The 72,089-nt window shown below is 46.7% G+C and overlaps 1 protein-coding gene across 1 annotated transcript; it reads left to right on the top strand.

Moving 5' to 3' along the window:
- Positions 1-62,500: 62,500 nt before the first annotated feature.
- Positions 62,501-65,827, top strand: LOC123425543 (chitin-inducible gibberellin-responsive protein 2-like). Its single transcript, XM_045109234.1, has 2 exons — positions 62,501-62,733; positions 63,769-65,827. The coding sequence occupies exon 2, from the start codon at positions 63,850-63,852 to the stop codon at positions 65,521-65,523; it is 1,674 nt and encodes a 557-aa protein (XP_044965169.1). The 5' UTR covers positions 62,501-62,733; positions 63,769-63,849; the 3' UTR covers positions 65,524-65,827.
- Positions 65,828-72,089: the final 6,262 nt, after the last annotated feature.

The raw sequence follows: 72,089 nt of genomic DNA, 5'->3' as shown, positions 1-72,089 counted from the left end.
TCTACAGGTATCTCCAAAGGTGTTTGTTGAGTTAGTATGGAATGACATACGGGATTATATGAATCCTTGGCATTGAGGTTCAAACGATAAGATCTTCGTAGAATATGTAGGATCCAATATGGGCATCCAGGTCCCGCTGTTGGATATTGACCGAGGAGTCTCTCGGGTCATGTCTACATAGTTCTCGAACCCGCAGGGTCTGCACACTTAAGGTTCGACGTTGTTTTATGCGTATTTGAGTTATATGGTTGGTTACCGAATGTTGTTCGGAGTCCCAGATGAGATCACAGACGTCACGAGGGTTTCCGGAATGGTACGGAAACGAAGATTGATATATAGGATGACCTCATTTGATTACCGGAAGGTTTTCGGAGTTACCGGGAATGTACCGGGAATGACGAATGGGTTCCGGGAGTTCACCAGGGGGGGGGGGCAACCCACCCCGGGGAAGCCCATAGGCCTTGAGGGTGGCGCACCAGCCCTTAGTGGGCTGGTGGGACAGCCCAAAAGGGGCCCTATGCGCATTGGAAGAAAAATCAAAGAGAAAAAAAAAGAGGAAGTGGGAAGGGAAGGAAGGACTCCCACCCACCAAACCAAGTCCAACTCGGTTTGGGGGGAGACCTTCCCCCCTTGGCTCGGCCGACCCCCTTGGGGCTCCTTGAGCCCCAAGGCAAGGTCCCCTCTCTCCCACCTATATATACCGAGGTTTTAGGGCTGATTTGAGACGACTTTTCCACGGCAGCCCGACCACATACCTCCACGGTTTTTCCTCTAGATCGCGTTTCTGCGGAGCTCGGGCGGAGCCCTGCTCAGACAAGGTCATCACCAACCTCCGGAGCATCGTCACGCTGCTAGAGAACTCTTCTACATCTCCGTCTCTCTTGCTGGATCAAGAAGGCCGAGATCATTGTCGAGCTGTACGTGTGTTGAACGCGGAGGTGCCGTCCGTTCGGTACTAGATCGTGGGACTGATCGCGGGATTGTTCGCGGGGCGGATCGAGGGACGTGAGGACGTTCCACTACATCAACTGCGTTCACTAACGCTTCTGTTGTATGGTCTACAAGGGTACGTAGATCACTCATCCCCTCTCGTAGATGGACATCACCATGATAGGTCTTCGTGCGCGTAGGAAATTTTTTGTTTCCCATGCGACGTTCCCCAACAGACACTGCCGAGTGGTATATTTTGGAAATATGACGTTGCCTTCTTCATCCGTCTTCGTGTGGATTGGACACGGTTGATCTAGGATGGAATTTCCTGACTGCTTCTTCTTGTGGGTGTACTGTTGTTTCCCCTTGCCTTTGAACTTAGCGTTTGTAACGACTGCCGCCTCTGCTTGCGGTGTGGATTGGGCTTTCTGTTTCTGCTTCCGAGTGTTGCTCCCATCTCCGTCGGCGACTGACTTATGCTTGCCGCTAGTATGCGGTCCTCCTCTTCGCCATTTGCATAGCGCGCGGCTATCTCCGTCATCTTGCTCATGGAGATGTCGCCTGTCTGACCAAACTTCAGGTATAGATCTCTGTACCGAACGCCTGCCTTGAAGGCGCAGACTGCTTGGTGTTCTGTAACGTTCTCCACCGTGTGGTAGACGGTTGTCCAGCGCTGGATGAAATCACGCAGGGGTTCGTTTTGCTTCTGAACACAGTGTTGAAGCTCTGTGAGCCCAGGAGGGCGTTTGCACGTACCCTCGAAGGTCCTGATGAAGACTCGGGACAGATCTGCCCAACTGTAAATGCTTGATGGAGCTAACTGGTTCAGCCAAGCTCGAGTCGAACCGTCGAGCATCAGTGGGAGATGATTCATGGCGACATGGTCATCTACGCCGCCGATCTGGACTACCACTCTATAGCCGTCTAACCAAGTTTCTCGTTTGGACTCTCCTGTGAATTTGTTAATTCCCGTCTCCAATCGGAAGTTGGGACGGATGTCAGCTGAGCGAATGGCCCGACTGAAACACTCGGGACCAGAAACGATGGTCCTGCTTCCACTAGGACGGTCTCTATCGTGACCATCACGGTGGGCTCGACTTCTATCAACCTTCTTCTGAGTGATATACCCTCTTGCATCAGGCCTTTGATCACGCGCGCCACCACCCGAACGATGATCATCGTAATGCCGGGGTCCGTAAGGCCCGCTCCACGGAGGAGTACGCGAACGGCGACAATCTTCGGGATGAGACCGAATGGAAAGCGAATTCCAACTCGGGTCCCTAGAACGGCTGCCCCCTCTGTGTCGCTGGTGAGAGCCGGGACTGAAAACCGACCGATGTGTGTTCGCTTGAACGGAATTGTTGTGGATCTTGTTGTGCGAGTGGGAGACCGCCGAGTTTTGCTGCTGCGTCGTATGTAACAAGGCACGGATCTGCTCGATTCCTCTACCATCCTCCGAATCAGTCTGCTGGAGAGAATCGGTGATCCTGGCGGCCGCATCCAAGTTGAGGATGGGGTATGGAACACCTCGACGTTTCTCTAGCGATTGTGTCGACTGGAAGAACGAAGGTGCTGACGACGAGCGTCGGATGATTCTCCGAACCCACGCTCGTTCCGACCAGTCCCGGGGGGACTTTCGTGGGAATCGGCCATGAGTACTTCGGCTGTAGGCCCGTGACCCTGATACTCGGAAGGTAGTTCACTCGGAACTGACTCCAAGCACTGGGATGACGGCGGGACCACAACCGATTCGAGCACCGCCACTTGAGAGGACATGTTCTGTCGCGCTAGGGCGTGTCGCACCCAACGCTGGAGTCGCGAGCGACCGGATCGCTTGTTGCGGCGCGTGACGGGGACGAAGATTGACACCTGGGTCGATGGCTGGAGAAGAAGAGCGCCGCGGGAACTGGCACGGAAGTGCGTAGCTCCGTGACTCGGAAGCGTCTCGATGTCGAGGGGCGCATCCTGAAGCCATGCCGAATCGTCGGCGATGAAGGAGAGTGCACCGAAGAGGATCTCATGAACCATGCGCAGATCTGTGCCGGATGACATGACGAAAAGATAAAATCGCAAACTCGCCAGAAGTCGCTTAGACGCCTGCCCCACGGTGGGCGCCAACTGTCGTGGGTATAAGTCTGACAGTAGAAGTACGGGGTACGAAAGTATATGGGCAGAGCCTTAGCTACGGCGAGGATGTATGAGTTCAGGCCCCTCTACGGTGGAGGTAAAAGCCCTACGTCTCAGTGCTCTGGGGAGCTTTGTGTCGAGTGTATAAGGGGATTACAGCAGGTGCCAACCCCTGTACCAGTGTTGAAGGGCCGCTTATATAGAGTGCGCTGCCCTTCATAATGGTCTGGTGGACAGGCGTAGAGTAGTGGCGAGTAAACGCTGGCATTACTCGTAACGTAAGCCTTAAATGCTAGTTATGGTGTATGAAAACGTATGACCGTTGCCCCCATGGGAAGTTACGACGTACAGAGTGGATTCCAGTCGGTACGTTAGATATGCTACGAGTGGATCGTCGCCGACTGGATGATGGGGGCGTCCTTAGTTCAGTCGGAACTGTCTAAGGGCCTTGTCCTCTATGAAGGGTAGTCCTTGGGTAGGACCTATAGGGCAGACCTATGACCCTACCCTGGGACTATAACCCCATCAACCGATTCAGGTTGAGTCCAATCAAGGACGGTTTGAACTCTCTCGGGATTGAGAGCAATACCCTTACCAGAGATTACGTGACCTAGATAGGTCACTTCTGGTAACCAAAATTCACATTTTGAAAACTTGGCATAAAGGCGATGCTCTCGAAGTTTCGTCAATACTAGCCTTAGATGCTCGGCATGTTCTTGTTCGTTCTTCGAGTAGATGAGGATATCGTAGAGGTATACCACGACGAATTTATCCAGATACTCCATGAAGATTGAATTCATCAGACGAGAGAAGGTGGCTGGGGCATTGGTTAAACCGAAGGACATGACGGTGTACTCGTATTGGCCATAACGAGTAACAAAAGCTGTTTTTGGAATGACCCCGTTCTTGATTTTGATTTGATGGTATCCCAACCTCAAATCCATTTTTGAGAAGACTGAGGATCCAGTGAGCTGATCATACAGGTCGTTGATCCTAGGGAGCGGATACTTGTTCTTTATGGTGACCAGATTAACTAGTCGGTAATCTAGAACCATCCGATCCGTTCCATCCTTCTTCTTGACGAAGAGAATGGGGCAAGCCCAAGGGGAAGAGCTAGGGCGAATGAAACCTTTATTCAAGGCCTCATCTAGTTGCTTCTTAAGTTCGGCTAGCTCCAGGGGTGCCATCTTATATGGTCTTCTGGCTATTGGAACAATTCCCGGAACAAGATCTATCACGAACTCTGCATCTCCGTCAGGTGGAATTCCTGGCAGTTCCTCTGGAAAAACATCCGGGAAGTCACGGACTACCGAAATGTCTTCAAGTTCCGGAAGGGGTTGGCATTGAGGGAATAGAGTTGACATTTGGCAACTCGAGTAGAGACATTGACTATCTCACCCGAGGGATGGGTAAGCTGAACATTTCTAGAATGAGTATCAATCTTGGCATAATGAGCTGACATCCAGTCCATACCCAAGATGATATTAATATCCGAAGATTTCAGGGCTATCAATGAGGCTAGAAAAACTAGACTATCTACTAGAATTTCATTGTCATAGGTTATCCTAGAGGTTTGCCACTTACTGCCAAGAGTTTGAACAATCAATGGAATTGGCATATCACAAAAAGACATGTTATGCAACTGTGCATAACTTTCTGAAATGAAGGAATGAGAAGACCCAGTGTCAAAAAGAACAGACGCTGGGTGACGATTAACAAGAAGGGTACCCAGTATGACGTCGGGATCCTCTGCAGCTTCTTCTGCTGAGACATAGTTCACACGGCCACGTGCAGGAGTTGGCTTCACATAGTAAGATTTGCCCGACTTTCCTTGCCCGACGGACTTTCCGGGTTGCTTGGCACCCACATTCTGAGGACACTCTCGGGAATAGTGCCCGGGTTCTCCACACTTGTAGCATATCACTTGGTTGGCACGTGGTGCAACATTGCTAGCTGGACCACCATAGGTTTTTGCTGGAGGGTTGGTCTGATTCCTTTGAGGCCCCCACGTAGGATGGCCTCGGAGTGTATCTTGGCGGCAGAGAACTGTTTGGAACCCACAGCCTGCGTTTTGGAAACGCGGAACCATATGACAAGCCGAAGTCACGGGAGTGCTTCTTTGTGGCTTCGAAGTCGGTATGACCAGTCTCGGCACTGGTCGCCTTGTTGACCAGGGCTTGGAAGCTTGCACACTCGTGGAGGCGCAAATCACGACGAAGCTCAGGGCTCAAACCGTTACGGAATCTTGCTTGCTTCTTGGCGTCAGTAGACACCTCCTCTGTTGCATAGCGGGCGAGGTTACCGAACTCGCGATTATAGGCATCCACGGTCAACTTGCCCTCGGTGAATGCACAGAACTCCTCTCTCTTTCTGTCCATCAGGCCTTCTGGAATATGGTGCAGACGAAAGGTTGCACTAAAGTCTGCCCATGTGGGTGCTGGTTCAGCAGGACGCATAGCTTCAAAGTTCTCCCACCACAGATTGGCGGGTCCTTCCAGAAAATACGCCGCAAAGGTCACCTTGTCGGCCTCAGAAACATTCGCAGAGCGAATCTTACATGAAATACTACACAGCCAATCATCAGCGTCGAGGGGATCGACGGAGTGATGGAACTTTGGAGGATTCAGCTTCACAAAGTCATTGAGGGACACTGCAGCATTCCTAGGCTGACGAGCCGTATTCTGCTCAATACGCTCTAACAGTTGGTTGGTCTCCCTTTTGTTTCTCTCTGCCTCAAGCATCACTTCCGCCAGAGAGGGCGGGGGAGGCAGGTCTTCCTGCGATGCTTGACTACCCTCGCCTTGCTCATGAGCAGGGGCACGGTTCAACCTGGTGAACACCATCCTAACAAACAAACTCATAGCTTAGACCAATATCATTATCAATACTAGCTATGGATTAGAATGCACTGAACACATGGAATGCGAAAATGAATATCCGAACAACATGGTAACAAGCAACTGCTATATATACACCATGGTTCATACACACCCTTACATAGTTCAGTACAACCTTAACCGAAGAGCAAACTACTGAAATTATGTAACTACTCATCAGAGGCTTACAAGCTTCCTATACATTATTTATCTAGGCCTCCGGAATTCATTTCACATCACAGGCATACTTCACAAGTCACACAGGACTGTGAACGTACGGCTACTACCATACTATCCTTCCACTCACGGTTCAGGCATCCGCATAGAACATCTCATAAAGATTGCCTCCATGGCCTGGAAGCTCAACCTGCGGATCAGGAAATACTCTGGCCTGAGATCCCTGGGATCCATAAGGACACGGATGTGGCCTTGGTCCCCTGACTGGTGGTAGTAGGGGTCCCCGAAGAGGGGTGACTCCTCCTATAGCTGGCCAGTCAACATGGGCCGGAAGATGGGTTCTAACAGGGTTCAGCATCTCCATATCTCCATGCCCTGTCTGGACTACCGGTACCAGCTGCGTCAAAGCCGTCCACAGACGAGCACGTGTAGCATAAAGCTCCATGTGCAGGGCACGAGCATCCCTGTCTCTGTTCTCTAGCATCTTAGTAGTGGACTACAGTAGCGCATCCTCCATAAAGGAATTAAAATAGACCCCGCTGAGGTATCCCTCTTCACCACGCTGGGAGGCAGGAACATAGCAGAACTCTGAATTCTGCAGCAGTGCATGTCTCGCCCTCATAATGGTCTCACGACCATACAAGCTTTATTTAAAAGGCTCGGAAGAGCCACACACATAATATTACACAGTAGGGGTCTCACGACCCATCATAACAGTCATTCAAGTTACAAGCCAGCGGAAGTAGATAAGCTGTCTGAGTACAGACAGATGAAACTAGAAGGCACGTGGCCTGACTATACTACAGACCCACCCTAGGGCCAGATCGTAGCTGGGATACCAGCTACTCGTCGTCGTCGATGTCTAGGAAGAACCCTCCATTAGGGTCATTAACAACCTCTGCAACAAATATTAAGCAAACATGAGTACAGAGGTACTCAGCAAGACTTTAGCATAACTATCTACTCATGCAATGTATCAATAAGGAATTGTGGGGTTTCATGCGGAAAGCCAGCATTTGACTCGTGGCTAGACAACTTGCATTTTAAAACAATTTTTGACAACTTGATTCCTCGCACACGAGTCCACTAACACCACAACAATACTCCATCGTGGAATCATTCTGTCTCCATACGGAAATGTCGTCCACGACACTCACGCTTAACTTGACAATTCTATGAGTAGCCATTGAAGTTATCTATGAACAACATATGTCTCCAAGTAGTCCATATCCGCGGACGCGGCTATTCGAATAGATCATAACCCTGCAGGGGTGTACTTCTTCACACACGCTCTCGCCACTTATCGCCATGTGCACGTCATGCACCTCGGCAACCTTCAAGCGGAAGCCCAGCGAGGGAGTCGGCCACGACCGTTAACCACACTAATATTTAGTCCAGGTCTACCGCCTATCTGAGGGTAACCCGCACGGAAGTCCGGCCGAGGTTTCCGCCACGGCCCCAAACGATGTGCGCAGGGTTCCCAAGCCCACCATCCGGGTGCCACTTGGTACACCATGCCACTTCCTACCGCATCACAGCCCACCTCTCAGGTCAGCGCTATGCACGGCCTCCAGCATGACTATAAATATGAGAAACTACTTGCAACTCCTGGACCGAGTACTAAGCGATTAATAAGTCGAGCGGGGTCATATTTCAGGGCCCAGCATGTGGTAGTATCTCATCTTGGATTACATACATGGAACTCAGGTCCTAAGGACGGTTCCAATGAAACAACCCGCCATGTACTCCTACATAGCCTCTCACCAGTACCTTTACCAAATCAGGTTCAACACACAACCTTTACTTACTGAACACATTCTCACAATTCTGTTCATCTCCCACATGACAAGCCATACACAACTCTAAGCATAGCATGCATAGCAGGATAAGGCACATCATGGCTCAAGCATTTACCAGGTATGCTAGGTTGCAAGTTTCAGCTATTTATTGTGACAAAGACAGGTCATGCAAAGGAAGTGGGTTCAACTAACGTGGCCAATGCATTTGAGAATTTGATCCTAATGCAATAAGTAAGTGCAGGAGCGAGAACATGGGATTTATCGGGATGATCAAAATGGTTGCTTGCCTTGTTTCTCAGAAGAGGGACAATATCCGTTAGTCGGATATTCGGTGGAATCCGGAGGAGCGGAGCCTACCGAAACAAATGACAACAATCAATAACAATCATATGCAACAAGATGATGCATGAGCATGGCATGAGGATGCAAGGTGGTATGCTAATACAGCTAACATTTATTAGGTTTGAAGTTGATTTGAATCAGATTCAAATATCACTTCAAACGAGGTATTCTCGAATACCATTTTAATTGATTCGACCTGATGCTCAGATCAACTTGTTTTTAACATGCATGGAAATGATATGTTAAGTTGCTGGTTGTGATTGAACAATGTTTGCTCATAGCATTTGAAGTGGAATTCAAATGATTTTCAAATTCCATCTCCATAGCATTTATAAAATTTAACTTATTCATTATTCTACAAGTTTGGTCCAGTAACATTTTCAAACATGTCTGAAAATGACATATTCAGATTCCTTGGATTTTTCTGATACTTTTTCATATATAAATTATTTTCATTGGAGTTACAGATTAATTTCTATGATTTTTAGAAGTTTTGGCATTTTTCTGGAATTCTTTTAAATCAGAAAATCTTTACTGCATCAGCATGACATCAGCAGGTCCAACTGGCCGTTGAAAGTCAAACCTGACTAGTGGGACCCACTGGCCAGTGACTCTGGTCATTTTTAGATTAGTTTTAAACTTAATTAGCTAATTAACAGTACTAGACCCACATGTGAGTGACTTATTGATTTAATTAACTTTATTTTTATTAATCCAAAACATCTAGAGACTAGCCCCACACGTCAGTGGCTCAGGCCAGCTCAGATCCACCGACTGCGAGGTTGTCCTCGCCGACGGTGAGCCTTCGGCGACCACCAGTACGGCGGAGGGCATCGGAAACTCGTCTCCGACGACCAAACGCATGGGGGAGACCACACGGAGATCGGCCACTCGACGGCGCGCACGATGGGGCAATCCCCAGGGGCTGGGATGGACGGAATCGACGCCGGTGACGAGCTCGGCGGCGACCAAAGCTCGGCCATCGTCGAGGTCATCGGAAACAGGATCAAATCGCGCAGGGCTGGGCTCCTAAAGCATCTACGCGACGGCCTGAAGCTGCTGGTGGCCTCAGATGGACCAACCCTTCACCGGAGGGCTACCGGCGACGAGCTGCAGCGGCGGTCCTCGTCGAGCTCCGATGGAACTAGGCCTATAGGAAGAGATCAACGGGGAAAACTTGGGGAAAAGCTGCGCAAGCTCACGGGGAGTGCAGCGAAGGGCTTAGACGGCTCGGGGAAGCGATGTGGGCGACGAATCGAGCGGAACTCGCCGGCGGCCAAAGCTTGAAGACGACGGTACCGTGGGCGTTGCAGGGCTCGGGGAGTCTTCTACTGCTGCAAGGAGGACCAGCTCGTCGAGGCGGAGCGAATGGGGCACTCGGGGGAGAGAACTAGTGACCAGAGGCACGGGCACCTCGAGCTCGAGCTCCTGTCAATGGCTGCAGTGGGGGAGGAAAGAACCGAGAGGAGAGGGGGAGATGGAGCGCGGGAATGGATAGGCAGAGATCGGGGAGGTTATCCCCGCGCGCGCCAGCGCAAAGCGGCGGCCAGGCAGGCAGGGAGCTGCGTGGAGGCGCGCCGCGTCGCGGCGGCCACCTCCTGCTCCTACTGGCGAGGAGGAAGACGACACAGGGACTGGGACTGGGCCAGGTGAGCGTCAGGTAGGTGTTTTTTTCCTTTCTTTCTTGTTTTGTTTTCTATTTTACTAATAGTTTTGGTTTGCTATTTATTTCAGCTTCAAAATAGTTTACCAAAAATATTTTGAACACACGAGAATATTTGTTGGAATATATCCAACCATTCCTGAAGTTTTCAACATTTTTGAAAACTTAAAGTTTTGAATTCAAATTTTAAACTTGAAACCAGTAGCCTTTTGCATTTATTTAAAATGCCAAATGTGTTATCAAAATGGTTTTCTTCATTGCTTATTTGCTTCCATGAATTATCACAAAAGTTGAACTTTTCTTGAGGCCATTTTGGGTTCATTAATTTGAAAAAGTTTGTAATTTCTTTGAATTTGAGAAGTGGCTAGGGTTTTTGAGTTTTGCTTCACCACTTGCTTTGATCTTGTTGCAATTTTCTTGGATGCAATGCAAAGAAGATATGAGCACAATGATATACTTGATTAGGGTTCCAGGGATGTGACAGCTTTATGCGACCTTGGAGCCGTTGTTAGTGTCATGCCACTCTCTCTTTATCGTAGACTTGAACTGGATAAGTTAACACCCACTGAAATCTCTCTGCAAATGGCCGACAAATCAACTGCTTTCCCTATCGGCATTTGCGAGTATGTGCCTGTTGTGGTTGCCAACGTTACTATCTTAATAGACTTTGTTATGTTGGATATTCCCGAGCACGATGCCATGGCGGTCATCCTCGGAAGACCCTTTTTAAACACTGCAGGGGCTGTTATAGATTGCAACAAAGGCAACGTCACTCTCCATGTCAATGGTAATGAGCATACGATGCACTTTCCGAAGAAACAATATCGAGTACATTGCATCAATGCTATCGAAAAAAATTCATCGATTCTTATTGGGAGCTTTGAATGCCCTATAACTCCTGTTAAGATGAAGTATGATTTGCTTGTTGGGGAGATACACACCCCCATTGAGGTAACCTAGTGGCTATTCAAAAATTCTCCGTTCTCTTTTGCGATTCGAAAAAGTTTGTCAAGGAGACTTGATCAACCTCATTGACGGATTTCTTTCGATGACCATGAGATGGATGAATCGAGGAGTCACAAACCTCTGTTCCAAGCTTTCACCTTCGGTTGCTTAGAAGAAAAATGATAGGTTTAGTTTAGTTTTCCCTATTTTCTTTTTTAGTGTCCCGTAGAAAAGTACCCCGAAAATAAAAGTTCTCCGAACGTCCTGAAAATCAAGTATGATTTTTTCTGGAATTTTTGAAAAATACTGAGACAGAGAGCAAGTCAGGGGGCTGCACCAGTGGGCCACAAGCCCTGGAGGCTCCGGCACCCCCCTGGCCGCGCCTACCAGGCTTGTGGGGCCCACGTGCACCCCCTCCACTCATTCTAGCCCCCATCTGTTTCTCCTACCTCCAGAAAAAATAGTTTCGCAGCTCAAACCCGTGTTCTTGCTCTTCTTGCTGGGATTTTCGATCTCCTTGTGCAAAACACCATTCACCAAACTGTTTTGGGGAAATTACTCCTTGGTATGTGACTCCTCCATTGGTCCAATTAGTTTTTGCTCTAGTGCCTTATACATTGCGTATTTTTGATGCCTTGGTGACCATGTTCTTGAGCTTTGCATGATAATTTTAGCTGGTCCCAAGTAGCTTTGATGCGTAATATGGCCTCTAGGCACTTGTGAGAGTAGTTGCTATGAGTTTCGTTGGGCCTTGTTCACTTTTCCTTAGAGTCACTGAAAATTTCAGAAAAGGAAGATGTTCAGGAGAAACTATCATGGTGGTTCCTCAAGCAAGAGAGGTCCCCGTCTCGCAATTCGGGAGCCCGATCATTACCAACCAAGGGAGGCACAGGTACAACCATGTGAATGGCCTTCTGATGAATTCATGATTGAGGCAGGTTTCAAAGACGAGTTTGATACACTTGTTCACAACGTCGGACTCGAAGAATTCATCTTTGATAAATGTGAACAGTATGTTGCTCTCACTACCTCTTCTGTTCGTAGATTCAAATTTTCAGCTAGCGGTGACACATCTGTACTGTTTGATCTCTATGACAAATCGTATACCATGGATTTAGAGGATTTCACTAGAATATGCAAGATACCTGTTTGGGGTAGTCTCAATGATCCTCCTAAATCTTCGATTAGAGATTTTTTTTCTCTCGTATAACTGTCGGAGAAACTAGAGATATTACACAGGCTACCATGGGGAGCATTTATTTTCCTGCCTTGCATTACTTTGCCCTCTTGGTAGGTAGATGCATTAACGGCAAGATTGAGCATTGTCACCTCGGCGCACCAAACCTTTGTATTCTTAAGAGCACGGTAACGGGTGATAGAAGTTTCAACATGGGAGCTATAATAGCAAGGAGGCTGAATAATAATGCTAATGAAGAGGATTTCTTTGGTGGGATCTATGCCACTCGCATAGCAAATTTTCTTGGAGTACCCATCCGCGAAGGAGATCCCCCGCTCCATACAGATTTCCTTGACCGTGTCGCTTTGACACGCTACCAGTTCCTTGAGAGGGATGATGAATCCCTCCTATACTGTTTAATATTTAACCGGTAGCTTGTTTTCCATATTACCCTTCCTGCTCCTGCCTTCTTTGACTTTCAGGTAAAACGGAGATATTACATAACGAGAGGAGAGGCAGAGGAGTATGAGAGGGAGGCAAAGGCTGCTCGTCTCCGTGAGGCAGCAGTTCAGGTAGTGGGTGCAGCGCTCCCGTATAACCCCCATTATGATTTTGGGTATCGCCCGGACCATCCATGGGAGTAGACCAACTTAGGCCAAAAGCCTAAGCTTGGGCGATTACGAGTTTCTCACCGAGTTTATATTCTTGCTTATGCTTTCACTCTGTTTGTCGGTGTTCACACTTTGCCACTGTATCATCCATGCTAGTTTATTTCGTTTTCTCATTTTCTTATCGTGTGTCTGTCTAGTTTGAGAAAACCCAAAAAGATTTTCTTGTTCTTCTTTTGCTTGTTGGGAGCTTTCCCGTGTAAATAGTTTTCTTTTTCTTTGGGTCAAGGTAGAAGATCATGGTTACAATGTTTAGTGGCTCTCGCATGCATATCTGTTTATTTGTTAAAGAGCCATACTACTTTGTCTTCTCCTTTGTGTTTGCCTGCAGATTCCAGCGTAGTCCAATGCACGAGCACTCTTATTGTTGTTCACATCATTCGGTCGTGCAAGTGAAAGGCAATAATGACGATATATGATGAAGTGACTGAGCCTGGAAAAGCTGGTATGAACTCGATCTATTTTGTTTTTATAAATATGACTAGCTCATCGTTCCTGATTCAGCTTTGTTGTGAGAGAAACATGTTTGCAATGACAACTTAGAGATCATAGTTTCTGATGCCATGCTTAATTAGCTAGGAGCTTATAATGGTTTGTCTTGGATGCCAACATGAATCTTGAGATGACTATGATGTAGTATGATAGGATGGTATCCTCCTTTGAATGATTCAAGTGGCTTGACTTGGCGCGTGTTTACGCATGTAGTTGAAACAAAATCAACATAGCCTCTATGATATTCATGTTCATGGTGATTTATGTCCTACTCATGCTTGCAGTCAATGTTAGTTAATCTCAATTCATTTTGATGATTGTTGTCGCTCTCTAGTTGGTCGCTTCCCAATCTTTTGCTAGCCTTCACTTGTACTAAGTGGGAATACTGCTTGTGCATCCACCTCCATAAACCCAAAGTTGTTCCATATGAGTCCACCATACCTACCTATATGCGGTATCTACCTGCCGTTCCAAGTAAATTTGCATGTGCCACTCTCTAAACCTTCAAGAAATAATCTGTTTTGCATGCCCGAACCACTCATGTGGTGACAGGGGGCTATCAGTATCTTCCATGCTAGGTGTGTTATCCTCGATATGTGTTTATTCACTATCATTTACGAGAAAGGGGCCGGTAATTGGAATTCCCAGTTCCATTCTCAAATCGAAAAGATAATTGCAAACACGACTCCCCCTGGATTGATGTTCGTATGGACGGCACCCGAGGATTTGGCTAGTCATGGAGTGTGATTGATCGGTCGTGGGGGAGTCGAAACTTTACTTTTCTTTTTGGGAACCGCCTATAGCATGTCTAGCGTGGAAGATGATGAAAACTCTTGGTCATTGCGTTGACAATGAAAGCATGCCACCCAAAATTATTATCTCTGTTTTAAAAGCTTGAGCTCTGGCACCTGTTCAAATCAACGCTTCCCTCTACGAAGGGCCTGTCTATTTATGTTCCTGTTGAGTCATCCTCTTCTTATAAAAGCACCAATTAGAGAGCACCTCTGTCATTTTTATGCTTTGCTTTTAACTGTGGTTGAGAATGACTGTGACTGGATCTACTTTGCCATGAATTACAATGTTTAGTCAGCCCTTGGTCTTTGAAGGTGCTCTGCATTTATGTTTTGCGGTCTCAGAAAGAGCTAGCGAGATACCATCTGTTCGTACTGCTTCATGATTATTTTGATTGAAGTGTTGACGTTTGAGACTTATTATTATTTGCTCGCTAGTTAATTATGCCATTGATATGAGTTTACGGTGAGACCTAGATGTCATTTTCTTATGTGGTTTGCTTGTGATCTTGCTGAAATTCTGGATATGAGTTAGACATAGTTGCAACAACAAGATCAAACAGAGTTCGTAAAAGTTTTTCTTTTGTCTCTTTCAGTTTGTCAACTGAATTGCTTGAGGACAAGCAAGGTTTTAAGCTTGGGGGAGTTGATACGCCTCCATCATATCTACTTTTCCAAACTCTTTTGCCCTTGTTTTGGACTCTAATTTGCATGATTTGAATGGAACTAACCCGGACTAACGCTGTTTTCAGCAGAATTGTCATGGTGTTGTTTTTGCGCAGAAATAAAAGTTCTCGGAATGACCTGAAAATTTACGGAGAATTTTTGTGGAATATATAAATAAATATGGGCGCAAGAATCAACGGAGGAAGTGGCGCGTGGAAGGCTTGTGGGGCCCACAACGCTCCACCGCCGCCAATCTCACGTCTATTTAGTCTCTTTCGTCCGGAAAAAAATCAAGGAGAAGAGTTCATCGCGTTTTACGATACGGAGGCGCCGCCACCTCCTGTTCTTCCTCTTGAGGGCAGATCTGGAGTCCATTCTGGGCTCCGGAGAGGGGAGATCGTCTCCATCGTCATCATCAACTTTCCTTCATCGCGAATTCCATGATGCTCTTCACCGTTCGTGAGTAATCTCATCGTAGGCTTGCTGGACGGTGATGGATTGGATGAGATCTATCATGTAATCGAGTTAGTTTTGACGGGGATTGATCCCTAGTATCCACTATGTTCTGAGATTGATGCTGCTACTACTTTGCCATGCTTAATGCTTGTCACTAGGGCCCCAGTGCCATGATTTCAGATCTGAACCTATTATGTTGTCGCCAATATATGTGTGTTCTTGATCCTATCTTGCAAGTTGTAGTCACCTACTATGTGTTATGACCCGGCAACCCCGGAGTGACAATAGCCGGAACCACTCCCAGAGATGACCATAGTGTGAGGAGTTCATGTATTCACCAAGTGTTAATGTGTTGGTCCGGTTCTTTATTAAAAGGAGAACCTTAATATCCCGTAGTTTCCATTAGGACCCTGCTGCCATGGGAGGGATGGACAATAGATGTCATGCAAGTTCTTTTCCCTCAGCACACTACATACAGAATACATGCCTACATTACATTGACGAACTAGAGCTAGTTACATATCTCTCCGTGTTATAACTGTTGCATGATGAATAGCATCCGACACAATCATCCATCACCGATCCAATGCCTACGAGTATTTTCCTACTGGTCCTTGCTACGTTACTTTGCCGCTACTACTGTCACTGCTGCTACTGTTACTCTCTTGCTACTGATGTTACTTTGCTGCTACTCATGTGACTTTGCTGCTACTGGTTACTGTTGCTACTGCTGCTATCATACTACTCTGCTACTGATACTTTGCTGCAGATACTAAATCTTTCAGGTGTGGTTGAATTGACAACTCAACTGCTAATACTTGAGAATATTCTTTGGCTTCCCCTTGGTTCGAATCAAGAAATTTGGGTTGAATACTCTACCCTCGAAAACTGTTGCGATCCCCTATACTTGTGGGTTATCAGGATCAATGTATGAAAACAAAGTGTGGACTTTGGAAGAACTACCTCATTGTCGTAAGACTGTTAAGTACAGATGGATCTTTTAAAGGAAGACGGATGATGATGGTAAATTTCACCATTAAGAAAGCTCGACTTGTCCCAAAAATGTTTTCGACAAGTTCAAAGAGTTAACTATGATGAGACTTTCTCACTCGTAGCGATGCTAAAAGTCTGTTGGAATTATGCTAGCAGTTGCTACATTATTTACGAAGTCTTGCAGATAGGATGTCAAAACAATGTTTCCTCGACGGTTTCCTTGAGGAAAGGTTGTATGTGAAACAACCAGAAGGTTTCGTCGATCCTAAAGGATGCTAACAAGGATGCAAGCTCTAGCAATCCATCTAAGGACTAGAGTAAGTGTGACAGCCCGAGACCAACACTCCAAAAGATTCCCCTTTTATTCCGTTGTCGCCGTGCTAATTATTTGTTTGTTGCATTCATCATGTCATCATGCCATCATGTCATTAATTTTTTTCTACAACTCAAATAAATTAAGTGCATGGATCTTCGATCTATTTAAATTGTGGGATTCATGTGATGATTCTCTTTATAACATATCCTCCCAATATTTAGGAAGCTACTATAAAATATTCCATTATTTTGGAATCACCCATAATACACTTGCAAAATTAACCCATTGCTTAAATTCCTTCTCTAACTTTTTCTCTCTCCCTTTTCTTTCTATCTATTTTTTTATTATTTTTTTCTTCTTTTCTTTCTTTCTCTCTTTTCTGCTACTAGAAGCGGTGAGAGAGAGGAGCCCAGCCGGACACTTGTGCCTCCAGGCCGGCCTGCAGCCGAGCCACCCCTGGCTAAACCTAGCGACAGGGTGAGTCAGCTCAATCCATGTCTCCTTCCTCCTAGCACCGTCAAAGGGAACGATCCCTCGCGCAGCCTCCCAGCCCGATCCCCTCCTCAGGGCCCCCAGTCCCGATTCCCCGTCGCCCCTCTCCCTCTCCTCCTCGCTCGCGAAATAGGCAAGAGCTTCCCTACCAAAGCCGACCGTCGTCCCCGCCAGCGACCTCGACCCGGCCGCCGCCTTGCCCCCAGCCCGTGCCCCCTTGCCTCACGATGTTGCCGCGCGCCACACTGCCGCATCCGCCGCTGCGCCTCCTCGTTGTGTTGTCATCGCTCGACCTCGGCCTCCGTCCATGGCGTTCCTCCGCCGCCAGCCAGAACCATTGCCTGGCCTTGCCCAGCAGCGCTCCAGCCGCCGCGGGCCCACATTGGAGCCGCCCGAACGCGCCGCTGCCCCTGAAGCCCAGCGCCGGCAGCGCCTCATGCCAGTCCTCCCTCTGCCGAGCCCGAGCCGCCTCCTCGCAGCTGCCAGTGCCGAGGCCGCGCCGTTTGTCCCGTGTGCACGAGCTGCCCGAGCTCTTTGCCTCCACCTCGTACTGTTTGTTCGCTCATGATGTCGTGTCCCTGACCTTGCCCGCTGCAACCAATCCGGCAGAATGGGACTGGATCGAGCTCTACGCCCGGATCCATCAGTTCTAGAGTGCCCCTCGCCTTGATTCGCACCGAACCCGACCCCAGCGACACACCTACAACCCCGCGTTCCCAGTTACGAGGAAAGAGCAAGCCTCTGTTTTCTGTTTTGTTCAGTCAACGAGAGGTTTAGTTAGCACGCCACGAGCACAGGGACTTGGCTGCCTTCGGATGAAGCTGGTTCCGTTTAGTCAGTTGAGCATGTCGCCCGGGGATATGTTGTTGAACTGAGATATTATTAGTGTTGCCTTATTTTGGTTACCGCGACACCGAGTTCCTTGAGGACCACCAAGACCGCGTGTACCACTACCATCGTCGAAGACCAGTGTACCACTAAGCCAATTGTACGACTATCGTCGACAAGATCACGAGTACCACTACTTCCACGACGTCCACGACGACCCATGTACAACTACACCGCTACGACTCGACCCGCTCCGAGAGGCATGCTTCGAATGTATACCGCCGAGATGATACCCGTGGATGAATGCATTGTTGTATGAGAGGCGATTTTGTCCGTTTCGTAGATGCGATGCTAGTTAGACGTTGTCCCTATTTTATCGTGCCCCAGACACATGGGAACCCGGTAACCGGGATCACCCCATCATTCTTTGGCTTGACACGTACACGCTCTCCATCCCTTTGCACCGCTATCTCATCGAGTTAGCGGGATCGGAACATTGTCGTGGTGTTGCTTCTGTTTTGCCGCCATGGCACCCTTTCTTCCATCATGGCAACAATGCTTCATATCCTTCTTGCAAGTGTTTTCATAAAATTGCATGCATGTTGCATTCATGGCATAATAGCTTGTGTTGCACGTATCTTGTAGGTGTAACTCTGTTGGAAATGAGCTATATGTGTAAGCCGACTAGAATGTTGGGTAGAATCACATGCTTAATCTCTTGACATGTTTAAAAAACATTTAATATTTCCTTGTACCTAAACGGGAGTGAACTAAATAATCTGTATGTGGAGTTTATTGAGCTTTACTTAATGTGTAGGTTTGATTGTTGTGAATTGCCATGCCATGCCTTGCATAATTGAAATGGACATGCATGATATTAGGTTGTGCATCATGTCGTGCCTATGCCGTGGTGAATATCGTGTGTTGATTCTTGTTTCGGTTTGCTTCGTCTCGATAGAGTTCCGCAAGCGTGTCAGAATGTGAGGATCCATTCGGCTACAACGGTTCGTCTGCTTCACGGAGTCGTTCTTCTTCCAAGCGGCATCTCAGGCAAGATGATCATTTCCCTAGATAATATTACTATCAATGCCATGCTAGTTGTCTCGCTTCTTTCGTTATGTCTCGTTGAATACCACCTGTTAAATGTCAGCCTCTCAACATTGCTATGGAAACCTTCAACATGTTCACAACCTAGCAAAATGATTGGCTATGTTACCGCTTGCTTTACTAGGTGTTACGTTGCTAGTTGCAGGTGGAGTTGCTTCCATGTGATAACATGGGTTCCTTGTTATATCACCTTATTAATTGCTATTTAATTTAATGCACCTACATACTCGATAAAAGGTGGAAGGCTCGGCCTTTCTTGCCTGGTGTTTTGTTCCACCTTTGCCGCCTTAGTTTCGGCTACCGGTGTTATATTACATAATTGAGTGCTCCTAACACGATAGGGGTTGTTATGGGGACCCCCTTGATAATTCCTCTTAGACTAAAACTGGTCTGGCAAGGCCCAACTTTGGTACTACATTTTCCTAATAACTAATGAACCACATGGGGAGTAATTAACCTGAGGAAATTTAATCAACCCCCGGACTAGTGCTCCGCATGAGTATTGGTCCAAACCGAGCGATGTCATGTGCCCCTAGTCACTCGGGGTTTAGCTAACCCGACGTCTAGCTCATCCAGTCGTGCCGTGAGAACGAGATACGCGGCTCCTATCGGGACTGTCGGCACGTCGGATGGCCTTGCTGGATTAGTTTTACCTTTTACGAAATATCTTGTGCATCGTGATTCCGGTGAAACATTGGGTAATCTCAGAGTTGAGGTTTTCCACTAATGAGTCCGAGGAGATCGTGACTTTCGTGATCGAGGATTTCTATGCAGCTTGTGGTAATTTGTGATGGACCAGTTGGAGCACCCCTGTAGGGTTAAATATTTCCGAAAGTCATGCCCGCGGTTATGTGGCAACGTGGAAACTTTGTTTAACACCCGGTTCTAGACGACTTGAAGTAAACTTAATCAAAACTTGCCAACTGAGTGCATAACCGTGATTGTCTCTTTCCTGAGCTCCTTCTCCGATCGAGGACACAGTGGGGTTATGTCTGACTTAAGTAGGTGGTCAGGATCATTCATTTGATCATCAGTAGTTCACGTCCGCTATACGTAGATCACCCCCCTCTCTTATTCGTGTACTCATAAGTTAGCCACCTCAAATAGATTCTTAGTTGCTTGCTGCAGCCTCGCCACTTAATCATACCTCACTCATTAAGCTTTGCTAGTCTTGATACATTTGGAAATGAGATTGTTGAGTCCTCTATGGCTCACAGATTACTACAACACCAGTTGCACGTACAGGTAAATGGTTGCTTGACGCGAGCGCATTCATTTTTCATTTGGAGTTTCTTCTTCTTCATCATCGATCTAGGATGGGTTCTAGGACGGCAGCTTGGGATAACAAGGAGGGACGTTGTTCTTTTATCATTTGTTTTCGTCCGTAGTCGGACCCTGCTCTTCTTCATGATGATTGTATGTATTGTACTGATGTGACTCTGACGTAGCTTGTGGCGATTGTAAGCTAACACCTTATACTCATCTATTCAATACATGTACTTGTAACGATATCTATTCTTGCGAAACGACGAGACGCGTTTCTTTCCCTGTCGAGGCCCTCGCGCCAAAATAAGTATAGGACTGCATCTTGGGCGTGACAAGTTGGTACCAAAGTAGTACCGGCCTAGGAGCCCCCTTGATTGATCGAACTTGGCCGAGTCGATTCTAGTGAAAAAACTATTTTGAGTCTTAGTTATATCGGATAGTAGGGTTTTTTTTCTCCTCGTCTATGCTCTAGTGAGGTTCACGGCTTAGGAAATTTTAATTCTACTCGTCTTCTCACTCAAAAAAAATTAAGACCATGCGAATATCTTTGGAATCTATATGATGTTGATGTGATGGAGTTCTGACTTGGTGCCTCCTGCTATGTTGATTTTATTCCGGGGAGTTGAGCTGCAAGGGATTCTTGAGGACATCGTTATCATTCAGATTTCTTAGTATCTCAGAACGGAGGATGTTCGAAATTGCTTCAATACTAGTAGTGGTGCGATAACCTCGACATTCCCAGTACTAGTGCACAGAGTTTGGGGGTACTGCCACACTTGGTATCGTTGTGTTTTCGAGGATCTGAGATAGATGAGTTTCCGAGATCTCTGGTTATGTGTTGATGGATGTTATACACTAGACGGGTAGTGTTATTGCTAGGAGTTGAGTGATGGATTTTACTCCTTGTATCTGTGGACCAGATTGCATGACTAGAAAATTTCGAGAGTTCTTAGGTGGGAATTCAAGTAGTTACGTATAGGGCAATCTTCCAATAGATGCATGATGTGAGGTTGGGGTTCGACATCGAGTGGATTCGTTTGTTCGCGGTCGTCTTACAGCGGTTCTCATTGTGTCTTAAAGAGTCCTTATAGCTTGCTACGACTCGGGGACGCTTCATATGCCGTGTGCACTGCCTTGTACATGATGTCTACTGTAGGATCGAGCCCGTGAGATCCTATCCACTAAAATATCGAGGGGAATTTGTGTCATATGTTTGTTCTGGATAATTTGCAAGTCTCGTCCTTTGTTTTGTTGGAGTATGGTAATTTGAGTTGCTTCGATGTCAAATAGTGATTCATAACTTTCCAAGAGGTGTTCTCATATTTTATGGGAATGCATATTATTTTGCTCAATCAAGTTGTGTTTTCAATTCTTCTCAACCGGAGTCGTCATGTCAATTCTTTTTCATCCGGCATGCTTCTCTTCTAGTGAATTCAATCTTTTCCAAATATTTGAAAGATCAATCTCTCTTTTTTTTTGAGTTCGTCTCATCTGTCCCAAGTTGTCTTTGTTTTTCCCCGCCCTCCCGCCCTTTTCTTCAGTAATTCAATTATCATCCCAGTGCCTTCCTTATTATTATGCTTCCGTATCTTCTCTTCTATCTTCTATCCGGTGATTCATTGTGAATATTCTCAGAAGTTTCGAGTTCATCATTCCTTCATTCTTGTTTTCTTCTCCCGTGGATTCAATTCAAGCTGGCAGTGTTCATCATATCCTTGTCATCCTCTAATGATTTTGTGTTGGAAATTCTTATTCAAGTCTTTCTTGGTTTTTTTCATCTCTCTCCATTCTATCTAGAGTGTTCTAGATATCTCAGAGTTTCTTGTTCTCAATCCTTTCAATTATGTTGAGGGTCTCACCTCATTAAGTTTTCATTTGTATCGGTGCAATATCTCTCTTCCTGAGTAATCTTTCACCGGTGGTTTCTTTTGAGTGGGCCCATAACCCACAGGTTTCTCCCAGGATTTATCTGGCTCTTCTAATCTTTTCCCAGAGATCTCTAATTCTTTGTAAATATGACGTAAGAATGAATTCCATCAGTCATATTCCTTCCTCAAGGCCAATCTAAATTATTTCATCATTGACTCAACTTTTCATATTCTTATTCCACAGTGTCTTAGTTATTCTTGGTGGTGTTCTCCTCATCATTTGCAGCTTGGAAGACCGAATGAGTGTTTCTGACAAATCTTGTGCATTCTTTTGAAGAATCATCATTTTAGCTTTGTGTTACAATCTTGAGTTGTTCTCGATCATGAGAAATCCCTTTCTTGCTATCCGTTGCATTTCAGATTCGTTTCATTCTCGATCCTCCGAAGGCCATCATTTCAGAAGATTTCTTCGTTCTCGGCCTTCAGATTTCATTCTCAAATTCTTCTCAATTGTTGTCTCTTCGTTCGCCTCTCAATTATTCTGGTGCCTCATTCAAGTTTTCTATTAGGTGGATCATGATCTATTCATTCTCAAGGTGTTCTTCAAGATTCTTGTGGTAGTACCTCAAGTATTCTATCTCTTGCCTTCCAAGTGCAATTCTTCTCCCTTATTCTCTGAGGTGGCGTTATAGCATTCTTCTTAGTGGAGGAGTCTCGAAGAGAATTTGTTTCAATAATGAGATGTTTAAACCCACCAATTCTTTGATCATGAGGTATTTGCAACCCATGATTTCTTCATTGAGCTATCTTGGTTTAGATTTCACCTAAAGCTTTTCCTAGGGATTGTTGCTATTATGGTGATTATCATTGGTCCAAGTTCTCAATACATCCTCTTGATGTAAGAAGTTTTGCCTTTCTTGTTGCATCCAAGCAATCATTGTTTCCGTTAGTGGTTGGTTTCAACTCATTATTTGAGATGGTCTCTATAAACCCACTACAAGCTTGTTCTTTTCGTTGTTGATTTTCCAACAATTCCATTCAACCCTCCTTTCTAGGATTCTCTTCAAGTTCAATTGTGATGGAAATTGTCATTTTCTTCTCTGTTCTATTCTCTCCTATGATCTAGCTTCTATTTCTTGTTCCAGAGGATGGTGATGTTGCTCTATTTCTTCCAATGTCTTGTGTTATCCAGATCATGTCCTCTCCTTGCTTTCTCAATTTAATTAGCTTGTTGTGGATCTTCTCAAGATCTTTCCATCTTATAAATTTTTGTCCCCTTTTCTTGTCGAAGTGCTGCCGAAATTTTGTATGAATTCTTGCTTGTTTTCTCATGTCATTCTTCATCTCTTTGAAACCTTCAAGGATCGTTTGTTTCACTCGTTTGTCACAGAAGCAACTAAGATTTACCATTTTCTCTTTTTCTTCCTCTTCCCCTTTTTGTTCTTAGATCTCGGGACAAGATCTCTTGTTAGTGTAGGACAGTTGTGACAGCCCGAGACCGACGCTCGAGAAGATTCCCCTTTTATTCTATTGTTGCCGTGCTAATTATTTGTTTGTTGCATTCATCATGTCATCATGCCATCATGTTATTAATTTTTTTCTGCAACTCAAATAAATTAAGTGCATGGACCTTCGATCCATTTAAATTGAGGGACTCATGTGATGATTCTCTTTATAACATATCCTCCCAATATTGAGGGAGCTACTATAAAATATTCCATTATTATGGAATCACCCATAACACACTTAAAAAATTAACCCCATGCTTAAATTCCTTCTCTAACTTTTTCTCTCTCCCTTTTATTTCTTTCTATTTTTTCTTCTTTTCTTTCTTTCTCTCTTTTCTGCTACTAGAAGCGGTGAGAGAGAGGAGCCCAGCCGGCCACTTGGGCCTCCAGGCTGGCCCGTAGCCCAGCCACCCGTGGCTAACCCTATCGACACAAAGAGTCAGCTTGATCCCTCTGTCCTTCCTCCTAGCATCGTCCCAGGGAACGATCCCTCGCGCACCCTTCCCAGCTTGATCCCCTCCTCGGGACCCCCAGTCCCGATTCCCCGTCGCCCCTCTCCCTCTCCTCCTCGCTCGCGAACAAGGGAGGAGCTTCGCCTCGCCAACCTTCGTCCCTGCCAACGACCTCGACCTGGCCGTCGCCTCGCGCCCCAGCCCGTGCCCCCTTGCCTCACACCGTTGTCGTGCGCCACCCTACAGCATCTGCCACTGCGCCTCCTTGTTGTGTTGTCGTCGCTCGACCTCGGCCTCCGGCCATGGAGTCCCTCCGCCGCCAGCCAGAACCATTGCCAGGCCTCGCCCAGCAACGCTCCAGCCACCACGGCCCAACGTCGGAGCCGCCCACACGTGCCGCTGCCCCTAAAGCCCAGCGTCAGCAGCGCCTCATGCCAGTCCTCCCTCTACCGAGCCCGAGCCACCTCCTCGCAGCTGCCAGCGCCAAGGCCGCGTAGTTTCTCCCGTGTGAATGAGCTGCCCGAGCTCTTTGCCTCCACCTCGTGCTCCTATTCGCTCATGATCTCGTGTCCCTGACCTCGCCCGCAGCAGCCAATCCAGTCAGAATGGGACCAGATCAAGCCCTACGCCCGGATCCATGAGTTCCGGAGCGCCCTCGCCTTGATTCACGCGGACCCCGACCCCAGCGCCACACCTGCAACCCCGCGTTCCCAGTTACGAGGATAGATCAAGCCTTTGTTTTCTGTTTTGTTAAGTCAACGAGAGGTTTAGTTAGCACGCCACGAACACAGGGACTTGGTTGCCTTCGGATGAAGCTGGTTCCTTTTAGCCAGTTCAGCATGTCGCCCAGGGATATTTTGTTGAACCAAGAGATTATTGGTGTTGTCTTATTTATGTCACCGCCACACCGAGTTCCTCACGTACCACCAAGACCGTGTGTACCACTACCGTCACCGAAGACCCGTGTACCACTACGCCAAGTCTACGACTACTGTCGACAAGGTCACGAGTACCGCTACTTCCACACATCCACGGGGACCCATGTACAACTAGACCGCTACGACTCAACCCGCTCCGAGATGCACGCTTCGAAGGTATACCGCCGAGACGATACCCGTGGATGAATGCATTGTTGTATGAGAGGCAATGTTGTCCGTTTCATAGATGCCATGCTAGTTACACGTTGTTCCTCTTTTATCGTGCCCCCGACACATGGGAACCTGGTAATCTGGATCACCCCATCATTCTATGGCATGACACGCACACGCTCTCCATTCCTTCGCATCGGTATCTCATCGAGTTAGTGGGATTGGAGAGTTGTCGTGGCGTTGCTTTTGTTCTGTCGCCATGCTACCCTTTCTTCCGTCATGGCGACAATGTTTCCTATCCTTCTTGCAAGTGTTTTCATAAAATTGCATGCAAGTTGCATTCATGGCATAATAGCTTGTGTTGCACGTATCTTGTAGGCGTAACTGTGTTGGAGATGAGTTATATGTGTAAGCCGACTAGAATGTTGTGTAGAATCACATGCTTCATATCTTGCCATGTTTAAACAACATTTAATATTGCCTTGTACCTAAATGGGAGTGAACTAAATAATTTGTATGTGGAGTTTCGTCAATATGCAACTCGTTGCATAATGAGCTTTACTTAACGTGTAGGTTTGATTGTTGTGAATTTCCATGCCATGCCTTGCATAATTGAAATGGACATGCATCATATTAGGTTGTGCATCATGTCGTGCCTATGTCGTGGTGAATATCGTGTGTTGATTCTTGTTTCGGTTTGCTTCGTCTCAATAGAGTTCCGCAAGCGTGTCAGAATGTGAGGATCCGTTCGGCTACATCGGTTCGTCTGCTTCACGGAGTCGTTCTTCTTCCAGGCGGGATCTCATGCAAGATTATCATTTCCCTAGATACCATTACCATCGATGCCCTACTAGTTGTCTCGTTTCTTTCGTTATGTCTCGTTGAATACCACCTGTTAAATGTCAGCCTCTCAACACTGCTATGGAAACCTTCAACTTGTTCACAACCTAGCAAACCACTGATTGGCTATGTTACCACTTGCTTTACCAAGTGTTAGCGTTGCTAGTTGCAGGTGCGGTTGCTTCCATGTGATAACATGGATTCCTTGTTATATCACCATATTAACTGATATTTAATTTAATGCACCTATATACTCGGTAAAAGCTGGAAGGCTCGGCCTTTCTAGCCTCGTGTTTTGTTTCACCTTTGCCGCCTTAGTTTCGTATACCGGTGTAATATTCCATAACTGAGCGCTCCTAACACGATGGGGGTTGTTATGGGGACCCTCTTGATAATTCGTCTTAGACTAAAATTGGTCTGGAAAGGCCCTACTTTGGTATTACATTTGCCTAATAACTAATGAACCACATAGGGAGTAATTAACCCAAGGAAATTTAATCAACCCCCGGGCCAGTGCTCCGCATGAGTGTTGGTCCAAACTGCGCGATGTCCGGCGCCCCCTGGTCACCCGGGGTTTAGCCAACCTGATGTCTAGCTCATCCGGTCATGCCTTGAGAACGAGATATGCGGCTCCTATCGGGACTGTCGGCACGCCGGGTGGCCTTGCTGGATTAGTTTTACCTTTTACGAAATATCTTGTGCATCGGGATTCCGGTGAAACTTTGGGTAATCTCAGATTTGAGGTTTTCCACTAAGAAGTCCGACGAGATCGCGAGTTTTGTGATCAAGGATTTCTATGCTGCTTGTGGTAAGTTGTGATGGACTAGTTGGAGCACCCCTTGGAGGGTTAAATATTTCAGAAAGCCTTGCCGGCGGTTATGTGGCAACGTGGAAACTTTATTTAACACCCGGTTCTAGACGACCTCAAGTAAATTAATCAAAACTTGCCAATTGAGTGTGTAATCATGACTGTCTCTTTCGTGAGGTCCTTCTCCGATCGAGGATATGGTGGGGTTATGTCTGACGTAAGTAGGTGTTCAAGATCATTCATTTGATCATATGTAGTTCACGTCTGCTATGCGTAGATCATCCCCCTCTCTTATTTTTAAACTCGCAAGTTCGCCACCTCAAATAAATGTTTAGTCGCTTCTGCAGGCTCACCACTTAACCATACCTCACCCATTAAGCTTTGCTAGTCTTGATATCTTTAGAAATGTGATTGTTGAGTCCTCTGTGGCTCACAGATTACTACAACACTAGTTGCAGGTATAGGTAAATGGTTGCTTGACGCGAGAGTGTTGATTGTTTATTTGGAGTTTCTTCTTCTTCGTCATCGATCTAGGATGGGATAGCAAGGATGGACGTCGTTCTTTTATCGTTTGTTTTCGTCAGCAGTCGGACATTGCTCTTCTTCATGATGATTGTATGTATTGTACTGATGTGACTTTGATGTAGATTGTGGCGAGTGTAAGCAAACACCTTATACTCATCTTTTTAGTACATGTACTTGTAATGATATCCATTCTTGCGAAACGATGAGATGTGTTTCTATCCCTGTCGAGGCCCTCGCGCCAAAATAAGAATAGGACCGCATCTTGGGCGTTACAGTAAGCATCTCGAAGTTGGAATATACGCTTTGATGAGATGATCAAAGATTTCGGGTTTATACAAGGTTTATGAGAAACTTGTATTTCCAAAGAAGTGAGTGGGAGCACTATAGAATTTCTGATAAGTATATGTGGTTGACATATTGTTGATCGTAAATGATGTAGAATTTCTAGAAAGCATATATGGTTTGAAAAGTATTTTTCAAAGGAAAGCCTAAATTAAGCCTACTTGAACGTTGAGCATCAAGATCTATGGAGATAGATCAAGACGCTTGATAAAACTTCTGATAAATACATACCTTGACAAGGTTTTTTGAAGGAGTTCAAAATGGATCAGTCAAAGAAGGAGTTCTTGACTGTATTGTAAGTTGTGAATTTGAGTAAGACTCAAAACCCGACCACGGTAGAAGAAAGATAAAGGACGAAGGTCGTCCCCTATGCATTAACCGCGGGCTCTAAAGTATGCCATGATGTGTACCGCACCTGATGTGTGCCTTGCCATGAGTCACACAAGGGATACAAGAGTAATCCAGGAATGGATCACTGGACAGCGGTCAAAGTTATCCTTAGTAACTGGTGGACTAAGGAATTTTTCTCGATTATGGAGGTGATAAAAGAGTTCATCGTAAAGGGTTACATCGATGCAAGCTTTGACACTAATCCGGATAACTTTGACTAGTAAATCGAATTCGTATAGTGGAGCAGTCATTTGGAATAGTTCCAAATAGCATCTGATAGCATCATCTACAGGATTACATAGATATTTGTAAAGCACACACGGATCTGAAAGGTTCAGACCCGTTGACTAAAAACCTCTCTCACAAGCAAGACATGATCAAACCCTAGAACTGTATGGGTGTTAGATTCATTACAATCAAAAAGTGATGTGAAACAGATTATTGACTCTAGTGCAAGTGGAAGACTGTTAGAAATATGCCCTAGAGGCAATAATAAATTGGTTATTATTAAATTTCCTTGTGCATGATAAGTGTTTATTATCCATGCTAGACTTGTATTGATTGGAAACTCAAATACATGTGTGGATACATAAACAACACACTGTTCCTAGTGAGCCTCTAGTTGACTAGCTCGTTGATCAAAGATGGTCAAGGTTTCCTGGCCATAGACAAGTGTTGTCACTTGATAACGGGATCACATTATTAGGAGGAGGATGTGATGGATAAGACCCAAACTATAAACGTAGCATATGAATGTGTCATTTTATTACTACTGTTTTCTGCATGTCAATGTATCTGTTTCTATGACCATGAGATCATGCAACTACCGGACACTGGAGGAATACCTTGTGTGTATCAAACGTCGCAACGTAACTGGGTGACTATAAAGGTGCTCTACGGGTATCTCCAAAGGTGTCTGTTGGGTTGGCATGGATCAAGACTGGGATTTGTCACTCCGTGTGACGGAGAGGTATCTCGGGGCCCACTCTGTAATACAACATCAAAATAAGCCTTGCACTACAAGAATTAGCTTCTTTGTCGTCTGCCATCACAGACGGCAAAGAGTAATCCACCGAAGGCAAAGAGTAATAGACAGACGACAAAGAAAACTCATGTCGGCAAAAATTCTGCGTCAGCCTACAACGGCATTGTAGCTTCTTGGTCGTCAGCCTCACCGAAGCGGACGGCAAAGACCTTTGCCGTCAGCTTTTCGTAAGAGCAGTCGGCAAAGAGTTCGAGATGGCAGCCGACAGGCATTGCCTCCGTTAGGGGCTAACGGAGGCTTTGCCGTCTGTCGCGCCCTCTTCTTTGCCGTCTGCCTCCACCTCCTCCCCCCTCCAGTCTTTGCCGTCTGCCTCCACCTCCACTCTTTGTCATCTGCCTCCACCTCCCCCCACACACACTCCACTCTTTGTCGTCTGCCTACCCATCCTCCCCCTCCTCTGTGCCCTCTTCTTTGACGTCTCCCCCTCCCCCAGGAAGCGGACGGCAAAGAGACTATATGGCCAGTTGCTGCTGCCCAGGTTGCACAGCTGGGCGCCACGTGGCACCTTTGCCATCAGCTGCCTGATGGCAAAGGTCTTTGCCATCAGCTGGCAGACGGCAAAGAGCCTATATTGTCTCAGTTTTATTTTTTTTGTTTATTTCACAGCACATATACATATACATAGCACATATATAGGTCACAACACATATACATATACATAGCACATATATAGGTCACAACACATATTCATAGCACAAAGTTTCATCCATATATATACATATACATATAGTTCCACATATACTGTTCATTCATATATACATATACATATAATTCCACATTGTTCATCAACTCAAATGAAAACTAGAACTAAAGCACTCCATCAATGCCAGCTTCCATGCATGTAGTACATCCAATCTGTAAAATGGGAATAAGAAAGTCAGAAAAAGAACAACAACAACATATATATGACAAATAAGCTAAATTGAAGAAGAAAGAGAAGAAGCAAGAAGAGAACAAGGAGAAGAAAAACAAGAAGGAGGAGGAGGAGGAGGAGGGTAAGGAGAAGGAGAAGGAGGAGGAGAAGAAGAAAAAAGAAGAAGAGAAGAAGAAAGAGAAGAAGGAGGAGAAGAAGGAGGAGAGAAGAAGAAGGAGGGCTCCTTCTCCTCCTTCTCCTTCTTCTTCTCTTCTTCTCCTCCTCCTTCTTCTTCTTCTCCTTCTCCTTCTCTTATTCTTATTCTTCCTCCTTCTTTTCATTTCTCCTCTTCTTGGAGCTAAATTAGCTAACTATGTCTTTTTGCAGCTAAATGGGCTAATTATGTCATTCTATAGGAAAACAAGCTAAGTATATAATATTAATGAGCTAACCAAGGTTCTTATGCCATTTTGAGCTTATTATATCTTTTAGGAGCTTAATTAGTTATTTTATTGAGCTAACCAAGGTTCTTATGATGTTTTACCTAACTAAGCTAATTATGTCATTTTGGATGATAATTGGTTAAGTATGTCTTTGTTGGGGAAAATAAGCTAAATTGAAGAAGAAGAGGAGAAGAAGGAGGAAAGAAGAAGGAGAATAAGGAGGGCTCCTTCTCCTTCTTCTCTTCTTCTTCTCCTCCTCCTTCTTCTCCTTCTCCTTCTCTTCTCTTTCTCTTCTTCTTTTTGTTCTTCCTTTTCATTTCTCCTCTTCTCCTATTCTTGGAGCTAAATTAGCTAATATGTCTTTTTGGAGCTAAATGGGCTAATTATGTCATTATAGAGGAAAACAACCTAAGTATATAATATTAATGAGCTAACCAAGGTTCTTATGCCATTTTGAGCTTATAATGTCTTTTTGGAGCTAAATGGGCTAATTATGTCATTGTTGGGGAAATTAAGGCAAGGAGAATATGAAATAGGAGAAGAAATAGGAGGAGGAGAAGAATAAGAAGAAATAAAGAAGAAGGAGGAGAAGGAGGAGGAGGAGGAGGAGAAGGACTAGAAGGTCCTTGGCCTTCTCCTCCTTCTCCTCCTCCTCCTTCTTCTCCTTCTCCTTCTCTTCTCTTTCTCTTCTTCTTTTTGTTCTTCCTTTTCATTTCTCCTCTTCTCCTCTTCTTGGAGCTAAATTAGCTAACTATGTCTTTTTGGAGCTAAATGGGCTAATTATCCCATTTTAGAGGAAAACAAGCTAAGTATATAATATTAATGAGCTAACCAAGGTTCTTGTGCCATTTTGAGCTTATAATGTCTTTTTGGAGCTAAATGGGCTAATTATGTCATTGTTGGGGAAATTAAGGCCAGGAGAATATGAAAGAGGAGAAGAAAGAGGAGGAGGAGAATATGAAAGAGGATAAGAAAGAGGAGGAGGAGAATAAGAAGAAGAAATCAAGAAGAAGGAGGAGAAGGAGGAGGAGGAGGAGAAGGACTAGAAGGTCCTTGGCCTTCTCCTCCTTCTCCTCCTTCTCCTTCTCTTCTCTTTCTCTTCTTCTTTTTGTTCTTCCTTTTCATTTCTCCTCTTCTGGGAGCTAAATTATCTAACTATTTTTTTTGGGAGCTAAATGGGCTAATTATGTCATTATAGAGCAAAACAAGCTAAGTATATAATATTAATGAGCTAACCAAGGTTCTTATGCCATTTTGAGCTTATAATGTCTTTTTGCAGCTAAATGGGCTAATTATGTCATTGTTGGGGAAATTAAGGCAAGGAGAATATGAAATAGGAGAAGAAAGAGGAGGAGGAGAAGAATAAGAAGAAATAAATAAGAAGGAGGAGAAGGAGGAGGAGGAGGAGGAGGAGAAGGACTAGAAGGTCCTTGGCCTTCTCCTCCTTCTCCTTCTCCTCCTTCTTCTCCTTCTCCTTCTCTTCTCTTTCTCTTCTTATTTTTGTTCTTCCTTTTCATTTCTCCACTTCTCCTCTTCTTGGATCTAAATTAGCTAACTATGTCTTTTTTGAGCTAAATGGGCTAATTATCCCATTTTAGAGGAAAACAAGCTAAGTATATAATATTAATGAGCTAACCAAGGTTCTTGTGCCATTTTGAGCTTATAATGTCTTGTTGCAGCTAAATGGGCTAATTATGTCACTGTTGGGGAAATTAAGGCAAGGATAATATGAAAGAGGAGAAGAAAGAGGAGGAGGAGGAGAAGAAGAAGAAATCAAGAAGAAGGAGGAGAAGGAGGAGGAGGAGGAGAAGGACTAGAAGGTCCTTGGCCTTCTCCTTCTCCTCCTCCTCCTCCTCCTTCTCTTCTCTTTCTCTTCTTCTTTTTGTTCTTGCTTTTCATTTCTCCTCTTCTCCTCTTCTTGGAGCTAAATTAGCTAACTATGTCTTTTTGGAGCTAAATGGGCTAATTATGTCATTATAGAGCAAAACAAGCTAAGTATATAATATTAATGAGCTAACCAAGGTTCTTATGCCATTTTGATCTTATAATGCCTTTTTGGAGCTAAATGGGCTAATTATGTCATTGTTGGGGAAATTAAGGCAAGGAGAATATGAAAGAGGAGAAGAAAGAGGAGGAGGAGGACAAGAAGAAGAAATAAAGAAGGAGGAGAAGGAGGAGGAGGAGGAGAAGGACTAGAAGGTCCTTGGCCTTCTCCTCCTTCTCCTCCTCCTTCTCCTTCTCCTCCTTCTTCTCTTCTTCTTCTCCTCCTCCTTCTTCTCCATCTCCTTCCCTTCTCTTTCTCTTCGTCTTTTTGTTCTTCCTTTTCATTTCTCCTCTTCTTGGAGCTAAATTAGCTAACTATGTCTTTTTGGAGCTAAATGGGCTAATTATCCCATTTTAGAGGAAAACAAGCTAAGTATATAATATTAATGAGCTAACCAAGGTTCTTATGCCATTTTGAGCTTATAATGTATTTTTGGAGCTAAATGGGCTAATTATGTCATTGTTGGGGAAATTAAGGCAAGGAGAATATGAAAGAGGAGAAGAAAGAGGAGGAGGAGAAGAAGAAGAAGAAATCAAGAAGAAGGAGGAGAAGGAGGAGGAGGAGGAGAAGGACTAGAAGGTCCTTGGCCTTCTCCTACTTCTCCTCCTCCTCCTCCTCCTCCTCCTCCTCCTTCTCTTCTTCTTCTTCTTCTTTCTTTCTTTTCATTTTTACTATTTATTCTCCTCTTATTGGAGCTCAATTAGCTAACTATGTCTTTTTGGAGCTATATGGGCTAATTATCCCATATTAGAGGAAAACAAGCTAAGTATATAATATTAATGAGCTAACCAAGGTTCTTATGCCATTTTGAGGTTATTATGGCATTTTGGAGCTAAATGGGCTAATTATGTCATTGTTGGAGAAATTAAGGCAAGGAGAATATAAAAGAGGAGAAGAGAAACTTACCGTAGTGGTCATCAAGGAGGAGAAACCCCTGGAGAAGGGTCGTGCGATGACGCTCGGGAGTTATTCTACAGAAAAGATATTTTGTAATGTCTCAGTTAGCATGATGACACTCAATTATTAATACTAGTTTATAATGAAACTCATAGTGCCAATCAAAGAGAAGACGGGCATCGGCGGAGGGACTTGACGCTCTTCTCGCACATACCCTAAAGAGTGGGTCGTATTAGTTAGTAATGAAACAGACATTACACACATGATTTGGCTAATGTGGAAAAAAAAACTTACCACAAAAAGCTCGTACAGGGCCCGTTGACCCGCCGCATTCCGGGCCCTCTCCTCCTCAATCAATCGTGCTGTGGTATGGTCCCTCTCATCAAGAGCAGCCTAAAGAGCAGCCTGGCTTGCCAATCTCTCTTTCTCAAGAGCAGCCTGGTTTGCCGCTCTCTCTTTCTGAAGAGCAGCCTGAAACACCATTCCTCGTTACCACAGTAATGATCTATGGTAACACACATAATTAAATGGATGAAAGTTTTCTTAGTCCGTACAACTAACCTCGATGGCAAGATCGACTGGTCGTGGACGACGCGTTATCTCAGGACAGCTGCTCGACTGGCGCGCCTTGATCTCCGGGAGAGTGATTGGACAACGTATTATCCCATCTCCAATGGCTATCGAGCCATGGGGCCTCCCGCCACCAGATATCATCACCAGCTCTGGATCCAAAGGTTCCTGGCTCGGGTTAAAGCCATCCCCTTTCGTAGCTTTCCCCGTGTCCCTGTATGTCACGAGCTTGTGGTGGGATGATATGTTGGTGAAGTTATTTGGATCATCCAGGTCAGACTCAGAGAATGCCTTCGCCTTCTTGTACGAGGTAGTATGGGCCATGCCATAAAGGTCGTACAAGTGTGGCATCTCCGTCTTATTGTGATGCGCCTAAAAGAGAGGAACAAAATATTAGCATGAAGAATGAATTGCATGAATCATGAAGCAAATCACATACCCAGTTTCGTCCGAAACTGAAGTAAGTTGGCGCTGCCTTGATGGTTTGGCACACCAACCATTTGGCTACGCCGATCCTTCGCATTCTCGTGGACGGCTCGCCAGCTGCCTGTGCACCACTCATCAACCAACGCCTCCCAACAATCCATCTTATCCGCACACCATCTCGGGGGCACCTGTAAATTATTAGAAAGAATTTTGAGCGATATGCCTATGAATGAAATCAAGAAAACTACGTAGAAGGACTTAAGAATAGGTAATTACCTTCATGTACTGCTCCTTCTTCAGAAACTTTCCGTGGCAATCCTTCTTCTGCTTCTTAATACCACACGTGGCGTAGTAGTCTCGAATAGCCTGTGGCCGAGCCTCGTGGCGTAAGTTCTGTAGTAACCGCCTACACTCGGCCTCAAGAACCTTGGCCGCCTCCTCCTCATATCCATCCTCACACCTATGGAAGGTTTGCAATCAAACGTGAAAACACCGATTAGTACAATAATTAGCTATATTGTTAATTTTAGATTGTGTAAAATGATAGTTTACCCAAAAGCTCTTGATCACCATCTCGGCCCTCGTGTGGCACAAGACACCATCTATAATCTCCTCCGGCGAGGCCTGCACAGCCTGGTACTGCTCCCAGGAAAATCCTAGTGTAGGAACCTGACCCTCACGAGGCAACGTGACAAACCCCGGGAAATTTGTCTGGCAAAGCACACCAAAGATGGAGTTCGGCTTGCGGACTCCACGAGGATGTGCCTATCCCCTACAGTATGATAAGGTCAACGCATTAGATATTTGAACAAACTTGAAGGCAAAAGCTAAAAAAAGAGTAAATGTACTACCTATCTCCTTCAGGTTTAATCACCGGCCTCTGCTTGCGGGTAGCCGACACGACCGGGAGACGTGTACTACCACGCTTGTACACGGTGGCCCCATCCACCTGCACATCGCCCTCACTATCCGTAAACTCATCCCCGCCATCCCCACCCCTGAGCCACCCGGACCCTCGGTCCAATCCGGCAACTCGGTACGATCCGGCCAGGTATCCCATCTGGGCCTCTCCACGTCAGGTGAACCCTCCGGAACCGTAGTCTCGTGGGCCGAATGCACCTCGACCCGAGGCTGATCCTGGACCGGAGTCTCATGGGATGAATGCCCGTCAACACCAGGCTCCTGGACCGGAGTCCCCGTAGGGTCCTCCGCAAATGGGTTGACCATAGTAGTCCTATGCTCGGGTGAATGAGCTGGTGGTGGTGGCGAGGACGACTCAACAGTCCTCCTGGATCTTCCGCGGCCACCACCTCTCCCTGTACCCTTCCCCTTCTTCCCTACCCGACCAGCACCTCTACCAGTGGGCAATGCCGCCGACGAAGAAGAACCCACGGGTGGTGTCGACAGACTATCTGCCAAGGCTCTACGGAGAGATAGGGGTGGAAGGGAAGTACCACCCCTCGTGCGGGGCGGCTAGGAAGAACCCGTCGAGCGCTCTGGACCAGCGCCCAACACCTGGTGATCTGCCATGATAAAGATTAAAATAAATTAGTACAACATAAAAAAATTGAATAACTGACATAAATAATAATATGTACATGAATAATAAAGATTAAAATATATTTAATTTAAGTTGTGAATCTTACAAACTAATAATCATCATCAATAAATGCAACATCATCATCACTATCACGCATGTCTTCATGAATGACGTGCTCGTCGGGTTCAACAGCGTGAAGTTGTGAAAGGTCTTTCTTTAATCGCTGAAGCATTGACAGGTCATCCGCATCAGTAACCTCTACGAGTTCCAGGTCTTCTGGTTCCGGCTCAGGGGTGGAGTCGGATTCATTGTCGCTCTCTACTTCCATGTTATTGGGTGAAGCACGGCAGTTCTTGAAACGTTTCTTGGAAAGATGTATTTCTTGGAACAATTCTCCATCATATGTGTCTGGGTTAATGTGAGGTTCATAATCCTGTTCATTTGGGAGAGGTGGTCTGACATGTGGCGGCACTTCATAAACAACATACCAACCTTCAAGATTCTTATCCGTTTGGCATGCCCACGGTAGATATAAAACTTTGGTCGCCTGTTGAGCCGTAATATAGACATCGGGAACATCTAAATGGGTGTTTGGATTGATTTCGACTAGTCCTATATGTTCATGAGTCCTTCTAGTGTCCTTCGGCTGGAACCAATAACATTTGAAGACTACGGCGTTCGGTGGGTTTTCACCATAGAATTGAAGTTCGTAAATTGCTTCAACTCTTCCATAATACTCGATAACACCTTCGCCGATAGCAGAGACACCACAATTTGTAGATTTCCGGTCGGGCATAGATAGCTCTTTGCCAAAGGTACGAAACAGATACCCGTTGATGTTGTATTTCTCAAATGAACGGACCTTATAGTCAAAACCATTAGCGACTTGTCTCAATTCGGTGTCCATGGACTCTGAATTAGCCTACAAGTTTAATACGAAACGATTGTTGCATTAGCCGCAAGTTAGACCAAGAAATGAAATGGTCCATTATTGATAATTACCGTTTGTTTGAACCAAGAGATGAAACCGGGATAGCCGCCTCCTGTCTTTGACATAAGCTCATACTCTTCGACGGAATCATTTTCGTTCACCGCTCCATCCGAGAATTTGGCAACGTAACGGCTGTTTGAAATATCCGGGAATAAGAGTAGTTCAAAGGAATTAGAAGTTATGGGAAAATGTGCCGAGAACTCACTCGATGTACGGCCGCACTTCTGTTAGGTTGTTGAACATATACAACGAAATGTTCCGCCATTCTTCGACATCCAACGTTATTGGTTTCGAAGCACGGGCTGGTGCGAGCTTCCCTTTGAATAGGCTGAGGTTGGACCCACCTTTTTTAGGGTCTGCATCATTGTGCCGAGGCTTCAGATTATGCAAATGATGATTTTTGGCTTCATAGTGTGCTGTCACAAAGTTTGCCACCTCCTCAGTAATGAATGCATCAGCCATCGATGCTTCAATTCTACGCTTGTTTTTACATTTGGCTCGAAGGGTCTTCTGCATCCTCTCAGTTGCATAGCACCAACGATCTTGCACGGGCCCACCCAATCTTGCCTCGGTCGGTAGATGTAAAATAAAATGCTGCATTGGATTAAAGAAGCCCGATGGAAAAATCTTCTCTAACTTGCACAACAACTCCGGTGCAAACTCCTCCATGTCTTCTAGCATGCCAAGCGACAATTCTTTCACACAAAGAACACGGAAGAAATAGCTCAGCTCCGCCAGTACTAGCCATTCATCCTCGGGAATAAAGCCACGTAACATCACCGGCATTACCCGCTCTAGCCATATGTGCCAATCATGACTCTTGAGACCAAAGATTTTTAATTTTTTAAGACTCGCTCCCCTCTTTAGATTCGCTGCATACCCATCGGGGAACATCAAGTGCATTTTGACCCACAAGATAATTTCCCTCATAGATGGCCTTCCAAGATTGAACCAGGCCTTTGGCTTCGACCACTTCTGCTTTCCTTTGCCTTCTCGCATGTTTTGTAACGGTCTATGACATAGTGTCTCTTGATCAACTCTAGCCTTAGTATTATCCTTTGTCTTCCCATCTATGTCGAACAATGTACCAAAAATAGCCTCTCTGATATTCTTTTCAGTGTGCATCATGTCGATATTGTGTGGAACAAGGAGGTCTCTGAAGTAAGGCAGATCCTAGAAGCATGACTTGTGAGTCCAGGCGTGTTTTGAATTATACCCCTTGAAATACCCTGGACGCTCTCGATCAGGCTCGAGGGTGTTTAACTGATCCAGGATCTGTTGGCCTATCAACGCAGGTGGTGCCAAGTTTTTGACAACTTTACCTTTGGTAAAGTTCTTCTTGTCTTTTCTGAACTGATGGTCAGGATCCAGGAACTGTCTATGCAAGTCAAAGCAAGAATACTTCCGACCCTCCTGCAACCAATGAAACTGAAGAGCTGCCTTGCATTGGGGGCACGGGAACCTTCCATGCACACACCATCCAGAGAATAGTGCATACGCCGGCAAGTCATGCATAGAGTACATGTACCACACATGCATTTTAAAGTTTTGTTTTCTAGCGGCATCATATGTCTTGACCCCATTATCCCAAGCTTTTTCCAATTCATCCTTAAGCGGCTGCAGGTACACATTCATATTCTTCCCCAGATAATTGGGCCCTGGAATTATCAACGTCAGAAATATGTTCTTTCTTTGCATAATTTGTCCAGGGGGAGATTGAGTGGAATGACAAATACAGGCCAACAACTATATTTGGTTGTCGTCATGCCGAAGGGATTAAAACCATCTGTGGCGATGCAGACTCGAGGATTCCTTGGATCTGCCGCTTTATCCTGATGCAATCCATCAAAATGTTTCCACGCTTCCCCATCCGATGTGTGTACCACCATCTTATTCCCATCTGCATCTAGTTCGGTTCTTTTGCCCAATTTGTGCCATGTCATCTCTCTGGTTGTCTCTTCGACCATGAAAAGACATTCAAGTCTTGGTACAATTGGCATATACCGAAGAACACTAACTGCGATTTTGGTCTGCCTCTTCTCACCCATACCATTGTCTACCACAATATACCTGCAAGTCTCGCAATTGGGACAATAGTCCAAGTGTGCATACTCCTTCCTAAATAAGACACATCCTTTCTCACATGCATCTATCTTCTCATAGGGCATCTTAAGTACACGAAGTATTTTGTCCGACTGGTACAGGTTTGCAGGCATGACATGGCCTTTGGGTAGGAAGTGTCCAAATAGTGTCATCATCGCGTCGTAGCATTCTCTTCCCAAGTTGAACTAAGCCTTCAGAGCCATTACTTGTGCAATTGCATCCAGCTGACAGAGCTCAGTGTGCTCATGGAGAGGACGTTTTGAAGACTCCAACATTTCATAGAAGGCCTTTGCAGATTCCTCCATCTCATCTTCCGAATCCCGAGCATCATCAAACTCTTGCACCATGTCTTCGATCCCGGTACCATGCTCATCCGTGCGACGACGGACCACCTCAGCTCTTGTGCGTTGTATAGACTCACCATGAAATGTCCACATCATATAATTAGGCTTAAAACCCCTCCTCTGCAGGTGTTTAATCATTACAGCCTTTGTCGTCTTTTTATAGTTGTCGCATCTTTCCTGGCCATTTGCGAATGCGGCTTTCACAAATTCCTTTGTTTTTACAAACCATTCTTTCGTCATCTCTTTCTGACTAGGGTGACCGGTATACATCCACGCACGATCACTCATCTTGCCTAGCTACTAAAGACAGAAGAAATATATTTATATATAATTTAGCATTTATATTCATCGGTTAATCAGGTTCGCCATTTTTATTACGTCCAGGCAACCTACACGTTAATAGGTAAAGATAGGTCCTAATCCCACCCGAGTATGTGTAGATTGGGTTCGTTTTCCCATGCTCTGCTCCGGATCCAACGCAAAATTTCGGCAGCACCTCCCCGCTGTTCTCCTGATACACGTCTCCGCAATAAACAGAGAGGATGTGCACGCAGAGAACAACGGGGAGGCACTGACGAAATTCCGCATTGGATCCAGAGCACAGCATACGGGAAAACGAACCCAATCTACACATACTCGGGCTGTCCATGGATAATGTTGGACAATTCAAAAGGATGGCGGTTATAAATATGCAAAGACATGCATATTTATAGATGTCGCCCTTTCGAACGGGAGACGCATACTGGTCACACATACTGATAAATTAATTTAATTACCTAAATCTAGAAAGTTTCATCCGGAAACCGAGCCACAGCAAATGAAGGGGCGAGGAGGAGATGAAATTTGTAGTGACCCATGAATGCAGGGGCGGAGCTCGTACAATGCACGGGGAGGTCTTCGCACAGCAGATCTCACAGCGACGAGACAACTATCACATGTAAATCCACCCGATCAACACAAATATTCTAATTATGTCTAATTATGTCATTTTTTAGGAAAACAAGCTAAGAATATAATATTCACGAGCTAACCAAGGTTTTTAGCTTATTATGTCATTTTGGAGGATAAATAGCTAAACAAGCTAAAAAATAAGGAGGGGAGAAGAAGGAGAAGAAGGAGAAGAAGGAGGGCTCCTTCTCCTCCTCCTCCTTCTCCTTCTTCTTCTCTTCTTCTTCTTTTCATTTTTCCTCTTTCTTCTCCTCTTCTCCTCTTCTTCTTCTTCTTCCTCTTATTCCTATTTCTATTTTTCTTTATCCTCTTCTTCTACTTATTCTTTTTTATCTTCTTCTCCTTCTTATTTTTTTTCTTCTTCTCTTCTTCTCTTCTTATCTTCTTCCCTTCTTCTTCCTCTTCTTTCTATTAAGCTAACTAACTAGTGGCAGATGGTCTTTATATGAAAATCTAAGAATATAGGGCTCATCAACCGGTACACCGACTACTACAACAACTACAATAACAACAACAACTACTACCCGTCAAAAAAAACAACAACTACAACTACTACAATAACAACAACTACTACAATAACAAGAACAACTACTACAACAACAATAAAAAATCAACTTCGTAGTTATAATCTAATTCCAAAAAACTAAATACCAAACAAGAAAAAATCAACTTTCCCGTGCGGGGGGTGGGTGTGGGGGGGGGGGCTCACCGGGAGGGGCGGCTGTGGCATCGTGGGTGGCGGGGCCGGGGTGTTGGGGGTGGCGGGGCGGCGCCGGGGGCGCAAGGGGCGGCGGCGCGACAGTGGTGGCTCAGGTGGGCGTCGGGGAGAGGTGGGGCAGCGGCGCCAGGGGGCTGTGAGGCACCGGGGCGGCAACGAGGGCGGTGGCAGCGGGGCTGTGAGGCACCAGGGCGGCGCCAGGGGCGGCGGCGCGACGGTGGTGGCGGGGGTGGGCATCGGGGAGAGGAGTGGGAGAGAGAGAGGGGGGCGGGGTGTGGAGCCGTTACACAGTGGGTGAGAGAGAGAGGGGCGGGGTGGAGGCGTTACACACGAAGTTAGCTCTTTGTCGTGTGCCGGCGGAGGACAAAGAGTCTAGACTCTTTGCCGTCTGCCTCCGAACTCTTTGTCGTCCGCTAGCAGACGGCAAAGAAGGGACTCCAGTTTGACCTAACGTCCCCGCGGTCAGGTGGGCCCCATCTATATGTTTGACGTATGTTGTGCGACTCTTTGCCGTATGTGCCTGACGGCAAATATGTGACTGATGGCAAAGACACTCTATGCCATCAGCCAGTTCTTTGCCGTCTGCTTTATGGCAGCTGACGGCAAAGACACTCTTTGCCATCAGCTAGCAGACGGCAAAGATTTGGCAGACGACAAAAAACTGATTTCCAGTAGTGTTGCAAGCAATGTGACTAAGGAGTTAGTCACGGGATCTTGTATTACGGAACGGGTAAAGAGACTTGCCTGTAACGAGATTGAACTAGGTATAGAGATACCGACGATCGAATCTCGGGCAAGTAACATGCCGAAGGACAAATGGAACACCATACGCGATAAATTGAATCCTTGACATAGAGGTTCAACCGATAAATATCCGCATAGAATATGTAGGAGCCAATATGGGCAACCAGGTCCCGCTATTGGTTATTGACCGGAGAATGTCTCGGGTCATGTCTACATAGTTCTCAAACCCGTAGGGTCTGCACACTTAAGGTTCGGTGACGTTTCCATATTATTGAGTTATGTGTGTTGGTAACCGAAAGTTTTTCGGTGTCCCGAATGAGATTCCGGACGTGACAAGGAGCTCCGGAATGGTCCGGAGATAAAGATTGATATATAGGAAAGTTGCATTTGACTTCCGAAAGTTTTCGGGCATTACCGATAAAGTATCGGGAGTGACGAATGGTTTCTGGGGTTTTACCGGGAGGGACCACCCACCCGAGAGAGAACCTAATAGGCCTAAAGGTGGTGCACCAGCCCTTAGTGGGCTGGTGCGGCCAGCCCAAGATGACCTATTTCGGCCAAGGAGCAAAAGAAGGGAAAAAACCAAAGGAGAGGAGGTTTCCAAGTAGGACTCCTACTTGGAGTAGGATTGGAGGTGGACTCTTCCACCTCCACCTATTAGGGCGAGCCAAGGAGGATCGTTTTGGCTTTCCCCTCCCTCCCTCCTATATATACTAGAGGTTAGAAAGGCTTTTTGCACCTAAAGCCAAGGCGCAACCCTCGCTCCCTCTAGATCATTTTCTCCTCTAGATTAGTTCCGCGGAAGCTTGGTAAAGTCGTGCTGGATTAGTTCACCACCACCACCACCACGCCACCATGATGGAGAATTCATCTACCTCTCCGCCCCTCTAGCTGGATCAAGAAGTCGGAGATTGTCGTGGGTATAAGTCTGACAGTAGAAGTACGGGGTACGAGAGTATATGGGCAGAGCCTTAGCTACGGCGAGGATGTATGAGTTCAGGCCCCTCTACGGTGGAGGTAAAAACCCTATGTCTCAGTGCTCTTGCGAGCTTTGTTTCGAGTGTATCAAGGGATTACAGCAAGTGCCAACCCCTGTACCAGTGGTGAAGGGCGGCTTATATAGAGTGTGTTGCCCTTCATAATGGCCCGGTGGACAGGGGTGGAGTAGTGGCGAGTAAAGGCTGGCGTTACTGGTAACGTAAGACAAATGCTAGTTATGGTGTATGAAAACGTATGACCATTTCCCTCCTAGGAGGTTACGACGTATAGAGTGGATTCCAGTCGGTACGTTAGATATGCTCTGAGTGGATCGTCGCCGACTGGATGATGGGGGCGTCCTTAGTTCAGTCGGAACTGTCTAAGGGCCTTGTCCTCTATGAAGGGTAGTCCTTGGGTAGTACCTATAGGGCAGACCTATGACCCTACCCTGGGACTATAACCCCATCATTAGTCCCCGAGTGGATCGGGGTTGGAACGATGAAGTGATGTCCGGAGTTCGGAGCCGACTGGTATTGAGGTGATCTTAGCGTTGTCTGCCTTGATCCATTTTATCTTTGCGGCTAGTGATCCGAGTGAATATGCAACCGAAATGAACCGTGAGGGACCGATTGCTTCCGCGGAATCTTTCGACGTGACCGGTCATACTGACAGCGCCGGATTTTCCGGGATCCTCAAATTTCGGTTGTCGCGCGCTCAGCGGGGATGACGACATCGCCATCGAGTAGATTTCGCCTCCTCGATTACCGCGCCGCGATCTTCTCCACTAATCTTGCAGCAGCCAGTTGGGAGGATAAGATCTTGGACCCACCTGTAGGTGACTCAGTCCGAGGCCTATTAAAGCCTTCCCGGTGGACCTTCCTGTTGCGCTGCTCGTCTTCCTCCCATCGATCTCGCCTCTCCGCAACTCCCTGCACACCTCTAGCCACCTCCTTCCCCTCCTCCTCTGCGGATCCGTCGCCCTCGCCATGACGAAGGGCAGACCAGCAAGCTCGAGGCGAAGAAGAAGAAGAAGGGGGCGGCCTTCACTCAGTGGCGGCAGCGAGCGTTGCCGGCGGGCTGGATCCAGGGGACTTCCTCCCCTCCACGGTGAGGGAGACCGACGTGCTGGAGCTGGTGGAGCACGACATGGTCGTCAATAAATCTTGGAGGCTGCCGGAAGGCGAGATGGAGCCGGCTGCGAAGGAGGGGGAGCGCGTTCTGCTGCTCAGCCACGTGGCCAGAGGTTTCTCCCTGCCTCACCATCCTTTCTTCCGAGGTATCATGAATTACTTTGGGGCGCAGCTCCATCACTTTCCGCCGAATGCGATAGCTCATCTTTCCGCATTCATCAACCTGTGCGAGTGCTTCATAGGATGTCCTCCCCACTGGGGGCTCTTCAAATATGTTTTCTCCGCTAGATCTCAAACGGTTAAGAAGCTTAGCTAGTCTGATAATAAGACACACATCCTCCAGCTCTGCGGGTGTTTAGGATTTCAGAAGAAAACAAAAAGTAGTTATCCCTCCCTTCAGCTATCCGAGTCGGTTAGGAACTACCAATCGTCCTGGTTCTATTGCCAGGACATTGCGTGCTCGAATGCTTCGAGTGGATTACCACCCTTCAGTTTAGACCGTCCGGGCCCTCCCAGGAAGCTAGCGCTCTCTAAAGGAGAAAAAACCCAGATCCAACCTTTGATCGACGCGCTGATAGCCGTCGTCCGGAAGGGAGTCACCGGCATGGACCTGTTGGAGACTTTTCTGGGTCGATGCATCCAGCCGCTCTAGGCCCGAGACCACGCAATGTGGCATTACACGGGGCCTTCGGACACCACTCGGTCCCATCCTGAAGACGTGAGCGAGGAGGCCGTGGGTGCGTGGGTCCGCAGCATCACGAGCACATGTGATAACCCCGTGGGAGCTCGGCGGGTGAAGGCCTTCCGCGCCCAACATCCTCCTCTGAATGAGGTGAGCACACGTTGTCGAGTGCTTTTAACCTTCTCAGTTTTATTGCTTTTCTTGTCTCGCTGACTGACGTTGCCGACTGTGTTTTGTGCAGGAGTGGACGAACTGGCATTCTGCAGTCTCAAATGGGAATCCGGTCAAGGAAGAAGAGGCAGCATGTAGGGTAGCGCGGGTAGTGCCGAGTACGTCTCTGATAGTAGGGAGACGGAGGAGGAAACAGAAGAGGAGGAGGAGGAGAGTGAAGATCAGAGCTCTTCACCCTCACCACAAGAACACCGAACCAAGCACCGTCATGACCCCGCTATACAGCCGGCTCCTCCCGTGGCCCCGAGTGCTCGGAGTGTGAAGAGAACCAGGGGTTCTTCTGTCGAGCCCGTGGATCAGCCGCCAAGGTGGCTAAACCCAGCGGGTCTAAACCTCGGAAAGCTTTGCCGTGGATGAGGATCGTTATTCCGGTCGCCTCAGCATAAGTATCTTTGCTCTTCCATCTTCCTTCAGTATCCGATTGGACTCTTCTTTTTGGGAATTCATGTTTACCCGTCGAATGGATTTCACTCAACACAGCTGCTACCTCTGCCACCTCTCTGCCGCGTCAGGGTGACGATCCCATGGACACTGATAACGCCGCCACGTCCCAGCAAGGTACATTGTCACGACTCCGAGACCTGTATTACCGTTTCGCGAGTGCTCTCTTTGATCTTGATCTTTTTCTGTATTTTTATTTTGTTCATTCGGGCTTCCTTCGGAGGTGATCCATCTGGACGACGACGACCTGTAACGACCAAACCTCGAAGGATTTGAGTCTCTGTGCTTAAATGTGCTAGTCCCTGGATCGACTCGCTAGCACACACAATATAGATGAATACCAGAATAGCAAGTGCATCTTTTATAATAACGTATGATCCAGAATTTATAAAATATAACAATCTGCATAGCACTTAGCTAGCTCTATTAAATAATGGTAGCGAAAAGGTTGCAAAATAATAACGATGAGTCCCATCATAGCCCACCGGCGAAAAGGTTGAGTGAAGACTCGCGACCCTACTGTATCTCACTGATCATCTGAATATCCTGCAACATGATAAGTTGCAGCCACAAGGGTCAATACATTGACTGTATTGGCAATTCACACATAATGATAATGCAAACCTACATATATAAGCAATGTATGTCAAACAAAACAGTCAAGTTAGTTCGGCATAAAGCTAACTTCACCTACCTCCATGAACTGATCAAGGTCTCACACGCCACAACCAATTTAAAACCCGCAACAGAGAACTCACAAACCTACGATGAGATGACAAAGATCTTCACGATGTATCAAGTGCGCTCAGTCGATGACGCATTCAATGGGGACTCCAAAGCGCTCAGCCATCAACGCATTCACCTGATTTAAGACCCGACAACTCAAGTGCACTCAGTCATGGCGCATTCTCTAGGGACAATAGAGCGCTCAGCCATAGACGCATTCACTCGAGCAAAAGCCCCGAGCCTACATCTATAAACACTCACTACTTCATAAAACACTCGGTACGAGTCCACGTCTACCATAGCATATCCAAGCACACAATTAAACAATGCAATCCGGGACACACATATGACGACAAGCAATATAAGAATCATATCACACACATAACATATCATAACAATGAAGGACATACATATAGGATGAGCAAAATCAAAAGTGCAAACTTGCCTTGAACGGTGTTGAAGTACTCTAACGCTTAATTATGATCCGCTCCACACTCCGGGCAATCTATATATATTCGACGAAGGCATCGATAAATAAACCGTACTCACATAACATCAAAATAAAGTCCACAACAAAGAATTTAATGAAAACTCAACTAACAGAAAATATGAGTAGATATTTATTATCTACATGATAGTGGGAGCACAAAGCAAACGAAATAACGAAATTAGATGAACGTCTTGCAAAATATGGCCTCCGGGAGGTTTGAACTAAATCTGATCCAACTAAAAATTTAAGCATTGCAAACCTGAAAACTATTAGCTCTATCATGTTCTACTCGTCAATACGAGATCACATGAAAAAGAATTTCCTGATTCGGAGCTACGAGTGAAGAGTTAAACATGTTTTAAAATCTCACCGAGAATTTTCCCGAGCTAAAACAGATCAAAAACAGGATTAATACGGGTACTGTAGCAACTTCGCGGATTGGATGAATCGAATTACGTGCACGTGCTTACCATGAATAACAGTGAAAAACGGGTTGGTTCTCACGTGGTGCCTCCGGTGGTGCTTTTCCGGTGACTCTCCGACGAATGGCGGCTCCGGCGAAGACGGGCAAACTCCGGTGAACAAGGTGCTCCTGCAGGGGATCGGCGAACTCTAGGCGGCGGTGGTTGCAGGTAGGCGACGGCGGGATTCGCCCTAGGCGAGGATGGCAGCGGCAGGGAACGAATCGGCAGAAGGGGATTCGGCCTCCTGGGGTTTCTTCTGCTCGTGGAAAGAAAAGTCCTGGCGATGCACACGGTCTCTGTCTCGGCTTTAGGAGAGTAAGCTCGTCCCGTTTGGGGAGGAATCCTAGCGAGTCACGGGGCTGTGGGGCGCTAGCACGAAGCGGACGAGGAACAGGAGTTGCGCTCGATGGCTTGGGCGCTCGGTGGCGTGGCGATGCCTGGCTCATTGGCCAGGAGCGATAGGTCTCGCTGGAGCCTTGGGGTTGGCCCCTGCCAGCGCGAGAGGCTGGTTCGGTTGCTGGCAGGCCTGGCTCGAGGCAATGGGGCTAGCTCGGTTGCTGGTGCGCTGGAGCGATGGGGTCCAGCCCCTCGAGCTGGTGGTGCTGCTCGCGATGGGAGGCACAGCCCCTAGCTGCTGGCTGATGCGTACGGGAGAGCTATGGGGCGAGCTGGGTTGCCTGGAGCGCTGGGCAAAGCCCCAGCTGAGCTAGGCCAGCCTGGCTCGGTTGGCTCCTTTTTTTTTAAAACAGCTCAAAGACAAAGAAAAATATATATATATTTCCAGCTAGATAAAAATACCAGAAAATATATACTAGAAACAATATGTGACTAATATTTAAAACCGTCAGCATTTTTAAAGACCAAAAACTAAATAAGATACACATAACACATTTCTAAAATTTGTTTTGGGGATTTATAAATGTTCGACAAACATTTTCAAATAACACAGAAAAAAACCAAATAAAAATTGAAGATCCTGCAAGAGAAACATATATATATATTAAAGGAATCATGTTTCCTTCTCTCATATCCGAGTTGAAACAATTTTGAATATTCTCAAAATTCAAAAAAAATAAAATCAAAATGAATATCTAGGAAAGTCCTTTTATTCCTTCTCATTTAATATTCAATTAAACTCCAAAATTTTCAAAACTTATCAAATTTAGCCACGCTCAAGCAACACAAGCAAGTTTGATTAATCCTACTTAAAAAAATTAACATTCCAAAAACCTAGAATTTTGGGATGTTACACGACCAAAGGAGGTCGGAACCAGCTTTGGCACCTGTCCTTGGGGTTATCCAACCTACTGCCAACCCCGCCATGAGCGTGCCGCCGACTGAGACAGTGGTCTTCACGGCGGAACCGACTGGAGCAGAGCTCTGGATGCCCAGGGAGCTCGGGATACCTAGGGCGCCTTCTGCCACGCCGGGTTCGTCGACTGTTCAATGTGATGCCTGACGCCTCCCGGAAGATCAAGTAGGAGCCGCCAAGGATGCCATGGTACAAGTGGAGCTGATGGTGGGCGAAGCCAAGGGAGCATATGACTCCGTTGCGTCCCTGTACAAGAAGAGCTTGGAGCTTCGGGATGATATCCTAGTAAGTGCGCTAGTAAATGTTTACATTCCTCTTGGTGCCCACTGGGGGTTTTGGCGAGATACTCGGATACAGTAGGTTAATTTTCTAGTGGGTTCACTCCGAGTGAACCCAGTGGGTGTAGTCCCCGAGTGCTTGCACCGGCAGTTGTCTTTATATGTATTTTCCATAATCTCTACAGATCAGAGCTGATCTGCCCGAATGGTACCACTGGGGGCACGCCGAGTGCACCCACTGGGTGTAGTCCCCGAGAGTAGTGTTACTCGGGTCGAGTAAGAGTAATCTCATAGTGTTATTGGTTTGCTATGGATCTCAATGGGACCGATCTGTTCGAGCTTCATACCAGTGGGGTCACTCTCAGTGAACCCACTGGGTGTAGTCCCCGAGACCACTGTCGATTGCTTGCATCGGCAGGGGTCTGAAGAACCTGTCGAGACTATTTCCTTGTTGAACCTGGCTGATCCTCCCTTTGTGTCTCTTTGACAGAAGACTTGTGAAATGGGATCCGCCTATAATGCTCTGAAGGCTGAGAAGACTCAACTTGCTGCCGACTTGGAGGTAGCTGTGAATGATCTGGCTGGCATGAAGAAGGCTCTCGCTGAACGAGAAGTATCTTTGGAGGAATTTCGGGGGACTAACAAGGCACTGCTAGCCGAGGTAGAAAAAATGAAGAAGGAGAGATCTGAATGGATGGGCCAGTTGAAGTTAATGAACGCTCGGTGCAAAGCGCAGGAGAACTACGTCGGCGACTGGGCGAAGAAGATGGTCGCACTGCTTGGTGGTAAGTTGCTTGCCGAGTGCTCTTTTACTTTGGAGTTCACTCCGCACTTATTTTCTCCCTGTCTTTTCTTTGCAGATTTCTGTCGGGACGTTGAAGCCGAAACCGCCGAAATTGAACGGTCGCTTGGGCAACCGAATGTTCCACTCGGTGATGAAGCTAACCGGGACATGTTCCGACTGAATTCCCGCCTTAACAAGGTGAGTCCTTTCATTGGTCGCCTGAGAGAAGTGGTCGGCCGAATTGACAAAGAGTTGTGGCCTGAAGATGACTCCCGGAATGAGATAGAGGGGTTGATGACTCGACTGGAGGATGTTCCAAGCAGAGTGCAGGCATGGAAGAAGTCTGCCGCTCGGTGTGGCGTGGACGTGGCACTGTCTCTAGTCCGAGTGCATTGTAAGGAAGCTCGTGAAGACAAGCTGAAGACGTTGCAGGTCGCCAATACCAAGAAGCTTCGATTTGAAGACTTCATGGAGACCTTCCTTGACACGGCCACTCGGATTGCAGATGGAATCGACCTCGACACCTTCGTGGAGCCTGCCAGCCCCGGCGATGCTTGATTGACTTTATGCTGAACGCGCGTTTACCTCGGTATGCCGAGTGGAGTTTGTATTAAACTTTGGCCACTTCTGTTGGCCGGTACATTCGTGGCTCAGTGTGAATAAACTAGATTCACACCGAGCCGACTGATCATTGAACTCAATTTGAATGTGAACCGGATCTTTTGGTCTTCTTTCGCTGAGTTTTTTTTACACAATTTTGGCTCATGGTTTTTGTTTAGGCGACTCAGCTAAGCCTCCGAGTGCAACTTGTGTGCTCACTCGGAGGAAGCTATTTACTTAGGCAACTCTGGTTCGCAGCTAAGTCTCCGAGTGCGACTTTTGGTGCACACTCGGAGTTAGTTGTTTACTTAGGCGACTCTGGGTCGCAGCTAAGTCCCCGAGTGTGACTTTTGGTGCACACTCGGAGCAAGTTGTTTACTTAGGCGACTCTGGGCCGCAGCTAAGTCCCCGAGTGTGACGTTTGATGCACACTTGGAGCAAGTTGATTACTTAGGCGACTCTGGGTCGCAGCTAAGTCCCCGAGTGTGACTTTTCGTGCACACTCGGAGCGAGTTGTTTACTTAGGCGACCCTGGGTCGCAGCTAAGTCCCCGAGTATGACTTTTGGTGCACACTCGGAGCAATTTGTTTACTTAGGCGACTCTGAGTCGCAGCTAAGTCCCCGAGTGTGACTTTTGGTGCACACTCGGAGCAAGTTGTTTACTTAGGCGACTTTGGGTCGCAGCTAAGTCCCCGAGTGTGACTTTTGGTGCACACTCGGAGCAAATTGTTTACTTAGGCGACTCTGGGTCGCAGCTAAGTCTCCGAGTGTGACTTTTAGTGCACACTTGGAGCGAGTTGTTTACTTAGGTGACTCTGGGTCGCAGCTAAGTCTTCGAGTGTGACTTTTAGTGCACACTCGGAGCGAGTTGTTTACTTAGGCGACTCTGGGTCGCAGCTAAGTCCCCGAGTGTGACTTTTGGTGCACACTCGGAGCAAGTTGTTTACTTAGGCGACTCTGGGTCGCAGCTAAGTCCCCGAGTGTGACTTTTGGTGCACACTCGGAGCAAGTTGTTTACTTAGGCGACTCTGAGTCGCAGCTAAGTCCCCCAGTGTGACTTTTGGTGCATACTCGGAGCAAGTTGTTTACTTAGGCGACTCTGGGTCGTAGCTAAGTCCCCGAGTGTGACTTTTGGTGCACACTCGGAGCAAGTTGTTTACTTAGGCGACTCTGAGTCGCAGCTAAGTCCCCGAGTGTGACTTTTGGTGCACACTCGGAGCGAGTTGTTTACTTAGGCGACTCTGGGTCGCAGCTAAGTCTCCGAGTGTGACTTTTAGTGCACACTCGTAGCGAGTTGTTTACTTAGGCGACTCTGGGTCGCAGCTAAGTCCCCGAGTGTGACTTTTGGTGCACACTCGGAGTTAGTTTTTTAGACCTGAGTCTGCAAACGCGGAAGAATTTTGAATCGGCAAGAAATTAATCCGCTTTGTATTACTTCGATGACATTTGTTCTTTACATTGTCTCTGTCGGCGGTTATGTGTAGAAGCGCTTCAGTAGATCTCCATTCCATGCTCGCGGCTCGTCCGTCTCCCTGTCGAGGTTGTAGAGTCGATACGCTCCGTTGTTCAGCACCTTAGAAATGATGAACGGTCCTTCCTAGGCGGGATCCAACTTGTGTGGTCTCTGTTGATCCACTCACAGCACCAAGTCGCCTTCTTGGAACGTGCGGCTCCTGACGTGCCGCGCATGAAATCGCCGCAGATCATGTTGATAAATTGTTGAACGGATCAATGACATCTCGCGCTCCTCTTGTAAAAGGTCCACTCCGTCTTGCCTGGCTTGCTCTGCTTCGGCTTCGGAGAAGAGTTCGACTCGTGGAGAGTTGTGAAGCAAGTCACTCGGAAGGACTGCCTCTGCTCCATAAACGAGGAAAAACAGGGATCTTCTTGTCGATGTATTCAGAGTTGTTCGGAGGCCCCACAGCACCGAAGGCAGCTCGGTGACCCATGCGCCGGCGGCATGTCCAACTTCCCGCAGGAGTCGAGGCTTCAACCCTTGAAGAATGAGTCCATTCGCCCGCTCCGCTTGTTCGTTTGTTTGGGGGTGCGCAACGGATGCAAAATCCACTCGGATACCTTGGCCTGCGCAAAAACCTTTGAACCTATCCGAGTCAAAGTTTGTGCCATTGTCGGTGATTATGCTGTGTGGAACCCCGTATCTGGTGATGATGTCTCTGATGAACTTGATGGCTATAAGGGCATCAAGCTTCTTGATTGGCTTGGCTTCAATCCACTTCGTAAACTTGTCGACTGCTACCAGCAGATGGGTGAATCCTCCTTGGCCTGTTCTGAATGGTCCGACTGTATCTAATCCCCAGACGGCGAATGGCCAAGAAAGGGGAATTGTCTTCAGTGCGGACGTTGGCTTGTGGGACTTGTTTGAATAGAACTGACAACCTTCGCAATGGTCGACTATATCTTTTGCCATTTCATTCGCCTGCAACCAGAAGAAACCAGCTCTGAATGCTTTGGCGACGATTGCCCTTGAGGAGGCATGATGGCCGCAAGTTCCCGAGTGAATTTCTTCCAAAATTAACTGACCCTCCTCAGGAGAGATACACCACTGAAGGACGCCTGAAACACTTTCTCTGTATAACAAGTCATCAATGACGGTGAAGGACTTCGACATGCGAACGATCTGCCTAGCTTGGACCTCGTCTTCCTGTAACTCTTGCATCAGGATGTACGCGATGAATGGCACAGTCCATTCGGGAATGACAGCTAGAATCTCCATGACCAGGTCGACCACAGCGGGAACCTCGACTTCAGTCTGATCTGTTGAGCTCTTCGGTTGCACAGGTTCTTCTGTAAAAGGATCTTCTTTTACCGAGGGGACGTGTGAGTGCTCGAGGCAGACATCACTCGGGACAGGTTTCCGTGTGGATCCAAGTTTTGCCAATTCATCTGCTGCTTGGTTTTTCTATCGGGGAACATGGTGAAGTTCCAGACCTTTGAACTTCTTTTCGAGCTTTCTTATTGCGTTGCAGTATGCAGTCATGGTGGGGTTCCTTACATCCCACTCCTTCATTACTTCTTTAACCACTAGATCTGAGTCGCCATAGACCATGAGGCGACGGACGCCGAGTGTGATGGCCATGCGCAACCCGTAAAGGAGAGCTTCATACTCTGCTTCGTTGTTGGAAGAATCAAAATGGATCTGCAACACATACTTGAGTTTATCACCTTTCGGGGATATGAGCACTACGCCGGCGCCGGAGCCATTCAACATCTTGGACCCATCGAAGAACATGGTCCGATGAGCCGAGTAGATGTGAGTCGGTTGCTGTTGTTCTACCCATTCTGCTATGAAGTCAGCAAGAGCTTGAGACTTTATAGCTTTCTTGGCTTCGAACTTGATGTCGCAGTATAGCATCTCCATTGCCCACTTTGCCACTCGGCCTGATGCGTCCCGATTGTGGAGAATTTCTGACAACGGAGCATCAGATATGACAGATACCGAGTGGTCTTGGAAATAATGAGCCACCTTCTTTGCAGTCATGTAGATCCCATAAATAAGCTTCTGATAATGGGGATACCTCTGCTTGGAAGGAGTCAGGACTTCAGAAACATAATATATTGGCCGCTGAACCTTGTATGCTTTGCCTTCTTCTTCGCGTTCGACTGTCAGAACGGTGCTCATGACTTGATTTTTAGCCGCGATGTACAGAAGAAGGGGCTCTTTACTGAGCGGGGCAGTAAGAACCGGCTGGGTGGAAAGCAGGGCTTTGAGGTCGTCGAATGCGGTTTGGGCTTCGTCTGTCCACTCGAAGGTATCTGACTTCTTCATGAGTCGGTACAGAGGTAACGCCTTCTCGCCGAGTCGAGCGATAAACCTTCTCAAAGCCGCTAGGCAACTTGTGAGCTTTTGTACGTCATGTACTCTTACCAGCCGCTCCATTCGAACAATGATCCCGATCTTTTCGGGGTTGACATTGATCCCTCGTTCGGAAACGAAGAAACCGAGTAACTTCCTGCTGGGAACGCCGAATGAACACTTGGCTGGGTTGAGCTTGATATCGTACCTACGTAGGTTGGCGAATGTTTCTGCCAAGTCAGTCAGCAGGTTGGAACCTTTGCGTGACTTGACTACGGTATCGTCCATGTATGCCTCCACATTTCGACCAATCTGGTCTAGGAGGCATTTTTGGATCATTCGCATAAAAGTTGCTCCTGCATTTTTCAAACCGAATGGCATAGTGATGTAACAGAAGCACCCGAATGGGGTGATGAAAGATGTTTTCAATTCATCTGGACCATACAGACGGAGCTGATGATAGCCCGAATAGGCATCAAGGAAGGATAAGTGCTCGCAACCCGCAGTCGAATCAACGATTTGATCAATGCGGGGGAGCGGGAAGTGGTCTTTCGGACAGACCTTATTAAGGTGCTTGAAATCAATGCACATACGGAGAGACTTGTCCTTCTTGGGCACCATGACAACATTAGTGAGCCACTCGGAGTGGTGTACCTCGCGAATGAAGTTGGCTGCCAGAAGTTTAGCTACCTCCTCTCTGATTGCTTTTCTCTTGTGCGCGGCGGACCGACGCAGGCATTCTCGGACGGGTCGAGCGGTAGGATCCACATGCACTTGGTGCCCAGCCAACTCCCTGGATACACCTGGCATGTCAGCAGGCTTCCATGCAAAAATGTCCCAGTTCTCACGGAGGAATTGGATGAGCTCGGCTTCCTATTTTGGATCAAGGGAGGTGGAGATGTTTGTTGGGGCGGCGGTATCATCCGTCGGGTGGATGCTTACCTTCTTCGTGTCTCCCGCCAACTGGAATGCGGACTCGGAAGCTGACTTCTTTGACCGCATCAGGTCGGCGGGGTCGGCAATCTTCTTGTACTCATCCAACTCGAGTACAGCCATGTGATGGTCTGCAATTCTCGACCCCTGCTGCAGACACTCCTTGGCCCGCTGCCGATTGCGTGTGACAGTAATCGCGCCTTTGGGACCAGGCATCTTCAGCTTCAAATATACGTAACATGGACGGGCCATGAAGCGCACGTATGCCGGACGGCCCAGAATGGCATGGTATGCACTCTGGAAGTCTACCACCTCGAATGTTAACTTCTCTTTGCGGAAGTTCTTGTCAGAGCCGAAAACGACATCCAACGCAATCTGACCGAGTGATTTGGCCTTTCTTCCTGGGACGACTCCATGGAATTGCATACTGCTCTCGCTAAGTCTGGACATCGGAATGCCCATTCCCTTGAGGGTATCAGCGTACATGATATTCAAGCCGCTTCCGCCGTCCATGAGGACTTTGCGCAGCCTAACTCCTTCCACCATCGGGTCGACGACCAGAGCTTGCCTCCATGGGGTGGGCACGTGTGCTGGGTGGTCTGATTGATCGAAAGTGATTGCAGTCTGTGACCACTTGAGGAACGTGGGAGTGGATGGGGTTGCCATGTTTACCTCCCTGTTGACCAGCTTCAGTCGACTTTTGCTTTATACATCAGCAAAAATCATTAACGTCGCATGGACTTGAGAGAACGGATCCTCCTTGTCCTCATCATCTTGCTCGGTGTCTTTCTCACTCAGTTGTCCTTCACCGAATCCTTGGATCAGGAGGCGACACTACCGAGTGGTATGTTTCGGCAATATGACATTGCCTTCTTCATCCGTCTTCGTGTGGATTGGACACGGTTGATCTAGGATGGAATTTCCTGACTGTTTCTTCTTGGGGGTGTACTGTGGTTTCCCCTTGCCTTTGAACTTAGCGTTTGTAACGATTGCCGCCTCTGCTTGCGGAGTGGATTGGGCTTTCTGTTTCTGCTTCCGACTGTTGCTCCCATCTCCGTCGGCGACTGACTTATGTTTGCCGCTACGTATGCGGTCCTCCTCTTCGCCATTCGCATAGCGCGCGGCTATCTCCATCATCTTGCTCATGGAGACGTCGCCTGTCCGACCAAACTTCAGGTATAGATCTCTGTACCGAACGCCTGCCTTGAAGGCGCAGACCGCTTGGTGTTCTGTAACATTCTCCACCGTGTGGTAGAGGGTTGTCCAGCATTGGATGAAATCGCGCAAGGGCTCGTTTTGCTTCTGGACAAAGTGTTGAAGCTCTGTGAGACCAGCAGGGCGTTTGCACATACCCTCGAAGGTCCTGATGAAGACTCGGGACAAATCTGCCCAACTATAAATGCTTGATGGAGCTAACTGGTTTAGCCAAGCTCGAGCCGAACCGTCGAGCATCAGTGGGAGATGTTTCATGGCAACATGGTCATCTCCGCCGCCGATCTGGACTGCCACTCTGTAGTCGTCTAACCAAGTTTCTGGTTTGGACTCTCCTGTGAATTTGCTGATTCCCGTCGCCAATCGGAAGTTGGGAGGGATGTCAGCCGAGAAAATGGCCCGACTGAAACACTCGGGACCAGAAACGACGTTCCTGCTTCCACTCGGACGGTCTCTATCGTGACCATCACGGTGGGCTTGACTTCTATCAACCTTCTTCTGAGTGATATACCCTCTTGCATCAGGCCTTTGATCATGCGCGCCACCGCCCGAACGATGATCATCCAATGCCGGGGTCCGTAAGGCCCACTCCGCGGAGGAGTACGCGAACAGCGACGATCTTCGGGATGAGACCGAATGGAAAGCGGATTCCGACTCGGGTCCCTGGAACGCCTGCCCCCTCTGCGTCGCTGGTGAGAGTCGGGACTAAAAACCGACCAATGTGTGTTCGCTTGAACGGAACTGTTGTGGATCTTGTTGTGCGACTGGGAGACCGCTGAGTTTTGCTGCTGCGCCGTATGTAACAAGGCACGGATCTGCTCGATTCCTCTACCAGCCTCCGAATCAGTCGGCTAGAGAGAATCAGCGATCCTGGCGGCTGCAGCCAAGTTGAGGATGGGTGTGCGGAACACCTCGACGTTGCTCTGGCGAGTGCGTCGACTGGAAGAACGAAGGTGCTGACGACGAGCGCCGGATGATTCTCCGATCTCACGCTCGTTCCGACCAGTCCTGGGGGGACTTTCGTGGGAATCAGCCATGAGTACTTCGGCTGCAGGCCCGTGACCCTGATACTCAGAAGGTAATTCAGTCGGAACTGACTCCAAGCACTGGGATGACGGCGGGACCACAACCGATTCGAGCACCGCCACTTGAGAGGACATGTTTTGTCGCGCTAGGGCGTGTCGCACCCAACGCTGGAGCCGCGAACGACCGGATCGCTTGTGGCGGCACGTGACGGGGGCGAAGATCGACACCGGGGTCGATGGCTGGAGAAGCAGAATGCCGCGAGAACTGGCACGGAATTACGTAGCCCCGCGACTCGGAAGCGTCTCGATGTCGAGGGGCGCATCCTGAAGCCATGCCGAATCATCGGCGATGAAGAAGAGTGCACCGAAGAGGATCTCACGACCCATGCACAGATCTCCGCCGGATGACATGACGAAGAGATGAAATCGCAAACTCGCCGGAAGTCGCTTAGACGCCAGCCCCACGGTGGGCGCCAACTGTTGTGGGTATAAGTCTGAGAGTAGAAGTACGGGGTACGAGAGTATATGGGCAGAGCCTTAGCTACGGCGAGGATGTATGAGTTTAGGCCCCTCTACGGTGGAGGTAAAAGCCCTACGCCTCAGTGCTCTTGGGAGCTTTGTGTCGAGTGTATCAAGGGATTACAGCAAGTGCCAACCCATGTACCAGTGGTGAATGGCGGCTTATATAGAGTGCGCTGCCCTTCATAATGGCCCGGTGGACAGGGGTGGAGTAGTGGCGAGTAAAGGCTGACGTTACTGGTAACGTAAGCCTTAAATGCTAGTTATGGTGTATGAAAACGTATGACCGTTGCCCTCCTGGGAGGTTACGACGTACAGAGTGGATTCCAGTCGGTACGTTAGATATGCTCCGAGTGGATCGTCGCCGACTGGATGATGGGGGCGTCCTTAGTTCAGTCGGAACTGTCTAAGGGCCTTGTCCTCTATGAAGGGTAGTCCTTGGGTAGGACCTATAGGGCAGACCTATGACCCTACCCTGGGACTATAACCCCATCAGAGATCGTCATCGAGGTGCACGTGTGCTGAACACGGAGGTGTCGTACGTTCGACACTAGATCGGGATAGATCGTGATGAAATCGCGGGACGAGCTGCGATTTGGATCGCGAAGATGTTCCACTACATTAACCGCGTTATATAGGCTTCCTCTTAGCGATCTACAAGGGTATATAGATGCATTCTCCCCTCTCATAGATGATCATCACCATGAATAGGTCTTGCGTATGCGTAGGAAAGTTTTTGCTTTCCATGCAACGTTTCCCAACAACATATGCTAAAAGTAGGGCTTCAATTTTGTAGTCTTTGCTCTTGAAGTAGAAGATGGCTATCTTAGTCTTGGTGCCTAGGTATTTTTACTAGGGCCTTGGTCGATTCTACTTCTTCCATTTCTGCTCTCCTGGCCACGCACGGTTTGGTGTCTCTTACATCAGGATTGGATCAACTTCCTTCCTCGGAATTTTGGGAGTACCCGAGTGGGATACTTCCTTCCTTGGGAACAATCTCCTGGTTAGACTTGATTATAGGTCTGGAAAGGTCTTTCCCGGCACGTGTGTGGCTTGTCGTGGGCCCAATCCCACTTCCCATAGACACAAAGAGCGCCTAATCCTCCAAGAAAATTCTTGTGTATTTTTGCGACGCTGCTAATCAGATTTTGTTGTACATTTTTTGTGGGTGTCCCTATGAGGCTGAACATTTCATGACATCCTAATTCTAGTGTGTTTTTCAAAATCATACGGACGAAATGTCTTTACGGGAAAATTTCAGTTCATATGCCTAATACACTATGCTCCCTAATTTTAGAGGCATCACAGTCTATTGAGGTCTCTAATTTGGAATTGGGTCACTCGATTTTGACAAAGTCTACAAGTTTTGAAGGAGCTCTTTCATATTGTTCTTTTGATTCATTCTGGTCTATAATTTTGGAGTTGTCCCATATCTCTATAACACTAAGCTCCCTAGTTTTAAAGAACCCACATTCAATTGAAGCCTTCAACTCGAACTAAGTCATCCGATTTTGACCGGTCAATAATTTCTCAAAGCTCTTTCATCCAATTCTTGTATACTATACACTATGCCTCCTAATTTGTAAGGCCTCGTAGTTAATTGAGGTCTTCAATCTTGAATTGCGTCACCCGGTTTTGACCGGTTCAACAATTTCTCAAGTAGTTCTCCCATTCTATTCTTTTAGTTCCATATGTTCTCTAATTTTGAAGATTCATTTAACTGAAGTATTCAATTTTAGATTTGGTTTACGATTTTGACCGGACCAATGATTTTTAAATCAACCAGCATCAACCAATAGGCATATAAAAACATATTAACCACACGCACCTAGAAAGAAAAGCAGTCATGTGCTATAGTAGTTCCAATATAGTACATGGACCACTAACACAAAAACTTGCCCACATAAATATACGTTACTTAGAAGATAACACAGACCACACTACAAAAGTCCCATCAAATCACCGCATTATAAATAAAAATAAATACACTTCATCATCTCCCTCATCCACCAAACTAAATATTTCATAAGTTTCAAAATATATGGATGATTAATTTTTTGAAAACCAAATTTCTTTAACTTTGACAAAGTCTAGAGCAAAAAGTATCAAGATCCACAATATTCAACAAAAAATTATGATGAACCTATGACACCAATTTGATATTATAGATCTTAATATATTAAATTTGATCAATAATTTTTAAAATAACTATTCAAAAAAGCTGTACACCTTATTTTTTTATGCAGAGTGAGTTTTATTAAGAAATCCAACAACATCAACGGCGCAGCAAAGCGCGGCCAACCCTTCTAGTCCAATTCAATATGCTCCCTAATTTTAAAGGCCTCGCAATCGATGGAGGTCTCTAATTTGGAATTGGGTCAATTTATTTTGACCAGGCCAATAATTTTTTAAGGAGCTCTCTCATATTGTTCTTCTAATTCATTATGCTCCCTAATTTTGGAGCTCTTCCATTTAATTGATGTATTTAATTTTGGATTTAGTTCACATTTTGATCGGTTCAACATTTTGTTTTCAAATAAATCGGCAACAACCAGCACATAAAAACATATTAATCTCACGCACCAACTCGCCGCCTAGAAAAGGAAGTGCAAACATGTGATATTGTAGCATCAATATGGTACATGTAATCACTCACTAATAAAATTTCCCCGCATAAGTATGAGTTGATTAACAGATCAACCAGAATCACACCACGCCAAAATACGGCATTATAAATAAAAATAAAACACACTGGCATATCCCCAAGTCGCCAAACCAAATACTCGACCGGTTCCAGAATATAACGTGTATTAGTTTTTGAAAAGATAAATTTCTTTAACTTTGATCAAATTTATTTCATGATGAATCTAATGACACTGATTTGATATTGTGGATATTCATGTATTTCTCCACAAATATGGTGAAACTTAAAGAGGTTTGAATTTTCAAAAGGAAAAAACAAATGCACCTAATATTTGAAATCGAGGGAGTACTTTTTTCATGAGAACGCAATAACACCAACAAAACAGCAAAACATATGCAACCCTTCTAGTTAAAATGTATGTTTGCATCAAATCCCGACCGTATACGAGGGAGTTTGCATCACCATTTCTTAAGCAAAATGAGAATTGTGTTAACATATACCCTTCCTTTCCTAAAGAACATTAACATTCCTCGTGACTTAGGAAACTAGATGATGCCCCGGTACGTTGCTGTGGGAGACTTCCTAAATGAATGGACGTTACTAAAAAAATATCTATAACTTATGAGAATCGAATGTAAGCTTACAAATAAAAATGAAATATAAAGAGTATAAAAAGAGAAAAAAATACAGTAAAAAGAATGTCATTTTTAACAAAAATGTGAATGTGAACTACATCTTTATGGTACTTCCTCCGTCACAGTTTAGAAGGCATGCACGTGTATCTAGATCGTCAATTTGACTTATATAAAATATATTGTTTAACATAAAAATTATATCATTAGAAAATAAAACATCTAAAGTTTCTAATGATATACTTTTGGATATATATGTCGCTCATTAAGTTGGTCAATTTGACGACCTAGGTACATGTGCCGGATTTGTAAACTGAGACGGAGGGAGTACATGTGACCAACACATATATTTTCAATACAAAATCTAATATAAAAAATAACTTAAGAGTAACATGCATGAATTAGTGATGTGGTGCTTGCATGCATAAAGTAATAAAAAACAATGTAATTTATGACTTACATGCATGAGTTGCTCATGTGGCATACTTGCATGCCTAAAAAAATAGCTAATGGATTATAGCTATTTAAAAATAGAAGATATGCTTCATGTCATACTCACATGGCTCCACCTCACCCTAATAATATTTGGAGTCTGAGACCACTTGTCAACGGCACAAGGTGTGACATTTGTGTCAAGGTAGAAGTGTGGTACTAGTATTTTGTCAAAAAAATCAATAATATACTACTCCGACAGCCCGGGTACCACATGTGTTAAGAGTACTCCACTACCTACCTTGCTTTTCCTAGTAATACTCGTATGAGTGAAGATTGTGCATATCAGTTTTGGTCAGTGCATGCATGCTATCCACATTCTGGAGGCGTACACTCCACCGAAGAAGGGACGTAGAGGCTCAGACATGGACCAATTTAATGGAACGCCTTCACAGTGATGAGACAGCATCGCAACACATGAGAAAAGAAAAAGATACGGAGCACTCATCTCATACTACTAGCACTCTTTATCATGTTAGCATCATGCTGCAGCTAGCTTGGGCGTGGTGCACACGGACCCACCATGCGATCTTGGAGTTAAAAAGGAAGGAAAAGGTGGGTCGACGCCAAAGGACCGGTTGTGAAAAGCGAGAAAGGCGGGGCGTGGATGATAATTTCCCGGGGACAGACATGAGAAATGATGCCACTGAAAGAAGAGATGATGGGAAGGACCTCCCGGCCTTTTCATATCCGTGTAGACGCGGAATATCTTAGTACGTGCTGGTCATGTGGCGGAAAAGCTAAGATAAGCATCCGTAAATCTTCTTGGACGGAACGGAACGGAATGGTGGAGAATAAATCCTCAAAACCACGAGCTCGCTTCGCCTGTTTCGAAATTTTCAATTCGTGTTCAACGCCGACATAGCATACATAGATAGATAGATGTGGTGAGACGAAGGAGACACGGTGAAAAGTGGAAGGAAGGCGACAGAGGCGTGTTGGAAGCGAGCAGGCCGGTAGTCATCGGCCCGCTGTTTAGCGAGTATCAACTGGCACCTTGATGGCACAGAGCGAAAACATCCATCCATTGGGGAAAAAAACACCTCGACGAAGGAAGCATCGTCCGATCCCATCCAGCAGCACGTGACGATCTCTGTTCTCTCCTTGCGAGACGACGGCGACAGTGGCCGACGACAAGTACGCCGTCGTCGTCATCCCGGCGCATCACACACAGACACATAGCACAATTATCGATCCCGAGCAAGCAAGCAAGCAAATACCTAGCGCGGGAGGCTCGTGGAGTCCCACGGTCCAACCTCCATCCAGTCCGCAGTCCAGGCGCGGAGCGCGTCAAGAATTGGACGCACGACGCACGAGTGCGTGCAGCAGTGGTGGTGGCAGGTTGGTCTCGTGGGGGGCACCGCAGGGAGATATTTCATCCATCCATCCATCCCCGAGCCCGGTGCGCGCCACGCACGCACCCGCGGTCTGAACGCCCCGCCCCCGCCCCCGCCCGCGCGTCACGCCTCACGACGGCACAAAACCGCGGACGACGCGTCCCGCGGGTAGAAATAGCAACGGCCACCCGGAGGATCCACTAGCTCTGCTGCCCAGCCCCCCCTACAGGAAACAGCATCGCACTCCCCCCACCACAACCTCAGAGGCCACCAACACACACACGCACCTCTTCCCCTCTCCCTTCGCGATCTCTCTTCTCGCCGTCGCCGCACGAATCCTCCTCGCCTCGACTCCAGCTCAAGGGTCCGACGTACGTACGGCGAGCCACCGGCCGGAGCTACTGCGCAGAGGTACTTCCTTCCTTCCTCCTCCTGCTCCTCCCGTCTTGCCCGCCTGCCTTCCCCGTAGCTGCTAGTAGTAGTATGAGCATCATGAGCGCTTGAAGAAATGAAGATGGATGTTACGCCATGACCTCCCCTTTGCTCGTTCCGGGTCACGTCTAGCTTGGGGGCTCTTGATGTTTGGTTTGGTGGCGACCAGTGGTTTTCCCGTGAATCGATGCCCAGTTTGTTAATTTTCTCGTGAGATTGGCAGCCGCGCAAGCGAGAACGAAGCTGCTTTCCTAGTTTCTCTTTGGTAGTAGTACTGTACTTGCTTTCTCTGCGTACGAGTACGAGTATTTTGCAAGCCTGGTCGGCCGTACCTCCGTACGGCCTCAGTAGTCGGTACTAGGCCATGACCATGCTTGCGAGCTATACTAGTACTAGTACCTAGGGAGAATTTGCTGAGACCGCGTCAAACGGTTGGTGGTAGATTAGACATCTCGATTTGTGCAGGCCAGAACAAGCAGATCCAGGGGCTTTGGACCATTGACTTGTGCGATCTATATTTATTTCAGTGGATGTTAGTTAATTAATCAATGCTGTCTGTGCCGGGAAGGGAAGGGAGTAGTAGTTGGTTGGGTCAAACTGCCCGTGCAGCTGGTTTGGTGTAGGAAAATTATTATGATGATGAGGCGGGGATTACTTTACGACCCGTTGTAGTCGTCTACAGGCCTCTCTTTTGTTTGCGCGCGCTCAGGTCATACTCCTACTTTTAGTACGGCTGTTTCTTTGCTGGGACTGGGATGCTTGGCCATGTAATCGTGACGATCTTCTTCGGTCAGCACTACTACACCATGCTCCTACCTTCCCTTGCTTGTTATCTGTAGGGTGCCTGCTATGCTAGTGGTTGGTTCTCTACCACTCAAAGTCTTTTCTTCAGACTAACTTGATCTGTTTATCTCTGTGTTACTTTCAGTGTAATCTTGGCTACCAGTTTTACCTTTGGAGTTAGTAACTCGGTGTGCTTTTCTTCTGACAGTCTTTCTTACTCTCTTGTTTCAGATTTTCGTTCCATCTGGATTTCTGGGCTAGAAGAAAGATCCATGCAGTGATTAGCGTGTCAAGAATCTCTACTGAACAAGTATGGCCGATACTCCGACTTCCCGGATGATCCACCCCTTCAGCAACATGCAGAGGCAGAACCCGAAGCAGTTCCAGTTCCAGTACCCGGACAACCCACAGCATCCCTGCCACCCTTACCAGCCATCTCCAGACACCCACGTCGTGCCACAGCATCACTACAGCCTCAAGTCTCACTCGTCAGATGCTAGCTACGAGAACCATGTTGCTCAGATGAAGCACACTCTGGTGGACTCCTCGGCCGCGGCCGGCTGCATGAGGCACGACTCGCCCTCCAGCCATAGCTTCACTCCTCCGTCCATCAGGAGCGGCAGTGGCAGCCCTTCGTCTCACGACGACAGCCACTCCGACTCCACGGACGGGTCTCCTGTCAGTGCTTCATGCGTCACTGTGACGACCGAGGATCCTAACGATCTGAAGCAGAAGCTCAAGGACCTCGAGGCTGAGATGCTTGGGCCAGACGCCGCTGAGATAGTTAACAGCCTCGAGAGCTCGGTGGCGAAGCAGCTCTCGCTGGAGCCGGAGAAGTGGGCGCAGATGATGGACTTTCCCAGGGGCAACCTCAAGGAGCTGCTGCTTGCTTGTGCCAGAGCTGTGGAAGAGAAGAACATGTACGCGGTCGACGTGATGGTGCCGGAGCTGAGGAAGATGGTTTCGGTCTCCGGTACGCCGCTCGAGAGGCTGGGAGCCTACATGGTGGAAGGGCTCGTCGCCAGGCTCGCCTCCTCCGGCCACTCCATCTACAAGGCCTTGAGGTGCAAGGAGCCCAAGAGCTCCGACCTGCTGTCCTACATGCATTTCCTGTACGAGGCCTGCCCCTACTTCAAGTTCGGCTACATGTCGGCCAACGGCGCCATCGCGGAGGCCGTCAAGGGGGAGGACAGGATCCACATAATCGACTTCCATATCGCTCAAGGAGCTCAGTGGATCTCCCTCCTCCAGGCCCTTGCGGCCAGGCCCGGCGGACCGCCGACCGTGAGGATCACCGGCATTGATGACTCGGTGTCAGCCTACGCGCGAGGCGGCGGGCTGGACCTCGTTGGGAGGAGACTGTCGCACATCGCCGGCCTCTGCAAGGTTCCCTTTGAGTTCCGCTCGGTCGCCATGGCCGGCGAGGAGGTGGAGGAGGGGCACCTCGGGGTGGTCCCCGGGGAGGCACTGGCGGTGAACTTCACCCTGGAGCTGCACCACATCCCGGACGAGACGGTGAGCACGGCGAACCACCGGGACCGGATCCTGCGGCTGGTGAAGGGGCTGAGGCCCAAGGTGCTGACCCTGGTGGAGCAGGAGTCCAACACCAACACGGCCCCGTTCCCGCAGAGGTTCGCCGAGACGCTGGACTACTACACGGCCATCTTCGAGTCCATCGACCTCACGCTGCCCAGGGACGACAGGGAGCGGGTCAACATGGAGCAGCACTGCCTGGCGAGGGAGGTGGTGAACCTGATCGCGTGCGAGGGCGCGGAGCGGGTGGAGCGACACGAGGTGTTCGGCAAGTGGAAGGCGCGCCTCACCATGGCCGGCTTCAGGCCCTCGCCGCTCAGCTCGCTGGTCAACGCCACCATCAGCAAGCTGCTGCAGAGCTACTCCGACAACTACAAGCTCGCCGAGAGGGACGGGGCGCTCTACCTCGGCTGGAAGAAGAGGCCCCTCGTGGTCTCGTCCGCCTGGCACTAGCGCTGCGGTCGTCATATCATGGCCAACTGCTTTGTGACCATGCTTTTCGTAGGCGAATCTAGATGCATGCTTAATGCTTTGCTGGACTATAGGGGTGTCCTGCTGATGCTGTTGCTGCTGCTGCTGCTGTGGAGAAGAATAGCTCCTGTAACCTGTTGTTGTAATGCCGAACTTAGGTCTAAAAGCCTGAATATGGCTGATGAGATGTAGTGTAAGTTTTTACCGTATATGTTTCAGTTTTATGTTTCAGTTTCAGACTTCTAATCGTAATCTTGTTGTCTAATCATAATGTTATTGCATTTAAGTCTCGATCAGCACCACTACTCTCTGCCACCGTGCCACGGAAGTAAAATGATTTGAGATGTCGGGTGTTGGTGCTTTTGGAGTAACTTATTATAAGACGTTTTTTGACACAAAATACGAAGTTACGGATGGAGTACAAAGTAAACCCTAAAGAAATGATTTGAGATGTGTTTGGTACTAAGAGCAACTTCAACGGGACGATCCATTGTCCGCTAGCGTTTGTTTGGGTCGGCACGAACACAAAAGTCGATCCAATGCGTCGATCCAGACGAACGCCCGTCCGCCTGCCGAACCATTTCCGATTCATTTTTAAGCCGGATTTGCGTCGACGCGGACAGGAAACGAACGCACGCGCGCCTTCTCCTTCCTCCCGGCCTGCTGGTCGGTGGCAGCTGTTGGAAATATGCCCTAGAAACAATAATAAATTAGTTACTATTATATTTCTTTGTTCATGATAATCGTTTATTATCCATGCTATAATTGTATTGATTGGAAACACAAATACATGTGTGGATACATAGACAAAACACTGTCCCTAGTAAGCCTCTAGTTGACTAGCTCGTTGATCAAAGATGGTTAAGGTTTCCTAACCATAGACAAGTGTTGTCACTTGATAACGGGGTCACGTCATTAGGAGAATGATGTTATGGACAAGACCCAAACTATAAACGTAGTATATGATCTGTCACTTTATTGTTATTGTTTTCTGCATGTCAATGTATCTGTTCCTATGACCAAGAGATCATGCAACTCCCGGACACCGGAGGAATATATTTTGGGTTATCAAACGTCATAACGTAACTGGGTGACTATAAGGGTGCTCTACAGGTATCTCCAAAGGTGTCTGTTGGGTTGGCATGGATCAAGACTGGGATTTGTCACTCCGTGTGACGGAGAGGTATCTCGGGGCCCACTCGGTAATACAACATCACAACAAGCCTTGCAAGCAATGTGACTAAGGAGTTAGTTACGGGATCTTGTATTACGGAACGAGTAAAGAGACTTGCCGGTAACGAGATTGAACAAGGTATGGAGATACCGACGATCAAATCTCGGGCAAGTAACATACCGAAGGATAAAGGGAATAGTATATGGGATTATATGAATCCTTGACATAAAGGTTCAACCGATAGAGATCTTCGTAGAATATGTAGGAGCCAATATGGACATCCAGGTCCCGTTATTGGTTATTGACCGGAGAGTGTCTCGGGTCATGTCTGCATAGTTCTCGAACGTGCAGGGTGTGCACACTTAAGGTTCGGTGACGTTTCTGTATAGTTGAGTTATAGGTGTTGGTGACCGAAGGTTTGTTCGGAGTTCCGGATGAGATCACGGACGTCATGAGGGTTTCCAGAATGGTCCGAAAACGAAGATTGATATATAGGAAGTTGGTGTTTGGATTCCGGAAGGTTTTCACGCATTGTTGGCAGTGTACCGGGAGTGACGAATGGGTTCCGGGGGCCCACTTGGTGGGCCCACTATGCCCCAAGGGGTCCACATGAGTTTATTGGATGCGCAATAAGGCATAATGGGCTGACAAAGTCATCCAAGGAAAGCCCATGAGGAAAAAGTGGAAAATCCAAAAGAGGTGGGAAATTTAGGAAGGAGTCCTAATCCAATTGGGATTGGAGGAGGACTCCTCCATCCTCCACTTCGGCCGACGCCCTAGAGGGTCCCTTGAGCCTCAAAGCTAGCCCCTCCCCTCCTCCTATATATACTAGAGGTTTTAGGGTTTTTGAGACACAACTTTGCCACGTGCAATCCTAAACCTCTACTTCGTAGTTCTTCCTCTAGTTCGATTTTCTGTGGAGCTCGGGCGGGGCCATGCAGGAATAGATCATCGCCATCACCGGTACGCCGTCACGCTGCTGGAGAACTCATCTACTTCCCCGTATCTCTTACTGGATCAAGAAGGCGGAGATCGTCATCGAGCTGTACGTGTGCTCAACTCGGAGGTGTCGTCCGTTCGGTGCTAGATCGGGACGGATCGTGGGACGACGGTGATTTGAATCACGAAGCTATTCCACTACATCAATCGCGTTTCTTAACGCTTCCCGCTTAGAGATCTACAAGGGTATGTGGATCCGATCTCCCTCTAGTAGATGAACATCACCATGATCAGTGGCGAATGCAGGAATAATTTTTAGATGTGGCGGACCTTACAAAGAAGAAAAACATGTAAAATGTAACTGTCTAAAAACACACTAAAATATTAGATATATATCACTTTTTGTTATGTTATATAACTAAAATAAAAAAAATTAAGTACTAGGTTGTTTATCCCGCATGTACTGGTGTTTTTATTCGGTGGAGTCTTACAACATTCCCACTAGCTAGGTACTGGTAGCTTGTCCATGCCCAACGTCTAGGTGTATTAGTATATTAACTTCAAATTTTTAGGTATGGCAGCTGCTAGGGCTTGCCAGATAGCTGGCTTCACCACTGACCATGATAGGTCTTCGTGTGCAGAGGAAATTTTTTGTTTCCCATGCAACGTTCTCCAAGAGTGGCATCATGAGCTAGGTTCATGCGTAGATGTAATCTCGAGTAGAACACAAAAGTTTTTGTGGGCGTTGATGTTCGATTTGCTGCCCTCCTTAGTCTTTTATCGATTCGGCGGTATTGTTGGATTGAAGCGGCCCGGACCAACCTTACTCGTACGCTTACGAAAGACCGGTTTCATCGACTAACATGCAACTTGTTGCATAAAGATGACTCGCGAGTGTCTGTTTCTTCAACTTTAGTTGAATCGGATTTGACCGAGGCGGTCCTTGGAGAAAGGTGAAATAGCAATTTGCACATCACCGTTGTGGTTTTGCGTAAGTAAGATGCGATCATACTAGATACCCATAACAGCCACGTAAAACATGCAACAACAAATTAGAGGACGTCTAACTTGTTTTTGCAGGGTATGCATGTGATGTGATATGGCCAAAGACATGATGTGATATATTGGATGTATGAGATGATCATGTTGTAATAGTTAAATATCGACTTGCACGTCGTTGCTACGGCAACCGGCAGGAGCCATAGGGTTGTCTTTAAACTAACGTTTGTGCTTCCACATGCGTTTACTCTATTGCTACGTTGTAGCTTTAGTAGTGATAGCATAGATAGCACGAGAACCTCGATGGCGGCACGATGATGGAGATCATGGTGTGGCGCCGATGACGACGAAGATCATGTCATTGCTTTGGTGATGGAGATCAAGAAGCACAAGATCATGGCCATATCATGTCACTTATGAATTGCATGTGATGTTAATCCTTTTATGCACCTTATCTTGCTTAGAACGACAGTAGCATTATAAGGTGATCCCTCACTAAAATTTCAAGATAAAATTTTGTTCTCCCCGACTGTGCACCGTTGCGATAGTTCGTCGTTTCGAGACACCACGTGATGATCGGGTGTGATAGACTGAACGTTCACATACAACGGGTGCAAAACAGTTGCACACGCGGAACACTCGGGTTAAACTTGACGAGTCTAGCATGTACAGACATGGCCTCGGAACACAAGAGACCGAAAGGTCGAGCATGAATCGTATGGTTGATATGATTAATACAGAGATGTTTACCACTGAAACTACACTCAACTCACGTGATGATCGGACTTGAGTTAGTGAATTTGGATCATGCCACACTCAAATAACTAGAGGGATGTCTATTTGAGTGGGAGTTATTAGTAATATGATTAGCTAAACTCAGTTATCATGAACATAATAAAAAAAGGTTTTTGCAAATTATGTTGTAGCTTGCGTTGCAACTCTACTGTTTTTTATATGTTCCTAGAGAAAATTTAGTTGAAAGATAATAGTAGCAATTTTGCAGGCTGAGTCCGTGAACTCGGGATTGTCCTCGTTGCTGCGCAGAAGGCTTATGTCCTTAATGCACCGCTCGGTGTGCCGAACCTCGAGCGCCGTCTGTGGATGTTACGGACATCTGACATACACGTTTTTGATGACTACGTGATAGTTCAGTGCGTAATGCTTAACGACTTAGAATTGGGGCGCCAAAGACGGTTTTGAAACGTCACGGAACATATGAGATGTTCCAAGAAATGAAATTGGGATTTCATGCTCATGCCCTTGTTAAGAGGTATGAGACCTCCGACAAGATTCTTTGTCTACAAAGTAAAGGGGAAAATCTCAATCATGAGCATGTGCTCAGATTGTTTGAGTGCAACAGTAGCTTGAAACAAGTGGGAGTTAATCTTCCAGATAAGATAGTGATGGTTCTCCAAAGTCACTACCACCAAGCTACTAGAGCTTCGTGATGAACTATAACATATCAAGGATAGATATGATGAACCTTGAGCGATTCACAATGTTTGACACTGCGAAAGTAGAAATCAAGTAGGAGCATTAATTGTTGATGGTTAGTAAAACCACTAGTTTCAAGAAGGGCAAGGGCTAGAAGGGATACTTCATGAAACGGCAAACCAGTTGCTGCTCTAATGAAGAAACCCAAGGTTGAACCCAAACCCCGAGACTAAGTACTTCTGTTATGAGGGAAACGGTCACTGAAGCGGAACTACCCTAGATACTTGGTAGATGAGAAGACTGGCAAAGTTGACATAAGTATAGTGGATATACCTGATATTGATGTGTACCTTACTAGTAATCCTAGTAGCACCAGGGTATTAGATACCGGTTTAGTTGCTAAGTGTTAGTAACTCGAAGTTACAGCTACGGATTAAAAGGATACTAGCAAGGGTGAGGTGACGATGTGTGTTGGAAGTAATTCTAAGGTTGATGTGATCAAACATCGCACGCTCCCTCTACCATTGGGATTGGTGTTAAACCTAAATAATTGTTATTTGGTGTTTGCGTTGAGCATGAACATGATTGGATTGTGTTTATTGCAATACGATTATTCATTTAAAGAGAATAATGGTTATTCTATTTGCTTGAATAATTACCTTCAATGGTTTATTGAATTTCGATCGTAGTGCTACACATGTTCATAATATTGATGTCAAAAGATACAAAGTAGTAATGATAGTACCACTTACTTGTGGCACTGCCACTTGAGTCATGTTGATATAAAATGCATGAAGAAGCTCCATGTTGATGGATCTTTGTACTCACTCATTTTTTAAACGTTTGAGACATGCAAACCATACCTATTGATATAAACGCATGAAGAAACTCCATGCAGATGGATCGTTTGGACTCACTTGATTTTGAATCACTTGAGACATGCAAATCATACCACATGGGCAAGATGACTGAAGGCCTCATTTTCAAGTGAGATGGAACAAGAAAGTAACTTATTGGAAGTAATACATTTTTTACGTGTGCAGTCCAATGAGTGATGAGGAACGCAGTGGATATCGTTATGTTCTTACTTCACTGACGATTTGAGTAGATACAGGAGTATTTACTTGATGAATCACAAGTCTGATATATTGAAAAGTTCAAAGCTATTTCAGAGTGAAGATCGTCGTGACAAGAGGATAAACTGTCTATGATATGATCATAGAGATGAATATCTGAGTTGCGAGTTTTGATACACAGTTAAGACAATGTGGAAATTGTTTCGCAATTCATGCCACCTAGAACACCATAGTGTGATGGTGTGTCCGAACGTCATAGCCGCGCCCTATTGGATATAGCGCATACTATGATATCTCTTATAAAAATACCACTATCATTTTGGGTTAGGCATTAGAGACAACCGCATTCAGTTTAAATAGGGAACCACGTAATTCTGTTGAGATGACACCGTATGAACTATGGTTTGGTGAAACCTAAGCTTTCGTTTCTTGAAAGTTTGGGGCTACGACGCTTCTGTGAAAAAGTTTCAGTCTGATAAGCTCCAACCAAAAGCAGATAAATGCATCTTCATAGGATATCTAAAACAGTTGGGTACATCTCCTATCTCAGATCCGGAAGCAAAGTGTTTGTTTCTAGAATGTAGCGACCCGACTCAAAACGAGTCAAGCCTCTGTGTATCTGTGCCATCCCTGGATTAGTATGCTGGCACACACAGTACATCAATGTATATATCAAAGTGCAATCACATGTAAATAGCGTAAAACTGATATATACCTTAATTATCTCAGCGGAAGCGGTCAAGGGAGTGGAGTCCCAATAAACACCAACGACAAGTAGAGTGTAGACCGTAACCCTGAATCGTACTCTTACTCGTCGAAGAGAAATATCTGCAACATAAGACATTGCAGCCGTGTAGGTCAGCATATTGAATATGCCGACAAGTCACATAAGAGAGGGGTAAAGTCATAATCAACTATCTCTACAT

This window comes from Hordeum vulgare, chromosome 2H (genome assembly GCF_904849725.1).
Source record: "Hordeum vulgare subsp. vulgare chromosome 2H, MorexV3_pseudomolecules_assembly, whole genome shotgun sequence".
Classification (NCBI taxonomy): domain Eukaryota; kingdom Viridiplantae; phylum Streptophyta; class Magnoliopsida; order Poales; family Poaceae; genus Hordeum; species Hordeum vulgare.
Note: the sequence above shows the minus strand (reverse complement) of the source record. Positions and strands in the feature narration are given on the sequence as shown.

What these genes read in the sequence shown, in the direction of transcription:
- LOC123425543 (XM_045109234.1), top strand. Translation starts at nt 63,850, where the DNA reads ATGGCCGATACTCCGACTTCCCGGATGATCCACCCCTTCAGCAACATG.